Here is a 70757-nt window from a genome sequence, read left to right as displayed (position 1 = left end):
AATCCCCGATACTCCCAAGGATTAAGCAGTAATTAGACCTCTGGAAAAGCTTCTCCTCACAAAGATTTTGGGGAAAAAACCCCTAAAATGAGTAGCTTGATTGCTTGGGTAATTTTAATTCTTCTCCTGCAGCTGCACTGTGTAATTCTGTCTGTATTTGCTCTCTCTAAAGTAATATTTGTGTGTCAGAGGGGATGGATTAGAAGGCAACAAGTCTAGTTTAATTAACGATTAATTAATGTCGTTTTAAGTTATAAATGTTAAAAACATTCGTAAAGAATAACGTTAAAATGTTAATACTGGATTATATATAACATTGAAATAAGTAGATAAATAAAACTAGAAAACACTTTACATCTAAGAACATAAAATACATTTATCAAACAAATATAAAATAGATAAATAATCTATAAATAAATAAAAATGTTTAAAATGTTAATAAATATTCATATTATTAAGCCAGGGGCTACAATAAGCTGACCTGTTCGTCATCCCAGCCAGTTTTGTGTAACTCCTGGCATTAAAAATTTAAATTCTGGCACATTGAAGTCCCAAAATATCCTTTGTGAACTAGAGAAGGGAGGAGGTGGCTAAAATTCTCCTCACTTTCAATAACAAACAGGGTTGGATTTTGAAGTTGCTGCAGTTTGTATTTTACAATAACCTTTAAAAACCCCCCAAAATTACCAAATCCACCTTTCCAGTCTGGTCCATGCTATGTAAATCAGGGGGAAAACTGGAAGTGTTGCCCAGAGAGAGTAAAAATCAGCATAATTTCGATGAATCCCTGTGGTTTTATTGCTGAAGCTGCCAGAGGTGCGTTAAGGAGCAGATTTTGGAGAGGTTTAAGCTGATGATTAATCCTGCCCAGGTTCAAAGGGGACAACCAGCAGGAACATGAAATTCCTGGCAAATAAACCCAGAGCAATTTGTCTCACGTGAAAAGCTTGGCTGGCTTGGTCCTCCTGCCTCTGATTGTCCCCAGCTTGATGCAACAACATGAGTTTCACCCCAAAATCCAGGAAAATCTGCCGGGAAGGGGAGGAATTTAAATATTTTGGATTTTTTTTCCTGGTCTAACCCAAGGTCAAGCAGTGCTGGGGAAGCTCTGGGATGATCCCGAGGGATGGCAGAGCTGGATGTCACGCTGCTCCTGGGAAATGCAGCTCCAAAGTACACGGCAATTACATCAAATTTGCTCAACTTTTCCCCCCGTATCTGCTGAAATCCAAGAGAGCAGGAATGTGCCGTCGGACATCGGGATGATGGAACCCTCGATAGGCCTCAATGGCTCTGTGTTTCCTGCCTGGATCCCCTCACTATTCCCATTGTTAGCTTGGACTCAATAAATCCACGGAGGTAGAGCCCATGGAAGGCTGGTTGTGTGGAGGGAATTGTGTTTTTCCTGCTGCCCAGCCACTCCGAATCCATGTTTTTCGTTCTAATTAGAGATACTTTAATTTTCCTGTGGTTTGTTTGGTATGCTGTAATGCCTTTAAAAGCCTCAAACCTGCTCTTGGTGAGGAGGGGTGATCCCAAGGCTGCTGATTTCCCAAAGTGGTGTAACCCTAGCGTTGAACACTGATAGGGGGCAACAATGGTGTTATTCATGGGCTTCAGAGGCTGAAAATGAGTTTAAAGAGGCTGAAAATGATTAAAGGGGCTGCCCTGCTGGCTTGGAGGAAATCAGGGCTGGGCTGTGCTCCACTAATATATAGGAAAGGGGATTTTGGGGGGGAAAAATGGCATTTTTCATTCCAGGGAAGCAAGATGCACTGCTGGCTGTTAAGCAGTTCCCTAAGTGAAAATCAGACACGTTAAATACATTTCTGTGTTTAATAACATGCTGGACCAATGTGTATTGGGGTTAATCCTTGGTGCTTCCAAGCAGCTTTTCCCTCCACCCCTTCCCATTTGGGATCTGATTCTTTGGGATGCCACAGCCAAAGGTGCTGATTTCACTCTGGATGATGACACCACCTCTGCCTTCCCCCTCGCTGTGAAATCCAGGCTGCATCCTGAAGGTATGATTTCCAAAAATCCATGGGAATGACAATTTCCTTTCTGTTTGCAGAACTGGGGCTCAACCACCCGGAGGAAGGGGAGGGCCTGAACCCCTTCCCTGTGGAATTCCTTGCCACGGGAAGTCTGTGTTTAGTTAAGACCAGGTTTGCACAGGCTCTGGCTTTGGTTTGCTCAGAGCCTAATTTATGATAATTTATAATAATTTATAATATGAAGGGAAGAATAAAAACCCCTCTTTTGCAGTTCATTGGTAATTACGAGGAGGTTTTTGGATTAAAAGCTTTTCAACACTCACCAAAACCTTCACCTCTAAATCAGTTCAGGCTGAGGGAAGGATTTTTTGATTTGCAGGTGCTGCAAAGGAGAGCAGTGACGGGTTTGATTATGGGACAACCTCTCCTACAATGCCCTTCCACTTGAGGCCCAGGAAAATAGGACTGACTCCTAAATCTTGCAGGAATACTTCCAGAAATCCCCCCATCAATATCACATCACCCATGAATCATTTTGCATGAGCAAATTGCTCTCGAAGGCATTTTGTTTCACGTTCCCCCACCCCCCTCCACTTTCTACCATCAATCTTAAAGACAGGGATCTCTTCCCAGCCTTTCAGATTAACAAGATAAATCAGTCACTAATGTGTTGGGAAAACAAGTTAGAACTCCCAAACGCTGCTTGGAGTGTCCTGCATCCCTGGAAGAGGGCTGGGACTGCTGATCCTTGTAAAGTTGTTCCTGTCTGGTTTGAGGAGTTTTTGCTGCACTGGCAGTGTCCAAGGCCAGGTTGGAGCAGCCTGGGATAGTGGAAGGTGTCCCTGCCCATGGCAGGGGGGGAATGGGATGGGCTTTAAAGTCTTTCCAACCCATTCTATGATTCTCTTGTGAACAGGCTGAATGGATTGTTCCTTGTCAACTTTTAAGGAACTTCCCCTGTGATTCTGTCAGGAAATGTCCGTGGGTTGAAGAGCTCCCACCCTTTGGACCTTTCTCTGATGTCGTGAGGTTTGAGCTCTGCTCTTTCTTGTTGCTCCCTTTGATGTTGTTCCTTCTCTGCTGGTTAAGCCCCTTTCTCTCTGTCTCTCTCCTTCCCGGCCTCTCCTAAATCCATGGTGTGGGAGGATGGGGGTGTCTGCAGGGCAGAAGGCTCTGGGAAGCAGGACAGGGAGGTGAAACACAGGGAAGAGCAGGAGGAAAATTGTGAGGCTGAAGGAATTGGGGAAGCACTGGAGATCAGGATCGCCAGAGCCTTTCTCCCCCTCTGATGAGTCTGTTCCAGCGGCCAGCTGGACTGAATTGGATTGAATCCCAACCTGAAACCATGCTGGAAACATGGAATGGTTTGGATTGGGAAGGGACCTTAAAGCCCATCCCATTCCATGGATCCCTTCCACTGTCCCAGGCTGCTCCAAGCCCCAATGTCCAACCCAGCCTTGGACACTGCCAGGGGTCCAGGGGCAGCCCCAGCTGCTCTGGAAAGCTGTGCCAGGGAGATATATACATTTAAACCTGTGAGAATCCCACCTGAATCCAATTCCCGTTTGGATTGGACCATGGAAGAGGGGTTTCATAGCATTCCCATTCCTGACTGAAATCCTTGGCTCTCCCCTTCCTGAGCCACAGCTGCTGCTGTTTGCCAGAGAATTCATTTGCCTTGAACAGGGAGTTTTTTCAGCTGTTCTGTTTTCCGTGAAACGAAGTCATCTCGGTGATGAAAAATCTTCTGGGATGAAAATAGTCCGGAGAAAATGAGTTTCCACGGTGCTATTTTAGGAACAGAATCATTCAAGTGGCAGCTAATGAGCTTGAAAATGTGCCAAAAGAATTATCAGCAGGAAAAAAGGTGAGAAGGGTTTGGCTCCCACAAGTTTCCACTTCCAGGGAAGCAATAAATCACATTCGCCATTGGAGATTTGTAGCGAAGATTTGAAAAAAAAAAAAATTAAATCTGAATTTTTAATACTCCAGGAAGAACCACAAAAGCCCATTTTGATTTTTTTTAGGATATCTGTGCATCCCAATTAAAAAAAAATGTGGAAAGCCGCACTTTTGCGAGGGAAAGGGCTGGATTTCAGTGGGGTTGTGCAGGTCGGGAGCGTTCTGAGTTGCCCAGTTACTATCAGGGAGCGTTTGTGGGAGATCTCATCTCACATTCCTCCTTGCTCCTGTGGATCCCTGCTTCTCCCAGGTGAGGGATTTATCTCTACACTGATGCAATTTTCCAGCTGCTCTGGTTTCTGTGAGGAGCAGACAGCTCGGCTCCGTGCCTGGGACACGAAAGGGTCCTGGGGAGGGAACGGAGAGAGGAAGTTGTGTTTCTCCTTCCTTGTAAATCCTTCCAAATATTGCCTGCCCACCTGGCAGATGAGAGGGTTCCTTGGAACAGCTGCAATGCCACAACTCCCGTTGGAAAATTCCCTAGGAATTGCTGTTAATTTAGGGGAAAAAAGAAGTGAAGTTGGGGTTATGTTATAAATATAGTTTATGTATTATATAATATTCTATGTATACAAGGCATGGAGGGACAGGACACAGGGAATGGCTTCCCTCTGCCAGAGCGCAGGGATGGATGGGATATTGGGAAGGAATTCCTGGCTGGGAGGGTGGGGAGGTTGCCCAGGGAAGCTGTGGCTGCCCCTGGATCCCTGGAAGTGTCCCAGGCCACGTTGGACAGGGCTGGGAGCAGCCTGGGATAGTGGGAGGTGTCCCATGGCAGGGGGTGGGATGGGATGGGATTTAAGATCCCTTTGAACCCAAACCAGTCTGGAATTCGGTTCAGAACTGCTTCCAGACCTGGGCTTGCAGCAAGGACTGAGCTGAACTCTTAAATGAATGTTGCAGCTTTCCCCTCCAGCCTGGTTTGATGTCAGTGCCAGGAGCCAAAGGGACCTGCAGGGCATGGCTGTGGCTCAGCAGGGACCCTGGAATTGGGAATGAGGAGCACACTGGACACGTTCTCCCAATCCTGGGGCCGAGTGAGGACAAGGGAATGGCCAAGGAATCTGGGATGGAGCCCTGCTGGTGAAGCTCCTGGCAGGTAACTCAGCTCTGATTGCATCACTTAAATCACAGAACCCTTTAGGTTGGAAAAGCCCTCTGAGGCCACCACTGCCCATGTCCCCCAGTGCCACATCCACAGGGCTCTGAAATCCCCGCAGGGATGGGGACTCCACCCCTTCTGGGTCACTGACACCGAATTTGTATCCCAGAAACTCTCTGCTCATCCCAAAAAACCACGGGAACAGCAGGAAGAAAACACAGCTGGGCTTCCAGAGCCCTGCCACAGTCAGTTCTCACCACAAGAGCGAAATAACTGCAACAAATCTGTCCAGGCCATCTTTGCCTTCAAAATTCCCAATGCTTCTCTCATCCTCTCTCATAAAGATTTCTTTTCAGCCAGCTTGGGAGCAGCTTAAAGGAAAATTGAAGAAACCAAGATGGGATCTGGGAGTGACATCTCTTCATGAGACTTCTCAGGCTCCCAGACTTTCTCATTAACTCACAGCAAACACAGACATCCAAAATCACACCGAGATTTTCTCCCCTGGCCCATAAATAGTCTGTGCTTAGGGTCCCCCACATGGTCTCCATCTTCTTGGCTTCTTCCCAAAGCAGCTTCTCTTGGCACGCTGCAGCTGATGGGAATGATCTCGTAGGAAGAACAAAGTGCATTTTTTTCCTAAAGGAAATAATAAATCTGCTGTGCGCTCTCGAAGCAAGCTGACATCATCAGCAAGGGGGGTTTTCATGTATTTGGAGAAGGTAGGAAGAACACAGATGTCAGCTTGGACCATTCACATCTTAACTCTAAAGGATTTTCCCAATGGATTTTCCTCTGGTTTTTTTTGTTTATTTTCTTTTTTTTTTTTTTTTAACTAAGCTCAGAAAAAAAATTAATTCATTAATTAATAAATAAACAATTAAAAAAATTAAAAAATAAAAAATTTAATTCCTGGATGGAGTTTAATTACAGGGAAAAAAATAGAGATATTTGTTATTTTATTTTCACAGAATCCCGGGATGGTTTGGGGTGGAAGGGATATTACAGCTCATCCCATTCCACCCCCTGCCACGCCTTCCTCTATCCCAGGGTGCTCCAAGCGCCATCCAACCTGGCCTTTGACACTTCCAGGGATGAAACATCCACAGCTGGAGTTGAAGCGAAATGAATTTTAATGCTGGAGTACTCCAATGCCAGGTGGAAAGAGGAAAAAAAGCAAGAAATCCTCAAAAGTTGTCAAAAGCCCCTTAGGAGCTTTCCTATATTTGCATTTTTATGCCAATCCCAGAGGAAGAGTGAATGGAATACGGAGCCATCGGCTTCATTCCCAATTTTCCACCAGAAATTCCCCAAAGCCTCCAAGCCAAGCCCTCCTTGGGCTCCTCACTGGTTTTCACTCTCGGAATTAAAGCGCTGCTGCTCCTGGCAGATAATCAGAGGGAAACAGGGTCTCTTTCATTCCTCTCATTTGTCTCCCTTCCTTTGGCAAAAAGAAATAAGATTGTGGAAAAAAATTAACCCCTTTTTACATCACTGGTTCCCTTTTAAAAACTTCTTTATTCCATGTTTTTTTCCAGCTGCTGCTGATCCAGAAGCGCTCCTTCTGCGGAGCATTTTTCATCCAGCAAGAAGGCTCACGGCCGTAGTTTCTATGCTCAGTCCCTGCCTCTGGAATTTTCTTCCTGGCCAAGGAAGCAGGAAAAGCACCCCGTGAGTTGTTTGCTGAAATCTTGTTCTCGATGGGCACATTAAAAGGGGAGTTTATAAATTGTGGGGTGTTGTTCCAACACACCACACACCTCAAAACCTCCAACCCCGTCCAGCCTGGCCTTGAACATTTCCACATTCCCACATCTTCTTTGGCCAACTTGGAATTGTTTCTCCATGTTCTGTGCCCTTGAAATATTCCTGTTTTTCCCCTCCAGCTTTCCTTCACCTGCCTGTCTTTCCTACCTCACTCTTCCCTGGAATATTTCCTTGTTTATTTGAGGTATTAATTGTTTTTTAATTGAACTAGAGATGTGTTTTGTTCTATCAATTTCCTCTCACAGGCATGTCCAAGAGGAATCCTGTTTGGGAATTATCATGGAAAACTAAGGGATGTGCTGAATTCCTTTTATTTTTGAGGTGCTTTGCTGGTTGAGGTGTTAAACTGGATGGAATTAGGATTGAGAATTAATCAGATTTTTCCCTCTGTTTGAATAATTCTCGAACCAGGAAGCCTGGAGTGAAATGAGGGACACAGGAACTCCCAGTCTATCCCGTTCTTCCTAAAACACTGGGATTGAATAACCTGTTCCCAGTTTTACTACTGGGAAAGCAGTCAGATGCTGGAGACCAGCAACACCACAGATTTTCTCTTTTCTTCCCTCTGCAGGACTGGAAAATTCAGTCTTTAAACTGCTCCTTCTGGCTCCGAGCATCTGCTGAGGGTTATTAAAAGTTGTTAATTATGTCACTAATTCCAGGTGAAACCCAGGACTGTTCGGGCATGCAGGAACCTCAGCCCCACATTTGTGATTTGCCTGTAAAGCACCACTACCTTGGGATTCTTCTCCCAAAGGAGCGAATCTGGCGGGATTTTGGTAGCGGATTTGGAGCTCCAAGTGTCCGAACTCAACGTTTTGATGGTGTTGCTTGGATGTAAATTTTAACATTTCGATGTCGATTTTGGACTCTTTCTTGCTGCCACTGCTGGGTTTTGGTGATGCTCCCCAGGGCCGGCACACAAACACCTCAATTCCTGAGGTTTGGAGGAATTAGGGGATACCCGGAGGGTCAAAATTTGGAAAATCTTGGGATGCAACTCTGGGATTCTAGCACATAGAGCCAGGTCATATCCATCCTCTTATCCACCAAATCCTTCTTCTCAGGGCTGCTCCAACACCCAGCCCCAATTCCACAAGCCCAAAGGTGCTTTGTCCTCCAAAATCTTGAGCTGAATCCAAAAGTTTATCAAGAACTAATCCCCCTTCAGGGATTACATGCAATAACTAAACTGGTTTTCCAGAAACACCAAATTCTGGGTGCTCTTTGCTTCAGCAAAGGTTTAAAACTGGCAGAAGGCTTTTAAAAAAAAAGGCTACAGCAAAATTTCATTTAGGCAGACGTGCTTTATTTGATGCTGATAGCGGAGAGCCATAAATAGCAGTGATAAGTTATATTTAGCAGCAGAATTACTGCTCTGAGGCACAGATAAAGCCCAGCTTTGTGCTAGACTAGACTAGGTCTGGTGAACACAGAGAATGAAATTATTAATCCCAGTTTAGCTCTTTCCCCAGTGTTTCTGAGGAATTTGAGGAATCCTTTCCAGCAGCTGCTGACTGTGCTAGAAACTCAGCTTTCATCTCCCGCAGCCATGAGCTGATCGTTCATGAAGCACCCGGCGCCAGAAATGAATGAAAGCCATTGAAAGCTGCCCCAGAAGCCAAGGGCTGAGCTGCGGAAACGCCGATGGGGCTCATTCCTGCCCAGTTCGGGAGTGTCTGAAGAGGTGTGAAAATTCAAACCTATTTTTGCTGGGTGCCCCAAGGCAGAGGCACAGCCCTCGAAGGCACTCGTGGAGGAACAGATGTCCCTCAGCAGAAGGACAACCCCAGAGATGAAGTCACCCTCTATGAGCGTTAGTTCTTCCATGGAATGCTTTCAATTAATGAGTTAATAATTGCTGTTAAGAGCTGCCTGTGGATGCTCCAGGACTGCCCAGTTTGGCTCAGCGTGAGACACCCCAGCACTTACTGGGATGTTCTGGTTAGTGCTGCCCCAAGAGCCCCACATCAGGACTCACACTCAGCAGGTGGAGCCTGGCTGCTCCTCAGAGATGTCTTTCCCAAAGAATTACCCAGCTTTTTTTTATTTTCAAAGCCTGACATCAATTCCTTCTTTAATCCTCACCTCTGTATGGGAGTCTTCAAATGCTTCCCGATTTATTTATGACTGACATGATTTTATGAGCTCTTTTCACAATGGGGTTCCATACAAAGCTTGAAATCCCTCTGTGCATGCACACCCAGGCAGGGAGGGGTTTGCTCCTATGGATCCTGACTGGAATAAATTGATTCATCTAAACCTTCTCAGCGAGGCATTTTGACCTCCTAATCTCCCTGCAGGAGCACAAGGCTTTTGTGGCCCTTCTAATCCTGATTCTGGGTCGGGATTTCTTGCGTGTCCTGTCAAACTTTTCATCTTGCTGCTGCTGTCTCAGAGCCTAGCTGCTGCTCCTTTTCTCTTCGCTAAAGCTCCTTGGTGTGTTGTGATTGATTCACTGGGATGATTCACAGGCACTGAGAGCAGCACACAGATTGTTCTGTTCCTGTTCATGGCATCTGTGTGGATAAATATGGAAATAATTAGGGTGTGTTGTTAAATCCCGAGTGTCAGGTGAGGGTTCTTGGTCTGATGGATTTGAGCTGAGTCAGGAGAGTGTCCACCCTCTGTTAGCAATGCTCGGGGTCTGTTCCACTCTTCTGATCTCTAAAAGGAGATTTCTTTCTCTACCCATCTATTTTTGGGATGAGGCTGGCTGCCACCTCCCTCTGGAGAACCATGGCGTGTTTGCTGTGCCTCAGCCACTTCTGCAGCTGCCACCTGATAAAACCCAGGGAGATGCTTCCTTAAACCAAAAGAGGGGAGATTTAGATGGGATATTGGGAAGGAATCCTTCCCTGGGAGGGTGGGCAGGCCCAGAGTGCCCAGAGAAGGGTGCCCAGAGAAGCTGTGGCTGCCCCTGGGGTGATCCCTGGAAGTGTCCAAGGCCAGGCTGGACGGGGCTTGGAGCAGCCTGGGACAGTGGGAGGTGTCCCTGCCCATGGCAGGGTGGGTCTGGATGGGCTTTAAGGTCCCTTCCAAACCAACCCATTCTGGATTCTGGGATTCTTAGCCCAAGCAATCCCTGTCTCTCTCTGGGGCTGCCATGGCTTCCTTCCCACACGGAATTCCCTGTTCCTGCCCTCTCCACCCCGGTGCCTGCTCAGCACTGAGTTCTTGCCCTCCACACCCAGCCCTGACTAAGTCCTGACACCCAGATCTGCCTTTCAGATCTCCTGCCCGAGCAGTTCACGGTCCAGAACCACCCCAGCGCTGCTCCTGCAGCGGGGCAAGGACAGGGATCACTCCCTGCCCACGCAGAGATCTGTTCCTTACTCCCTTAAAGTTTTTCCCAAACCTCTTTATTCGTTGCCTGTTCTTCTAGTCCTCCTTCCAGGAATTTTACAAGTTCTCCTCCAGCCTTTATCTGAATTTTGGGACACAGTAGGGAGGTTTGTCCTTGGCCCTGACTCAGTGCTCAGTTTTGCAGCATTTTTCATACAAAAGCCTAAGGAATTTTTAAAATTAATATTCCTGCTTTAGTAACCCTAAGAGGAAAACATGGACATCTCCGAGGTGAAAACATGGACACCTCCAAGATGCCATGTAGGTGAATAATAAGCGATTAATTCCAGATTTGGGTCTGACTTTGCAGCTTTTTCAGGGAGTGATCAATGTTTATATCAACAGAGCAAATATTAGGAAAAGATTATTCTCCCAGAAGGTGCTGGGGCACCGGAACTGCTCCCCAGGGAATGGGCACAGCCCCAAGACTGCCAGAGCTCCAGGAGCGTTTGGACAATGCTCTCAGGGAGGATTTTTGGGGTATCCTGTGCAGGGCCAGGGGTTGGACTGGATGGTCCAGGTGGATCCCTTCCAGCTCAGGATCTTCTGGGATTCTATGATTTAAATGAAGTTACGCAGAGGAGCGGACGCGTGGCAGAGGACGGAAGTGTCTCAGGCTGTGTCAGACCTGCTTGAGGGAGGTTCCATTTTGGAGATGCTCTTCCCATAGCCACTGGAAGAGGAAACGGGAGCAAGCACGGAGCAGGAAAGACCGGTGGTGCCGTGGAGCCCCTGATTTGTGTGCTGGGAGTGGGGATGGCAGTGGGAGAGAGGTTGTGAAGCTTCTCCCAGGAGCGTTCCTGCCTTTCCGAGCAGCTCTCAGCTGGCAGCCAGTGCTGATTTCATAGTAATGCTCCTTTCTGAATCGGTGCTCAGACTGTTTTGAATACTTTCTGCATGACTAATTAATGTTCCGAAATGAATTAAACGGTGCTGTTAAACTTCAGCCTGTGCGAACAGACGGCCCTTCTTCACTATTTTATCTCGGAATTCTCAGGGAGGGGGCATTGCCTCTTATCTAAAAGCCACTTTACCGAGCCGAGATGTGATGTCATGGTCTGGAAATACGTGGGGATTTTCGTGCTCGGCCTGCCGAGACACAGCCGTGACTTCGGCGTGATAAACCTCATTAACGTCCTTAAAACCTGCGAGCAGCCGAGATAACAAACCCCGCTGGAAACTGGCACGAGATGAAACCCCGCAGCCTCGCAGCCGGAGTTTTGCTTGGGTAAAGCTTTCTGCAACCCTGTGCTGGGATCAGGCGGTGATTCAGCGCCGGGCAGACACTCCCAGCTGGAGCCGGGAGCTGGAACTCGCTGGCCGGTCACCCTCGGGAAGAGCAGCACCAGCCCCGCAGAGCGGAAAAACTGCTGGGAATAAGGTAATTCCACAGGCAGGAATGTTGGTGGGTCACTCCTGGATGGTGCTGGCGAGGTGCTCGGGTCGTTTCTGGCTCGCAGGATTCCTCTCCCTTTTGGCTGCTAACTCCCTGTGCTTTTGAATTCATCCCTTGCTATCCATAGTTTATTTTCCCTGGAACAAAGACGAGCAGGAGAAGCGCCTGATTGTTTGATCTGTGTACACCGGCGCGGAATAACGCAGCATCTCCTTTTTAATGAAGCACGAAGGAAAGCTGGAGCTCAGCACAATTCCCAGCCCGCCGGAGATCCTAATCTCGCCTTCCCAGCCCAGGAGAGCGGGCACTGCCGCTCCATGAGCCGGCCCCGGCAGGGAGGCGAGCCCAGCCCGCTCCCGCATCCCTGGGTCCCGCATTCCCGGCTCCCGCATTCCCGGCTCCCGGGCTGCCCCGGCCGCCGAGGGCGCGATGGAAAATCCCTGAGCCAGCGGCTGGCAAATCCGGGCGGCAAAGGTACATCCCTGTCTCTGTTTAAACGCCCCAAATCCCTTCTTTCTACCCCTTTCCCCTGCTGTTTTCCCTATTGTTTTTCTCTATTGTTTTCTCTATTGTCACAGCGGAAAAAGCGATTATTTTTCAGTCGAGAAGTCACTTGGGTTGACACGTGCTTAGGAAAACAACCCGTGCCTCTGTCGGGTTAAAGGGAAATACCCATTTTCCCTTCGTTCAGCCCCGGCTCGGTGATTCCAGCTGGGTTTGGGAACTCGTCGCTCCGTTCCAAGAGCACAACCGGCCCCGCGCTTGCCGCGGGAGCGGCGGGATGAGCCCCGGGGGCAGCTGGAAGGGGTTTCCAGGAGCCCCCCGTGTTTGGACCCACCCTTCTGCCCTCAAATTCCCTGTTTTTTGGGGGTCACAGCCGCAGGAGAGGGTGCTCCGGGTGTTTTTGGCGCTGGAGAGGTGATGGAGGCGCTCCCGGGGCTGGTCCTGCCCCGCTCCCCAGCGGGGCTCTGGGGTTTGGCAGGAGGCTGAGGGTATGACTATCATTATTTTTAATTTTTTCTGGGAGCCGCTTTACGGAAATGTGGCTCTTCACGAGTCGTTTTCCGCGTGAAAGCAAAGGGAATAATTATATTTATTGGGAGTAAAAGAGAATCACGGTGCTGCCGCTAAAAAGCTTCCCACTCCTCTTCCCTAATTAAAAAATGCTGCTCTGTAAAAAATCATGGAATGTTTTGGGTTGCAAGGGACCTTAAAGCTCGTCCCGTTCCACCCCCTGCCATGCGCAGGGACACTGGTCGCTCCAAGCCCTATCCAGCCTAGTTTTGGATTAAATTAAATGAAAAATTAAATCAATTTGATAGATAAATAATTGTATTTCCAGGGTGTAGCCGGAGTATGTGCTCTTTCCTCCTAAAGTGCTGTGTACTTGGAGGGAATATTAACAATTCCTTAATAATCATTACATTCCATTCCTAAGCATATCACTTGCCAATACAACGAGCTGGATAATTTTTTTCTATATCTGCCTATTTTGGGAGTTTTTATTTGGCAATGAACACGGGCAGGTATGAAAACCTGCCCGAATTGTGGCAGTCCCTGCAGGAATATCCATTGGGTGGAACCCACATTGTCAGGAGTGTATTGGCTGATTTTTTCCGGTGCCAGGAGCCCAGGCTGTGGGTAATTTTGTTTTTGAATCACTTCAAGATTCATTTCCAGGCCACACCAGCCACTGGGCTGATGGATTGGGAACTTCCACTGGGCAGAACCGGCACAATAACTGTATTTTCTATATAAAAATAAATTATTTATTGCTTTGGAGAGCTTGTTCCGTGGGAGTTGTTGTAAATCCCAGCAATCCCAGTGAGAAGTGGGTGGAAATCCCCGGAGTGGCCATCACCATACCTTTAGAACAACCTCTGCTGGATTTCCCCCTGCTTTTATTGCTGTGGAAAAGCCATTTTGCACTGAAATGGGAGGATCTGGCTGGCTCAGAGCTGGCGCTGGTGGTGTCAGGAGGTCAGGCTGGCTCCACATCCCGCTCCAGCCTCGCGGAATCCCGCGGATTTCAGAGCCGGGAGTTCGTTTTCCTGCTGTGGAAACTCGATGGTGCCGTTCCCTCTGCAACCAGTGCTGGGGGCAGGGCAGGGAAACGCAAATTTGGGTATTTTTGCTTGATTGTGGTCAGTGATGAGCTCGCAGGGTCCAGGCTCTGGAAGGGAGGAGGTGTCGGGATGAGGTTTCTCCACTGGATCCGCGTTTTCTTGGCGGCGGAGTGAGCTAAAAACAAATCCTCAGTGAGACAAATGATCCCCAAATGATTTAGCTCATTAGGACTGCTTGGATAAAATGATTCCCACTCATCCACTCATTAGTTACGCAAACACCAAGGACAGGGTTTAACCAGGCTTGCTCCCAGGTCTAACCCCGCTGCCTCCGTACAGCCCTGGGAGGTGCCAGCAGGGAGGGAATCCAACCCTTCCCGTTCCCACTGGATTTTTTTTTAGGCCACTGCTGACATAAAAACATCTGAAAAGTCACCCTGGCCGTGTTACAGAGGGAGATTTGTTCCCTGTGAATCTAAAACTTTATTTATGCGTCAGCGATCCGCTGGTTTCATTATTTGGCGCTCGCGTGTCTGATCTCGAGGCTGATTTCCTGCCACTCTCTGGTGTAAAAGTGAAGGATAAGTTACAACGGAGCTTGGAAAGGGAATAAATTATTTGCTTTCAGCTCTGCTCTTCAGCAGGGTTGGCGTTTTCCAATGGAAACCCAAGTTGCATCCCATGTTTTGTTGATCAGTCCAGTTTCTCACGGCATGGATGAATAAAGGGATTTAAGGAGCACTAAAAATTAACGCTGGACATCCTTCAAGATGATCTTTAGGACCTGAGGCCAGGAAGTTCTGACCCCCCTCCTTTTCCCGCACCTCATGTCTGTCACATTGATGGGATGGGCTGGGCAGAGCAAGTCCTTGGGGTCAAGTGATCCAAGGGCCCAGCTCGGCCATGGACAACTCCAGGAGAGCTGGAGGTATCTGGTGCTGCTGCTGCTGGTCTGGCTTGATAGAGCTCAGCAAGACCTATTTAGTGAAAAGCAACTCATTTAGCCCAAAAACAAACTGTTATTTCAGTCGTGGGGCCTGGGCTGACGTGGGCCCTGGGTGAAAGGTGCCGTGTCTGCCTTGCTGATTGGGATCTGCCTTTGGACAGCAGACCTTGGCTCAGCGGGAGCAGCACAAAGCAGGTGGCAAGGTAGAATTTCTGGTGGCTCGTTGCCACTCTGGATAGGTTTTTACATCGGACAATCCCTTCTTGTGGTGTAATGGGAGAGGAAGGACAAAAGTACAAATATATCCCGTGATTATTCCACCTCTTTTTTAAAATTCTTTTGGATTCCGTGATTTTTTTTCCCGTTTGAATGACAAGACTTGTCAAAAATCCTTCTTTTTTTCCTACAAAGTGAATAATTCCTCTTTTTTTTTCCTGTTACAGACCCATTTTCCCCCTGGTGAGTTTTCTGTTTTCTTTGTGCCGTGGTGTGACCTACTCAGAGAGGAGCAGAGTCCTTATCCCTCCGTGGCCATATGTTCCCAGAAATAATCATCATTTCCCGTCAGGGCTGCGATTTGGGCTCTTCCACGTCCACTTTGGTGTCCCTCGTTGAGTTTTTACAAACCTGTTGTGGAAATTTGGAGGGCTTCACAGGAGAAATGTGTGTCCGGAGGCAGGACTCCTTCCCCACCAACAACACATCATTGTTAACCCCATAAATATCTATTTTTGACATCTGTACATCCAATAAACCCACGGTTTATCCCTTGGCACGTGTTAAACTGGGGAAAAATTCAGTATAAACGGCCGCTTGTTCATTGCCCAGTCGTGCCTACGTGATCCCAGCTCAGCCCCTTCTCCAGCAATTCCCTGTGAATCACAATATTCCCATTTATCGAGCTGCCAGCAGTGCCAGGGCAGGGAGTTAAGACTGGGGCTCTCTCCCAAGGGATGCTGCAGATGCACTCAGCAGGAGCTGTGCCTCCTGCCGGGGCTTGGCTTTGCTGGAATACTCGGGAAATCCTTTGTGGAAGCCTCCAAGTTGGGATGGATTTGGGATGATGACATAAAAAAGCCTCCTGCGGCTCCATCGGTGTGTAATTCCTGAGTAAGCTCTTCCAGGGGCTTCCTAATTCTATATAAACTGCTAAATACTCTCTAAAAACTGCTAAATATTCTCTATAAATAGCTAAATATTCTCTAGAAACTGCTAAATATTCTCTAGAAACTGCTAAATATGACAGGAAAAGATGAGAGGTATTACGTCTACTAAAATGAAACTTTTATCGTGTTTTTCTTTCATGTCTTTTACTTGTTTAATGCGAATCATTCCTATATTTTTATCAAATTTGGTGCATTCTATTTAAATTTGAGGGTTTTTTGGTTCTTTTTTTTCATTCTCTTCCTCTGCAATTGCCTTTAATAGAATTCCATAAATTCCTGTCATGGAATTCTGGCTGCAATTACTTCCTATCAGTCAACCCCGAGCTTTTGTGTGTCTCTGCTTTCATCTCCTGAGCTGCTGTGCAGACGAATTATGACGCTCAGGCAGGTGCCTGACTCGCTGTGGGATGATCCCTGTGGATACTGGAAGGATTTGGCTGGAAAAATGGGAAGAGAAATATTTCAGCATCAGGCAGCTCACAGAATTCCGGGGGTTTGTCCCGAGGAGGGAGTTTCCCTCATAAGGGATGTGCTGTGCTAAAAAGAAGCATAAAACCAGATTAACAGAGGAAATTACCTGGATTCAGGATTGGTTTGTAGTGCAGAGAATAAAATGACTCTGGAAAAGTGGAACTCATGGAAGGAGGGTGTTTTCCTGGTGTTTTATGTCCAGAAATGCTGAAGGCTGCACACTCCTAATCTTGCTTAATTTTGAGCTTATTAAATGTGGTTTTTAAGTGCCCTGGGGCAATTTTTAAAAAATCCTCAAAAATATCTTCCCTCAGGAAATTTCATGAACTGCTGCTCTGATTCTTTATTAATTAATTTATTTATTTACTTACTGATTACGTTCTCCTCCCTGAAGGGTTGGAAGTTTTTAACTCCAGTCCCTGTTCCCTTTCACTGTTAGCATACTTTTATCCAGGCAGAGATTTCCAACTGGAATCACCTTGCAGTGTGAGTCCAGAGTTTTCTAGCTCTGCTTCTGGAGTGCAGGCGGGGTGATTGCAGCTCATTGTCCTTCTGTGACACCAAATTCATGCTCCCATGACGGAAATCAGGAATTTTTGGGTCTGGCTGGTGGAGGAAAGGGCTTGACAAGCTCATTTTTGGAGTTTAATCAGCTGTAGGATGGCTTTTTAAAGTAAATATTGTGTGTCTGGACGACAAGGTGAAGTTATGCCATAAATATCTGCCACAAAGTCACCTGAAAATGAGGTTGGTAGGAAGGAGAAGGACAATCAAACCAAAATATTCTTCCTTTAAACCCCTGTATTTCTCTCTGCCACCTCCTGCGGATTTTAATTTATTTGTTGTTTCACACCGACACATTTTTGAATAAATGTGGCAAATTCCACCAGGTTGCTTTTCAGATGTTATTTTTGAGGAATTGAAGAAAACCTAATTTGGGCAGATGTGCATCAGCAGTGTCCCCAAAGAGCCCTGGTGGCACAGGGAACAATGGCTCTTGTCCTCAGAAGAATGGGAGCCCTTGATGAAATCTGAGCATCTCAAGACCTCACTCTGTGCATCTGCTGCTCAAGTCATGGGGTCTCGTGGGCTTTCCTGGCCAGAATCCCAAGAGGCAGCACTTTCATTCCACATCCCAAATATTGGTTTCATCGGTGCCGTGCACATGCAGTTTATTTAGAGTCGATTTTTGTGTTTGTAGGAATGAGATTTGTCTGAGTGCCCCCGTGTAAGGCTTGTGGCAAATCTAAATATATGAAACAAAACAATAAAATAGACCATTTGAACTTTCAGATTTTTTAGGCTTTTTTTTTTACATATTATTGTGTTTTTATGACCAATTTGGCCCATTCTATTGTGTTATTATGTATATTTAAATATTTAACAGTGTTGAATTTATTTTTGCATGTTTTATTTTCGCCACATCTACTGAGCTCTTTGTTTTTGTGCCTGACCAGGCTTTCCCAACCTTCAATATTTCGCCAAAGGGAGTTTGTTTTCCTGGGATTCTCATGTTTGTATAACAAGATTCTAAAGCCAAACCAGTGCAGGGCTGGATTTCATAGAAATCCCGCCTGGTTTTAGGGCTCTCCTTCTTCCCAGACGTACATTTGGGGCTAACTGCCGAGGAAGCAGATGCCAGTCTGCAGATATTAAGAGTTAATATCTCTTGAGATGTGTTCATGCTCTTAAGGAGCTTCCAGCCCTCCGAGAGGCTCCTCTCCAGGAAGATCCAAGGGGCCGGCGAGGGCGGTGCCGGCGCGGAGCAGCGCTGGAGGAGCGGGTGAGCGTGGGGTTGGGATCCGGAGCCATCCGTAAATGTCAGAGCTGGACCCTCGGGATTCCTGCTGGGATTTTGTGGAGCTGTTTTCCAAGGAGGTTGTTTGGTGGAGAAGAGTTTCTTGGGGTATCCATGGAGGTGGAAACGAGGAGTGGTTTGTGGGGAGTGAAAACGTTGTGGATTCCCTGCATCCCAAGATTAAGTGGCCTTGTTGTCCTCATTTTACCTCCTGTCTCTGCTGGAGGAGGACTGTGTGTCCATCCATGGATAAATGTACAAAAAATACGTCTAAAATACCTACTTTATGTCTCTAAAATATCTATTTCATACATCTAAATTATCTATTTTATATAACTCTACAAAATATGTGCACAAATACAGAGATCTCTGTCTTCATCAGGTGGTCTTCAAGGATTGAGAAGGTTTTGAAGTTGTTTTATCAGCTGCAGTTCTATTATGGAAGTTTCACTGCTATTAAACTATTTTCAGCTTGTATCAACCAAGCTTTGCACTATTTAAACATTTAATAGAGTACAGAGCATTTTTGGGGGAGTTCACTATGTTTTAAAAATTAATATCATTATTTTCTTACTTTTTCCCAGATAACAGAGATTTTAAACAGCTTCCACCTTGGGTTTAGATCTGATATTCAAGTAGGAAAAGGGGAAAAGGCTTTTTTGGGTGGTGTTTGTCCTCAGGAATGTTTTTCTGTGGAAGTGTTTTATGGAGCAAATTTTAATTGAGGCAACCGAGAGTGTTGTTAAATGCATGAATATTTACCTGCTTGATAAAAGGAGAGTTTTATGCACACTAAAATGTTTTAGCTGGAAATGGCACTTGGTGGTGTTTGGGTTGGTGTTCAGACAACGAGGCCTCGGCTTCCTGGAACTGGCAAGATAAAAATCTTGAGAGTGACCCGGTTTAACAAAAAAATTTCCCAGGAACATTCCTGGCTCCAAGGACACCACGAGCCCCACGTGTGAGGAAACTGCTTTTTGCAGCTTTGGGTCTGATCGTGGGTTGTAATTTGATTTTTTTTCCCATGATTGGGACACCTGGAAGTTTTCTCTCTTTCTTTCTCTGTTGGATTTGGGGATTTTTTTGGAGTTGGTCTTTTTGGTGTTTAGTGAGGTACTGATGGAAGTGCAGGATTTCCTTGGCTGAGGCAGCTGGAGGATGTTCCCATCATGGAATGTTCATTAACTTCCCAACCTTCACATCCAGCCTGGCCAAATGCCTCGATGGCTCCAAGTGGGAAGTTGTGTAACTTGGAAAAATCCTCCTTTCCCTAGGAAATCCTACTGAAAATGGGATCTGAAAGATGAAAAAGGGGAAAATAAGCAACACCACAGGCTGCATCCAGTTGCTTTTTTTCCTGTCTCCAGTGAAAGGGGACTGGGAGAACCATGGGGTGGGATTTGGCACTGGGATTTGAGGTGGGAAACCCCCGTGGACAGAGCTGGATGTTGTTTCTCCCCTCACCTTGAAAGTGTGCTGGCAGTAAAACTTTTCAGCACTTCTAATAATTGCAAAGTCCTGATTTCCTCGCTGGAATTAAATGCCTTTTAGTGGATTAGTTTGAATCACATCCACTAAGAGCTTGATCATCTGCCAGCCCCGAGAGTTGGGCCAAAGCTTTGTAAATTAATGAGCTCAAGGTGATTAGGACAGGTTGGGTACTTTGGACCGTGCACCAAATTGTCCCCGTGCAAGGTGTGGAGCTCTGGGCGTCTGTCACTTCTGTTTCCCATTTTCATTTGAATTCCTTGGCTGGGAGGGGGTTTTGGGTGGGGGTTTTCCAGGCTTGGTTGCCAAAAAACATGAAGGGAACCGTGTGATGCCTCATGAAAATTGTGTTGAGGTTCCAAAAGTAGGAGCAACATTATAACCACACTTGTTGCTGGGATAATTCCAATTCCAGTCTCAATCCAAGGTTATTTATCCTTGTATCCAGGATCCATCCACAGGATGTTTTATGGGAAAAAGAAGCACCTGAAACCTCTGTGGGAAGGGGTTTTTAAGCCTTGCAGCAACATTTTTTCATGGCTTTTGTGAATGGAAAGGTGTCTTGGGACAAATGTGTTGGTACATTTTTATATAAAGTGTGGGATTTTCCCAGAGTTTTTTGGACACCGGAACATCTTCCTGATGGATTCTTGACTCGGAGACAAGGAGAGGAACAGAGCTTTTATTACCCAATGGGGCAAGCTGTGGGGATGTCTTTAGCATGCACTTTATCTGTAGATCTCTTTTAACAAATGTGGTAACTTCCAGTAAAATGTGGCTTTTCTTGGAGGCAGGAAAGACTCTGGAATTTCATAAACTCTCGGGTGATAGAAGAATGAAAAGTGTGCACTGCACACCCAAATTCCCGCTGGTATTTGTAGTCCCAAGGACAGTTTGATGCATTTGAGAGTGGAGGCCTCATTCCCGAGGCTGATCCCACACCTACCTGAGGGTTTGGATCCTGAATCTTCAGGAAATGAGAGCAATTCCAAACCATTGTGTTGAATTCTGTCCCGTTTGGTCTAAAATACCTGATAACTGTGTTCACTGATGCCAGTGTTATCTTCAGTTTTTCTCTCTGATCAACATCCATGGAGGGGGTTGGAATTAGATAATCCCTTCCAACCCAAACCATGCCATAATTTGTATTATAATTGCTTTTCCAAGGAATTTTTCCCTCACAGTTGTCTTCTTCCCATGTTTGTCTGAGCGCGGTTTATGTCGTTGGGTATCAGAAGCTTTCTCGAGGGAGGATTATTTTCAAGGTGATCTGTCCTGGAAAGATTCCACGTGCTTCCAGCAGCTGTCAGCAGGGTCTGGCAGGGCTGGGCCAGCGCTCTTGGATCTGTCTGAGCTCTGTCCGTTTGTTGGATTTTTCACATTATTTTTAAGTGTTTTGGGTAAGATTTTAATACCTGCTTGTTTTTTTTCAAATCCCAAATTCCTGCAGCTCACCTGACTGGATAATACAGCACTGCCTGAATTTGTTTTGGGTCTCTGACGTGTAAAATTAAGCACTGAGGTTGCTTAAAGAAAACGGCACCATCACCAGGTCTTTGGCTGCTGGTGGTGAGAGAGAAATCTCCCGAGTCCAGCCCTTCATGGGTGGAACCTTCCGTGGCCAGTCCAGAGGATAATGGGGTGAGAATCTGGATAATCACTCAGGTGGGAACTCTGCCCCACTCAGGTGAGACCCCACCTGCAGAGCTGCCCCCAGCTCTGGGCCCAACATCAGGAGCAGGTCCAGAGGAGGCCCCGGAGCTGCTCCAAACTTTTTAGCACTTCTAATAATTGCAAACTCCAAGGCTGGAGCCCCTCTGGAGCCAGGCTGGGAGAGCTGGGAATGTTCACCTGGAGAAGGGAAGGACACAGGGAGAGCTCAGAGCCCCTTGCAGGGCCTAAAGGGGCTCCAGGAGAGCTGGAGAGGGACTGGGGACAAGGCCTGGAGGGACAGTGTTACGATCTGGTTTAAACTCAGAAAAGCAAAGCAAGCTAAGTCTTTGTGCATAAACTGGAAAGAACTTAGAAGGTTCAAAATATTCCCAGAAACGAGATTAAAACCAAACGAGGTTAGATGTTGATGCCAAAAAACTGATGTATTTTATTTAATAGTAAAAGAGGCAAAGAGAAGGGAAGAGAAAAGAGAGAGAGAAAGAAATGAAAAAAAAGAAGGGTGCGCGGGGGGACAGGGAGAGGTGACAGGGGTTAGGTGGAAGCACATCACCCATCTGAGGGTCCCAACGATGTCTCATTGCTCCCCTCCTGGTGGTGAGGGTCCCCCATGGCCGCCGTGGCCACACTGCCACACGCCAAAGAGTGCAGAATTCCATGGATTAATGCACACTTTGGGCCAGGTGGGAACGCCCACGTGCCTCTCTTGCAGGGGCTGGCTTGACGCTGTCCCTTGCAACACTCAGGGGCTGCTGCATCATCTCTGGTGCTCTGGTGCAGGGTCTGGGGACCCCTTTGAGGGGAGCCCCTGTGATGGGCCATGTCACCCCCTTCTGCTGTGGATAAGCTTCTGACCAGAGGCTTTTCCAAGATACCCAAAGCCTCTCCTCCCTCCACCCCTTGGTGCGAGGGTCTGTTCGAGCCTGGCAGCTGATAGCCCTGGGGCTGTGGTCTCCACCTTGGGGGTGTTAAGCTTGTGCTCTGTGAATGTCCCCAGCCCTGAGCTGTTACTTCATCTTGTCTTCATCAGTGAGCACTGTCAGACCTCAGGGCCCCATTCAGGGTGTGGGAGTCTTCTCTGCAGCTTTTGTAATACAGTTTTAAAAGTCCTTTAAGAAAATGTTTAAGTCATAAACTATAATATTTCAGTCTCTGACAGACAGGACACAGGGAATGGCTTCCCACTGGCAGAGGGAAGGGATGGATGGGATATTGGGAAGGAATTCCTGGCTGGGAGGGTGGAGAGGGGCTGGGCTGGAATTCCCAGAGAAGCTGTGGCTCTGCCATCCCTGGAAGTGTCCCAGGCCAGGCTGGCTGGGGCTTGGAGGAACCAGGGATAGTGCAAGGTGTCCCTGCCACGGCAGAGGTGGACTGGGATGGGATTTAAGGTCCCTTCACACCCAAACCATCCCATGGTAACAGAGTCCATTGTGTCCCCAGCTGTGGATTGAGGCTGCACCTTCCACCCCATTCCGTGTGCTCCATGTTCGGGAAACGAGCACCTTGTTGGGAATGTCTGTGCTGGGAGATCCAGGCTGGGAGCTTCTGCCGGAATCCCTCTGTGTCTCTGCGCTGATTTTAAACAGAGACACATCCCAAAAGAGCCCACACTGGATTTCTGCTCCGTGCAAGCAGGAGCTGATGGTGTGATGAGATGGGAGCTGTGCCTGGAGCTGGATGTTGAGATTCCTATTAACCCTGGGGGTAGCACTGGAAAAATGCTCTTTTGTTCCCAGTTTTGCACAGGAAGCTCATTTTGGCTTCTTTTAATATCACAGCTCGAGCTGGCAGGGAGTCAGAACTTCAGCTCCATGACCTCATATCTCTGGCACAGAGCGTGGAGCTCCCTAAACCAGCCCCTGGTAATAAATCAAAAATGTGAAATGTCTGCAAGTCTGTCATAACAGGAGAAGGTTGTACAGCACATTTTTTATTTCTTCTTTTCCGCTTCGAGAAGAAAAATGAATTTTTTTGAGCTGTGATCAGGATTCCAGAGGATGAGCAAGCCCAGAGGGGGAAGTTCTGGGTTTTGCTCTGTCCCCTCTGTGGCTGTTGGGGTTGAAAACCCACCTGAGTTCCCAGAGTGGTGCCTCCACCTGCGCTGGGATCTGCTGCTTTATCGGGGAATCATAGCCATGAGGGGTGAGTGTGCTGCCAATGACACTAAAAAACCCCATAAATCTAGGAAGGGATCTTAAAGCTCATCCCACCTGCCACGGGCACCTTCAACTATGCCAGGTTGCTTCAACCTCGCCTTGGAACTTTATTTTATTTTTGTTTTATTGTTTTTCTTTTGGTTTTTTTAAATTATTATTTCCTGAAAGACTCTAAAACAAAGACTTAAACCACTGATTATTTTCTGTTCTGGGGCAAACAATTTTCATGGCAACCCTATGCAAAATTTTAGGATTTCAAGTGTGCAGGTGTGGAAAAAACAAATTCCTCGTGGAGGGATGAGACCTTTCCTGCTTATCTGTTAATTCTGTTGCATAGAGGGGAAGGATCACAAATACAAAACCAAACTGTTCAAACTTCAGTTTGTTATCGTTTTAATTTATTTCTCTAACAGTCTCACCTGGAGCAATGCTTTTTGTCAGGTGATTCTGGTAAACAAAGAGCAGACACCTGAGCAGAGGTGGGAAACTGTTCCCTAATTAATTCCTGGTGCTTCTCCCACTGCTGGTGACTTTTTAAGGAGCTCAGGGAGCTCCTCTTCCCTGGTTTGGTCCTGCTCACCTTATCCCGCTGCTCTGGAGCTCTGTGGTTCCCTCTCCTCTACAGAAAGGTACATTTTAAAATCACTTTTTGATCTGTGAAAGGTTTTAAGGGAGAAGATGAGGGATCTGGATGGCAAAGGAATGATTTGCTGGTGGCACTGGGAGTTGGGACTGTTCTGCTTGGGCTCCAGTGCTTGGGAGCCCAAATTAATTTTATTGGGATTTAGGAATCGTGGTGATCAGAGTTGTGGTCTCAACTATGAGTTTGTGTGTAGAGCTCTGCTGGGTGCAGGAGGGGCCAGGTTTGGGTGGATTCCAGGCTTTCTGCAGGATCAGGCTCCTGTGGGAGCTGGTCCCACTCAGCCTGGGCAGGAGGATGCTCCTGTCCCCACTCAGGGCATCAGCGTCCCTATGGAGCTGGGATTTGAGGTCAGTGGGAGCTTTCCTGCTGATTTAAAGGAAAGCAGAGCAGGGGAAGTCTCTGCTCCCAGGAATTCCTGGTTTCCACGTGGTTTTGGAGTCATTTCTGTCGGAATACATTAGCAAACCTTCCTGACTTCCACTGGGCACCCTGTGCCAAGGCCTCACCAGCGTCACAGGGGAGGATCTATTCCCAATATCCCATCTATTCCCAATATCCCATCTATTCCCAATATCCCATCTATTCCCAATATCCCATCTACCCCTGCCTTTTCTCAGTTTAAAGCCAAAAGCTGTGGCTGTCCCTGAATCCCTGGAAGTGTCCCAGACCAGGCTGGACACTGGGGCTGGAGCAGCCTGGGACAGTGGGAGGTGTCCCTGCCCACAGCAGGGGTGGGATGGGATGAGCTTTAAGGTCCCTTTCCACCCCAACCCATTCCATGACTCCCTGATTTTATATTATTATATGAATTATAATATTTAAATACAGGACAATTATAACAATAGACAATTAGATCTAACAATAAATTATAATATTTTCATATATAAACATGCAACCAGCACTGACATGCTGGCATGAGCCAACTCCAGGCCTTCATTTCCAAGTATGGCCAGAGCTGACCTCATTCCTGAGTTGCCTGGAAGTGCTCAGGGCTTGCAGAAAGAAAAAAAGGAAAGAAAATTTCTTTTAAAAGTGTCTTTCTTCCCTTATTAATTTAAGATATTTGCATGATTAGACATCATGGGAATTAAATTGGTGTTTCAGTGCCAAAAAGGCTGTCTGTTGGTGAGCCTGGCCATTGATATCATCAAAGTCATCTATATTTTATCTATAATATCCTTGGAAAGGCCATCATTCCCTAAAGGAACCTGACCTGATTGATTTTTTTCATGAGGCCTAAATGACCTATTAAAAAAATTAATTAAAATAGTGGCATGGAAAATAATTTGGAATTCATTTTATCACACCTATTCCCATGTATCCTTTGGACCAGTGGGATTTTTGAATTTCTAGCCCGTTTTCTACTTAGTCTGTTGGCTTTAGGGAGGAAATTTTTATCATCCTTTAATCTAGACTGATTTAATTTAATTTTTTTTCTTTTCTATAATGTTCTGGACTGGCCAGGTTGTGCTCTCTGCTCTATTTTGCACAGGCTGTGCTGATCCAGGGGCAATCCTTTGGTATTCCCAAGGATCCTTCACCCTTTTGGAAGCGATTTCTCAATTATTGGGGAGCCTAAAAATCAATATAATAAAATATGATGGTGTCAGCCGAGTGCTTGAAGTGGGAAGCAAACTACAGATCTCTGGTTCAAATATTTTAAATTTAAATGGGTTTATTGTGTCTTAAATATTCCTTTGTGCTTGTTGTGGTGAAATATTGAAGTGTTGTGGAATGAATTTCCTGGAAGCCTCGTTTTTCCCAAGGAAAATCAGGAAGAGGGGCCCTCGGAGGGTCATTATTTATAATGGTATTTGTTCCTGTCAGCATGGAAATAATTGGCAGAAAAGGTCAATTTGAGTGAAATTAGAGGCTGAAAATTGGTGTATTTTCAACATTTCCCTGGTCAGGAGTGAATTCCTCCATGAATTTGGGGTAGGACTGAGTGTGGAGATTGGATCTAATGAAAACCAGTAAATCACAGGGAGAACGTCAGCGGTGACACAATGGAAGTTACAGATTGTGGCGTGTGGAATTCCAGGTGATTCATGAGGGGAAATGAAGCAATGGTGAAATCAGGGGGCACATTTGGAAAAGCTTTTGTGTTTTTAGCACGTTCTGAAGGCAAGTGAGTGAGGCAGATGAGTTGGAGCATGATTTTGAGGGATTCTTCGTACCAGATAACATCTCTGGGCTGGCAGGCTCCTGAATTATGGGTGATATTCCAAAAAAACCTTGGGAAAGTGGACTTTGTAATGCCAAGGGGATGAGGCATTCGGATCTAGCAGGAGGCAGGGCAGATGAAGAGAGGTTTAAAGTTTAATTAATACCAAGAAGGGGTTAAGTTTTAATTGATGTGTTCCATAAACCTTCTGCATTTTCCCCATTTGGTTATGGGGGGAGGTGTAAAGGGATGTGGTGCTCCCAGGGCCTAAAGGGGCTTCAGGAGAGCTGGAGAGGGAATTTGGATAAGGGATGGAGGGACAGGACACAGGGAATGGCTTCCCACTGCCAGAGGGCAGGGATGGATGGGAGATTGGGAAGGAATTGTTCCCTGGGAGGGTGGGCAGGCCCTGGCACAGGGTGCCCAGAGCAGCTGGGGCTGCCCCTGGATCCCTGGCAGTGCCCAAGGCCAGGCTGGACATTGGGGCTGGAGCAGCCTGGGACAGTGGGAGGTGTCCCTGCCATGGCAGGGATGGGATGGGATGGGCTTTAAGTCCCTTCCAACCCAAACCAGTCTGGGATTCCATAAAAATTGTCCAATGCGTGTGGGTTTCTCTCCATCCTGGACATCCCGTTCCTTTCCCACCTCAGCTCCTGTTCCCTTGCCCTGCTGATCTTGGGCAGTGTCCAGGTCCTTGTCCTGGCTCCTGGGTGGGGTTATTGTGCTTCACTCCCCTGATTTTTTATTTTTATTTTTTATTTTTATTTTTGTTATTTTTATTTATTTTTTATTTTAAAAATTTTTTTAATTTTTTATATTTTTTATATTTTTTTATTTATATTTTTTTATTTATATTTTTTTATTTATATTTTTTTATTTATATTTTTTTATTTATATTTTTTTATTTATATTTTTTTATTTATATTTTTTTATTTATATTTTTTATTTTTATTTTTTATTTTTACATTACCCAAACCGGGGTTTTCCTGTTCTAATGGACACTTTGTGATGGCCCCGTGACCCTCGGGATTTATCTCATGCCTGGAAGATCTTCAATGATCTTCCCACCCCTTTTTCATCTGAGCCTACTTTCAGGAAGCTTTATTCATGCCAGCATTATTTCTGCCACGAGACAGAAATATTCTGCTTATTGTGAATAAAATGTTGTTGTTTTGGGAAAATTTCCACTATCCAGGCACTGCAATTTCAGGAAAATTCCCTTTTTCTATCCTTGGGCACTGTTGTTATTTGCAGTTAACCCCAAATAAACGCAGCAAATAATCTCTGAGCTCCAGGGAATTATTTCTCTTGGTTTGAAGTAAAAATTGGATGAAAAAAATTAAACAACCACCAAAAAACCCCAAAATAACAAAATAACATAAAATCCCTTTTCTGGCATTGCTTAAAAATCATAAGGTTTGTTTTGGGGTGAAATCCATGAGGATGAGAGCCTGGTTTTCTGCTGGCAGAATTGTTCAGTAGCTTGATTTTATTTTATTTATTAAATAAATATTGAATTATCTATTTACTCTCACTAGAAATAAATTCATGCCTCAGCTCTCTGACCTGCTGGCAGGCAATTATGGATCGTGGGAATGTTTTTTTTGTTTAACTGTGGAATATGATAGGATTTTTCCTTGTAATATTGTGTTGTGCCCATATTTACGTGATAAATCCACATTAAAATTGATTGGCGGTGTTTATCTACAAGTGAAATACAGGGAGGGTGAAGAACTTGTGTAAAAACCGAATAAAAAATTAAATATACAACGAAATGGCTGCTGGGGAATGAAATGTCCCTGCTTTATTCCTGGAGTTCTCTCTGTGGTTAATTCACTTTATAAATGGTTTCCTCCAAACCGAACTTGGAACAGCAAAATTATTCCCTTTAGCGTCAGAAAAATGGATTAAAATTGAAATTAATTCTGCTGCTCAGAGCATTTTGTCCATCAGTAAATTGTAATGACATTAAAATAAAGGAGTGACTTTCTGCACAAGCCAAGGGTAGAGAATTTTCTGTAGGAAGGCACCCACACTGCTCAGTTTCCCAGGACATTTATGTGATAAAAACCAAAGAGAAATCCAAACTTTCCATCTCAGGAATATCCACTGAGACCCCTCATTGCGGTGCTGGAAGTTTGAAACCATCCTGGGAGCGGTGGCTAAAATGGGGGATGGTGTTTTACAGCTTCCCATCGTGCTGGGGATGAGCTTTCTCTTAATTAGTTCTTTTTTTCATCAACAAGTTGGAAAAATAAAGGAATTAAATGGCTTTTTCTGAGCAGACAAGTGGCAATTAATTGGCCGTTAAATTCAAATAACACTGGAAATTCTTATGGAGCAGTGGGTTTGTTTTGGGTTCTGCTGGGTTTTGTTTTCCTGGAAAAACAAATGAAAATCTTCATGAATTAAGGATTTGTTCACTCCATGGATTAACCAGACAGCTGAAAGAACATTAACTGGTCATTCTCATTTGGGTTTATTTCATATTATTTAATGATACGTAGCTTTTCTCATTTATACCAAATAAAATACACATTAAAACTGGAGAGGGTAACTTGGAGTAAAGCTCTTGGAGGAAAATATTTGAATTTTGGTGCCACAGGACTGAAAATACGAAATCAGATGAATTTTGCTCTTTAAATATAACTAATTATGGTGATTTCTGCAAAGAGATTTATGACAAAATCTGTTAGAGCCCTTATGGAGCAAAAAATTTCAGCAGAAAGAATAAAATAGAACAAGAAAATCTTACTTATTTTGCTGTAGAAATCTGCCTCAGATAAATTGGGACTCACAAAAACACGAGCTACTTTATCAAGACAAAAATGAGAACGAGGTACTTATCTAAAGGATCCTTGGACGAGGCTTGGGTCGTTGGTCATTAAATTTTACGGAGATGTCGGAATTGTCCAGCTGGGAATGGCCAAGCCCTTCCCAATTATTCCCCTGGTGCTGACAGTGGCGTGGCATCTTCTCCAGCCTGGTTTGAGATGTGCTCTTTAGAAATGAGGAAAGCAGATGCGTTGTCCTCCTGTGTGTCCTGGATTTTTGGTGCCTTGTGCCAACGGGAATTCACGTGCGGGTCAGGAAATAAAAATTAGGATGAACTCTGGGTGAACTGTCAGGGGAAGGGAGCCTTTCCATGGGCTCATCCTGCCGTGTCCAGGGCTGGAAAAATGACACATGGTGTTCATTAACTGCTACGTGCATACGTTAATTTATCTGGGGGAAAAACACGGCATTACAGCGGGAATTGGGAAAACTGAGGGCTCCATTAACCTCTCGTAATGGAGGAAAGGCAAGGAATAATAACGGCGCAATCAGCGATGGGCCAAAACACCCCTCAGAGGGGGAAAAAGCTGCAATTTTGGCTGAGTTCATAACAATAAAACCTCGTTTGCTCAAGGTGACGTTGGCAGGGCCGAGCTGTGGCGTCGCACAGAGCTCGTTTCGGGCGGACGCCGCCGGGTCGGGCCTCGGTGCCTAATCTAGCATGGCAAATGTGCGAGGTGATGTCCCAGAGGAACTGTCACAAATCCCGCCGGAGAGGCATCGGGAGAGCGGCAACACAATGGTGCAGATTGATGTCTGGCTTTATTAAAGCACAGTTTGGTGCAGGAGGGACAGACTCCCTCTTTCATGTCCCTGTCAGCCTCTAATCAACGAGTTTCTTATCAATACTTTTGGCGTAAAAATACTGAATGCAGAACTGCTGGGAGATGGGGGAAAAAACCCCCTCCTTTGGAGGTGCCCTTTTCACCAATTAGATTTTGAGATGTCACTAAGCTGGGTTTTAATTTGGCCTGAGCACGCTTGGTTAACTGGGTAGAGCTCATTTTTGTAATCAGGAGGAGCTTTGGTGCTCCTGCTTTGGTCTCCCCCCAATTATTCCCTATAACAGTCTCCTTTCACAGCCAGAGCCAGATCCTGCCCGTTGGAAAACGATGGGATTGTTTGGAGATCTATTTTCCACACCATCCCAACGACCCTCCCTTGTAATTTTTTACTACTTGAAATATTTGTTGCTGCAGCACAAATCAACTGCTCCAGGAGTTTACCCAGGATAACCTTGGGCTCGGCGGCTGTTCCTTTGATCCTTTAAAAATACTGAGGATCCTCCCAGGTTGTCCCAATTTTCTTGACTTAACAAGAATTTAACCTTAAAAATTCATCCCATTCTGTTCAAATTGCTCTTTCTATGTACCTGCCAAGCTGGAACATGGACTAGGAAAGTATTTTCTTGACAGGTTTCATGTCTTGGTTGCAGCTTAGATAATTTTCCAGCTCTTGTCATAAACATGGAATACATTATCCTGCTTTTAAATTTCCCTTGTTTCTTTGGCATCGTTATGGCTGCACTTTATTTGGTCACACTGCACAATTCTTTCTCTTTTTCCCAGTATCTGGGATGCTCTTGCTTGGCTTAAATCTAAGGAGGAAAGATGGTCCAGAATGATCCCAATCGCTGTTTCCACATGGAGCTTCACCAAAATTGAATTTCATTCATAGATTCTGTTCCTTGGGATTTCATTTTTCTTGTGCCCAGGAAAAATTCACCACCCTGCCCCCTTCCAGTGCTGTCACCAGCCCTGGACCAGCCTCCCCGTCCTGAAATTCCTTCTGTGGGTGATCCCCTTCCTCCTTCGGCCACGAGACTTTCCTGAGGAGCAGGAAGGAAAGCGTAATCCACAGCATCTCTGCCTTGGGAAGAGGAGCCCTTTCAGTTGTCCCAGTGAACCTAAAAGTTTATTTAGGGAATAATTTAACTGCCCTCCTCCCCTTGGCCGCTGGAACTCAGTGACTGGGGGGGGTTTGTGTCTTATTAGCAGGAAAATCCCAGGATTTCTGTGCTCACGCATGGTTTCCTTATCCTGTCTGTGTGGAGCCGGGCTGTCTGGGGGCTCTCCATTTGAGGTCAGCCCATGTGCTGAGGAGCTTCCAGAATTCCCAAATGGAGCTAAATCCTGATTTTCCACATCCCCCTGGGCTTGCTGCCCTCGCTGCCTCTATTGCAGGCCATGCAAAACCCCAAGAACAGGTCTTGAAATGATTTATTGGATCATCCACGTCCATTTTCCTGCTGATTCAGAGGCATTTGTGGTCATGGGTTTGAATATTTCACGTAATTTAAAGGAAGGAAAAGTGGTGTCCCACCACTTTCACCAGCTCAGCTTGACAATTAATTTGCAGAAATTATCTTTTCTTATATCGTGGCCTGGCTTAATTTTAAATTCCCTTTTTTTTTCCCTGTCCCTAATGCCAAATACTGAGTGCCTTAGATATTCCAGGAGAATATATTTATTCCATCTCTGTTTTTCTGAAGCCAAACTATCCTGAGGGTGAATAGAAGTGACATTTTACCCCAGATCATTAAAAGATGAGGGACCTAAGAAAAGTTTCACTGGTGGGACTGAAAAGATGAGTGGTTCAGGTTGAAAACAGAAGCCAAGCACTGCCTGTAAAATAATCTTGGAATCACATCCTGTTACAGCTTAAACTGCATCCGAGGGAAGGCGGCGTGAGAGGGAACATATTGTCCCCCCCTTCACTTCCCCAGGTCCAAGGCTTTTAGCTCAATGAACTCCAGGCTTTGTAATTAGCAGCAAGGCGATTAGGTGGGCCACGCTCCTGGGAGTAATTAGTGCACTAATTGTGTTTGATTGTTTAATTACTCTTGCTTACTGTAATTGAGGAGGGGTAGTGAGCCCCTCTGCAAGAGCTCCGAGAGGTCCCTTGGATACAAGAGCTTGGCCACATCCCATTTTATGGGGGGGGGACACACATTTACCCATTCCTGGGGTGAAACTGCCAAGAAAATCCCTTAAATGGCACACAGAAAAAACCTGGATTTGGAGGCAATTCCTAAGAATTCCAGGTTTTTTCATAGCCTTTTGACATGTGTGGTGGGAACCAAAAGAAATAAATAGAATAGACACAAAAAGGTTGAGCAGGATAAAGGAGAAGGGGGGGGAAAGGCAATTATAGCTGGTGAAGTTACCAACAGTCCCTGAGATTGTTGTCTGGGATCTGGCCCAGCTGCCAGACGGAAAACGTTCCGTCGTCATTCCCATTTGTCATTGGACAGTGATGACACAGGCAGAGAGGCGGGTTTGGATTTGGAAGCTGGAGGGAGATGAAAACCAATCCAAATATTGTCAATTCAGCCATGGAAAGTCCAACCTGTAGCTTTGTGTGACCTCGGAAGAAAGGCAGGAGGAAAATCTGCAGAGTTATTGGGGGAAGTTGTGTTGGGGTGGTGCATGGGGAGGTATTCCTGGAGGGAAGAGTGTGCCTGCAGGAACAGCTCTTCCAGCCTCGTCAGGCTGCTTGGAGTTCCCATGGCTTCATTTCCCACTGAGGAATAATCATCCTAAGGCCGTGGAAGGATGGCCCAGCTGACCCCGCACAGCGGAATTCGCGGGAGCGAGCAGCTCGTGCTGAGGTCTCGGCGGTTTCTCACAGATGGCGCTGCCTGGCCATGCTGTGATCGCTGCTTTAGGGCTCAGAAAGTCTCCTGCCCGCTGGGAGGGAACTTTTCCTGGCTTATTTCACTCAAGGAAGGCTTGATTTAGGGCATTCTGGGATGGAGGCTCTTCCAAGGGGGAGAATAAAAGGAAATGTCAGGATGAAATTAGTAGGAACCTTGTAGGAACTTGGAGGTGTGGCCCAGTCAGTGAGGAGGAGATGCAGGAGGAAGGTTGAGAGGAGGTGTCAGCAGAATCATCAACCTCCCGTGAGACCAGACAACTTCCCACTGCATTGGAAATCCAGGGAGAGCAGGGAAATTCTCTGCCTCCCATGGGAACAAGGCGGGGGACACAGAACACCACAACCTGTGCCATACTTGCATGAGGAGAACCACAGAAACACCCGTGGATCTGGAATTCCTGCCTGCCTGGTTTGGGGAAGTGTTTGTTTGGGAAGATTTGGTGTCTGACTCCTGTTTTTTGCCCTTTTTTCCCCTCCTGGAATGGTGTTTTTACTGCAAACTCGCAGCTGGCAGTGGCCCAGCTCGTGGATTTGGTCATGGTCAGCTGGCTGAGCTTGAGAGGGACAGGAGGGACAAAGCTATCCTTAAAAATAACCGTCCCCTCCATCAACACTTCTCCCCTAAAACCGGAGCTCTGATATCCGGCCTCCGCTCCAGCGCTTCCCGGGAGGATTGGGACCTTCCATTGTCCCCAGGGCTGGTGACAATGAGGATGAGATGTCACCTCCCTAATGAGACCTGACAAGTGGGCAACTGGGCTGCTGCTCGGGGCCTCGAATGGTTCATCTCCAAGGCAGCGTGGCAGGGCAAAGGGCAGGCCGGAGTAATCCCGCTGCAGAGCGGGAATGGGAACGCCTTCCCGCCTCCGAGGTGCTGCTGGAGCTGGGAAGATTGAGTTAACCAGGATTTCTGTGTCAGTGCCCAGGACCTTTCACCAACAGACGGCATGATCTAAATGCCATGTGACTGTGTCCCCCCCATTGCCACCGGCAGCGGATTCCGAGCGGGCCGCGCCAGCTTCCCTTAGGTTGGGATGAGGACTTGGCTCTGGGAGAGGAGCCGAGGGGATTTGAGGGAAAAAATATCTGCCTGTGCCCTGGATTTGCTCTGCCAGCAGGGGTTTAGCTCTGTAGGAGTCGATACACCACCAATAACTCCTGAAAATATAATTGTGTACAAAGTTTGGAGGTTTTGGCTGAAAGTCGTGGACTAAAAGGGGCTTGTGAGTGAAAGAAAAACCCTTTACACCCTTGGTGAAGCTTCTCAGGGCTCATAGAATTCCTGAAGAGAATCCATCATTGTAGAGAAATACAATTTTGTAGGATTTTGGGAACCAAACCAAAGTTTTTGTGAAATGTCTGCAGGTTTTAAGACAGTGCATCCATATCCATATATCTATATTTATATCACCTTCCTTATATTTTATTTTTATGTGAGTGCAACACCAGAGAAAATGAGTGTGCTGAACACTGAATTAATATCGAAATATTTCAAATAGATCTAATTATTGAATATGAATTGAATTATTAACTATTGCATATTACCTTTATTCAAAGTATTCTTTCCACTTCTCTCTCTGTGAAATATCATCGTTACCTTAAACATCACTGAATATTTGCCCCCCATCAATGACAGAACTATGTGCACCCCTGTGTTCCTACTCAAAATATTCATGGAATAGTAAATATTTGGGTTTCTGGCAGTGGATATTTCCATTCCTGGTTTTCCCCTACCTGTGTGTATGGAATGAGCAGGTGGAACATGCCCAGGGTGACAAATGGTGACAGTAAGGGTGGCAGGTGTTTGCTCAGTAAGGACTTTCTACTCCCCTAAATTCCAGTTTAAAATATTGGCCCTGCTTGCCTTGCTCTGGATAATTTTCTAACCCAGAGGATTTAAAAATTTTAATGATTTGCCCATAATGAAACCTGTTTCAAACAGAAAATCGAGGTGGGGGAGTGAATTCTCTCTGTTCATTCACGGTTTCTTGCAACTCATTAGAAGTTGGCAATTAAGGTCTTTGCAATTACAAGAGGAACGATGTGAACATTTTTAGGGAGCAGCTGGAGGATTTCAGCCACTTTTCTGAATCTGGTGCCTGAGTGCTGCCACACAGGATTTGGAGAGGGGCTGGACGAGCAGTTGGTCCCACAAAAGGGACACTGGGGAAAGCAACGTCCTCAGCTGGAAGGTTTTGATCAGCTCTGCAAAAACAAAAGCTTTTTGTGCTTCTGATGAGCAAACCCAGCAAATTTTTGTCTCTTTGGGAGGAATTCCTGCCGTTATTTCAACCTTGCTGTGTTGTAACTTAAAATATCGCTATAATGGTTGGATTTGATGATATTGGAGGTCTTTTCCAACCTTAATGATTCCAGGATTGTTTTTTCTTTATGTTGATAACCTGTTAATAACAGGCTGCTGATGAGAGTTGGTGCTGAGCTGCGACGAGCGCCTCCTTTTGGGACGTGAATCCTCATTTTTCGGTCCTCTAGCTCAGGATCAAATCCTCATTTTTTGCTCCTGACGGTCTCACTGCAAACTGCTGATGTCTTGAAATGAAGAGTGGGGTTTGTAAAACCTTCTCTGGCGTGGTTTGGGATAAAAAAAATTCCCAAATTCTCCCTCCACATCCCACATGGACCCATTTCTTTCATCTTCCACGTGGTTGGGAGAGGTTTATTTTACTTCCTGTCTGCTTCTAATCAGGATTTTGTTCTCCCCTGGTTGAGAGGGATCTATGGAGTAAATCCAATGGAAATTGGCATTTGCCTCTTCATGAGGTTAAACCAACAAAGTTTGAAGCAGTGGGCTGTGTGTTATCTTTTTTCCCTCGTTGTTTTTATGGATTTCTCTGTGTTTTAATAAAAAAGCTGTTTGAAGATAACAGCAGGGACAATGACAACCTTTGTGCTGCTGCTCCTGGGTGGATTTCTGCTGTGGGACCAACATTTGGAGGTGACATCCCCAGCCCTGCCATATCTTTCCTGAGGAAAAAAAAAACCCAAACAAAAATATTTATTAAATAATAACCGCCACATATTCAAAGCTGCTTAGGAAATATGTGGGTGTTGCAGATCTCTTGGTCCATCTGGGTGGAAAAAACTCATCCCAACCCTGTGTGTTCTGGATGGATTCCAAAGGAAACCGTTGGCTCCTGCCTGGCTCTGCAGCCGCATCCTTTCAGGATTTTCCCATCCCGTTCGATTTTTGAGGCACTTCCATCATTTTTAAGGGTTTCTAAAAATCTGTTTAATGGTTTATTGGCCTTGTCTGCCCCTGGATGGCTCCCTACAGCCTGGGTGCAGGGATTGGGATGCTCCTGAAAGCTGCTGGTATTGGGATGGTCTCAGGAATGGTACCACAGTGGTTGTTTGGTTCCGCTTCAAGTAGCTCCCATCAGTCAGGGACTTGGAAGAATACACTGAACCGTTTATTAATGGCATCACAAAGGGAATAAATCCCTTTGGAGCATGGATGAGGAAAATCCAATGGTCACTTTGTTTGCAGCTCTGAGATGGAGGCTTTTCCAAGAGGAAATGCCAACATAAGATCAGTAGGAACCTCATAGGATGGTGGAGATGTGGCCCCAGGCGGTGAGGAGGAGTCAGGAGGAAGGTGGAGAGGAGGTGTCAGCAGAACCATCAACCTCCTGTAGCACCAGGCAACTTCCCACTGCACTGGAAATCCAGGGAGATCCTTTGTCCAAGTCTTTTCCAGGGCTGTTGATGCCAAAATAACCCCAGCAGTGGGAGGCACCGGGGTTGGGTAGTGGGGATGAGGTGGTGGCCAGGTCCTTGTGGGTTTGCTCTGCTCATCCCTGCTCTCTGCCATTTCCTCATGGAAAGAGGGATTGGGCACTGGAATGGGCAGCCCAGGGAGGTGGTGGAGTCACGGTCCCTGGAGGTTGTTAAGGAAAGCCTGGATGTGGCACTCGCTGCCGTGGTTTGGGTGACAGGGTGGTGTTGGTCATGGGTTGGACTCGATGATCTCAGAGGTCTTTTCCATCCTGGTTAATTTTGGGATTCTGTGCCTCTGCCCAGGTGGGGATCTTCGGCCGCCGCATGAGCAGGTCCTGGCCGGGCCATGGCCTGGCCACCGGGGCTGCTCCTGCTGCTCCTGCTCCTGTCCGGCCGTGCTCCGGCCGCGCGGAGCCGCGACTTCACCGCCAAGGACATTGTCTACCTCCACCCCTCCAGTAAGTGACCTCCACCCTGGGACAGGGACGAGGGAAACAGCAGCCAGCGCTGTGGGGTGCTCTGAGCAGCCCGGAGCTGTTCCAGAGCATCCCAAGCCTTGAGCTTCTGGATTTGCACTCAGGTTCTCCCAGGAGCCCAACCCCAGAGCCATTGCCAGTTATGGTTTCTGTGATCCTCAGAGGCCACTGGAATATTTTCCAGTATGGCACTGGGGTGCTGCATTTCTCTGTACCAAATTTCATCTTGTCACATATTTCCTTCATTTTTCCCACTTGTTCTTGAGCCGTGACTGTGTTTGTTTGCTTTTAGCTCTGCCTCTAACCTGGTTTTACATGGAATCGTGGAATGGTTTGGGTTGGGAGGCACCGGGTTTGTACAGTCCCCACTCCCACAGGGCCAAGTTGATGTGGGAGAAACCCCAAGTTTTTGTGGGAGGTGACCCTGCCCATGGCAGAGGGCGGGGCAAGATGGGCTTTAAGGTCCCTCCCAACCCAACCCAAACCATTCCAGGATTCTGTGTAAACCAGACCCAAAAGGGTTTAAAGGACTCATAGGGTTACAGGCAGCACCGACAGCTCTGGCCTTGATTCCAGGCACTCCTGGAGCAATGGAGTTGTGCATCTTTAGATCTTCCCTGGACTCTCACCGGTCTGTTCTCTTTATCAGACACAAACTTAGTGAATTCCATGAGAACAAGGTGCCTGTGGAGCCGTCCCTGCCTTCTCTCCCCACAGAAAACTCACTGCTTCACTGGCTGGAAAATTTGCATTCTGTGCAAGCAGGATGAAATTCCTGTTTTATTCCATAACCATGACCTGTCAGAGACCCAGGGTGAGAGGGATTAATTTAATCCATGTGTTGTCCCAGCCCCAGCCCCACCAGAGACACTCCTGGGTGATTTCTTGGTCCTTAAAAGCTGAAAGGAAACAAGCAGTGAAATCGTCTTGCTTCACCTCTCCTTCCCAAACAGGATCCGGCCCAGAGCAAGGGGAGGAGGTGAGGAGGAGGAGGAGGAGGAGGAGGAGGAGGAGGAGGAGGGAGGGTGAAGATGTGGCCCAGAGAGCTGTAGGGCTTCAATTCACTGATAAATGTGACCTGGTCACCATTTGGCTTCTGAGAAGGCAGCAGCACCTTGAGGATGGATTGAAAGTGCCACAGAAGTGCTGCCAGGAGAGCAATTAAGGAATTAGCCCTCATTTGGTGAGATAAATTAGGACAGAGGCTGCTGTTCAGGGCTGGAGGTTCAGCAAAGTGGTTTTGTTCCCTTTGGGGCCACGAGCCTGCCTTCAACAGGAGCAGCTCTTTCCCTGGTGGGACCATTCCCAGAGCGTTTAAATCCACCTGATATTTTGTTATCAGCACTGATAAAGCCGCAGGGTTGGATGCGAGCTCTGATTCCAGGAGAATGAGTATTCCTTGCTCCCATTAGCTCCCTTTGAAGTCAGCAGTGGCACTTTGGCTGGGTCAACACAGCTGGAACGAGGCCATGGGGACCTCAGTGTGCCTCTCCTGCTGTGGGTTTTACAAATCAGGACCAACCTGCTGAAGCCGACAGGAAAATCGGGAGAAATTTGGATCTAAAGAGAAGAACTGTTGCTGCTTTCTCCTGAAAAGCAGCACAGAACCAGATTAATTGGGTCATTTTAACTCCATATTATCCATTCCTTTTAACTCCGTATTATCTATTCTGACTCCATTATCTCTTCCTTTTAACTCCATGTTTTCCATTCCTTTCAGCCACGCCGTATCCTCGTGGATTTAAGTGTTTCACCTGCGAAAAGGCCTCGGATAATTACGAGTGCAACCGCTGGGCTCCGGATGTTTACTGTCCCCGAGGTAACCAGCCCCCTCCCAGGGTTTCATCCCAACCCACCTATCCCTGCCAGGGGCCAGGCTGAGCCCTGTTATTCCCAAAAATGTGGAATATGGGATGCTGGTGGTTGCTTAAAGGAGTAATCCTTTAAGCTTTTCTGTCTCCTTGCAGTGGATGAAGTTGATGGCTTTGAACTATTCCCTGTTTTCCTCTGGCTCAGATGGGGATTAAATCAGGCTGATCTTGCTTTCCCAGAATCCCAGATTGGTTTGGGTTGGAAGAGACCTTAAAGCTCATCCCATTCCATGGGCAGGGACACCTTCCACTATCCCAGGCTGCTCCAAGCCCCGTCCAGCCTGGCCTTGGACACTGCCAGGGATCCAGGGGCAGCCACAGCTTCTCTGGGAATTCCATCCCAGGGCCTCCGCACCCTCATGGGGAAGGATTTTTAAGAGTTTTTTTTCTCTTACTGGTGAATACAGGACCAGTTCTGGCTGTGTTCACTTCCCTCCCCTCTGGCACAAATCCACATTCAGGGCAGCCACAGCTGGAATTTTGATATTTGCAGTGGTTTGATCTCATCATTCCCCTTGGAGCCTGAAGCTGGGAACAGCTCAGGGAATACAAACCCTCAAATCTCAGATCCAGGCACTGCTGAGATCCCCAGATCTTGCCCTCCTTCACCACTTCTCTTCCGAGACCCTCCCAAGACATTGAGATCATCCACAACCCTGATAAATCCCATTTAGTTGGATTATTTGGGGATTTTGCCTTCGGAAAAGATTTCTTTTGGAGGGAGGACGACCCCCCTGCGTCTGCAGCCTGTGGCAGGCCCGTTATCAGCCCCAGAATTTGCTTCCTTTGAGCTACAACCAACAACAATAAAAGCCACCGGGCTGGCTGGCACGAGATGAGACCGACATTCCCGGATATTCCTTGTTTTGCCAGGAGAAAGGGGTGTGGATTTTATTCCTCGTTGTGGATTTAGCACTTGGCCTTGCAGGAGGTGACAGCCATCCATCGGTTTCCCCGTGCCAGGAAAATCCATCGCTCCGAGATGATTCCACAACAAAAGAAAGAAAGGAATAAAGAATAAAACAGCCTTAGAAGAGTTATGGGGTGTTGGGAACTTTATTTATTCCATGTGGGATCTGTCAGGGAGACCTCTGGTGCCAGAGCAGGAGACATAAAGCCCAGATTTCCTGGGAATGGCACTTCCAGCAGAATCCTGGGAGCTTCTGCACAGAGAGCGCTCCCTCTGGCATAAACCTGAGCTTTAGGGTGGGAAAAGCTGGAAAACACATGGAAATCTCCTTTTTCCTCCTTTTTCCCCTCTGGGAAAGCAATCATTTTATTACTAACAAGCTGGATTAATTAGAAACAAGGTAGAATGTAGAAAATAAATACACAGTGGTGTTCCACGTGTGGAAAATCCAATGTTTTCCTCTCTGAGAGCTTGGAGGAAGCACCTTCAGCTTCCCTCTAGGGAATAAGGCAGGGAATAAAATCCAGATTCCTTATGGGATTCCTTATAAATCCTCATTCCATTTGTCAGTCGTTCTGCTGTGGATTTTTTGGGGTGATTTACAGATGTCAGTGAGGAGTAGCTTAAAGAAGGAGGAAAAAGAGAGAGGATGGGGTGACTTGGGGAAGTGGTGGAAATTCAGGGACACATTCCATGGTTTGGCCTGAGGAATAAATTAATGGATCAAAATGTTCCTCTAGGGTGAAAAAATGATTTATAATATTATTTTAAAGTATTTTTATTGTATATTATATAATCTTTTTCCACCTATACACATGAAATAAATAGGGATTGGGAATATTTCCATTTTTTTTAAAGATAATGCCAATTAAACTCTGAGTGTACAAGATTTGGGGTGTTTATCCAAACTTCCCTCTGTAAGTGGATGATCCCATGGGTGGGAATTGTTTTGTCTGTAACACAGACCCACATTTGGGAATAAATCCCAGTATTCCAGAGCAGTTTGAATCCTTGGGATCACACCAGAGCCTGGGGTTGAACACAGGTGAGCATTCAGTGTCATTATACAGAAACACATCAAAAATTCTTATTTTTTTAAAAATTCCCGAGATTTCTTCCTTATTTCTTCCTGCTGGTGGACTCTCAGGAAACGGGAATTGGGCAGATAAAGATTCTCCCATGGATTTTAGGGACAAAGTACCACTTCAGCCAGCAGATGACATACAACAAATACCTCAACAATTGGTATTTAAAAAAAAACCAAAACAAACCAGGACTCCTTTCCTATTTTCTCCTGCTGGTAGACTGCCAGTAAAGTGGAATGAGGCTTTTCCATGGTTTTTTAGGGACGAGGTACTGCTTCAGCCAGCACATGATGAAGGCCAGCGGGGAGAGCGTCTCTGTCACCAAGCGCTGCGTGCCCCTGGAGGAGTGTCTGAGCACGGGCTGCACCTACATAAAGCACGAGGAGTACAAGGTAGGGAGAAAGTGGGGGTAAAAGATGCAAATCTGGGTCATTGGAGCTTACCTGGTAAATCCAGGATGTGTAAATGTGTGTAAAACTTCATAGAACTGGAGTTTCTTGAGAAAATATGGTCGGTGTGAGTCTATCTAAAATAGAAAAGTTTATATAATTGGAGTTTATGTGTAAATCTGTATGAAATGTTATGTATATAAATATAAAATTGTAAATAATTATAGGGTTTATGAGTATAATATGTATATGTAAATATAAAATACATAAAAATATTCTATACTATATATTGTATACAGTATATATTGGATATAATATTTAGTTAGCATTATATAACTATTATGCTATATTATATATAGCATAATAGATAGAATATATTCTGCAATATATTTTTATACTATATATACAATATATAATATTACAATGTATGTATAATGTATAATATATACAATACTATATATCTAATATATTGTAATATTTTATATATAATACAATCTATAATAATATAGAATATATATTAGATCTATATAGTATATAGTCTATAATGTGTGATATATATTTATGTAATGAATATGATATATAGCTAATATCTACAGTATATTAGATACAATATTGTATAAAATATATACATATAAATAGGATAAAATATATAACAATATATAACACTACATAATAATATGATATCAAAATACAATATACAAAATTGAACGACACATATTCTATAAAATATCAAATGTTATTTAAATTATATAATATATAGGAATATTACATAAAATCTATAATATAAGAGATATAAAATACGAGAGGTTTAGCATAGTATATAATATATAATTTTTAATATATATTTTATATATAGTGTATGATATATACTATATACCATACACAATATATTTAATGTATCTACAATATCTACAATATATTGTAGATACAATAAAACACATAATATATAACAATATATAATAGTATAGGATATCTATTAGACATCATATATTGTATATAATGTACATGATATAGAGAGAATATACTGTATATTATATATTATATAGAATGTATTATCTATATCTTATATATCTATATATAAAATGTATTACGTATAATACGTATTATAAAGTATATAAAAATATACTATACAATGTATTTTATATTTGCACAATAAATACAGCAAATTAGATGTAATATATAATATAGAATAATATAGAATTCATATAGAATAATATAGAATTCATATAGAATGATATAGAATTCATATAGAATAATGTATTATATCTAGCATACATACTTTATATAACGTGTATATTATATAATACCTAAAATATATGGCACATCATAGATATAGTATTTAGAATACAAATTATAATTTATGGAATAATTGGACTGTGCCAGAAGTGTGACTGGGCCAGTGGGTTTCACTTGGGAATGGTAAAAAAGCGGGGAAAAAAGGAAGGGGGAGGAAAAAAAGGGAGAAAAAAAATTGTTCTCCCAATCGATGGATTTCAAAAAAAGGTGGGAGGAGAGGGAGAAAAGGAGGGAAAAATCACAGTGGGCTGCTTTGCCAACGTAGCGCTGTTTTCCCTGTGCTTCCTCCCTGGAACGGCGGCGTTCCCTGCTCCCAGGTGTGCACGTCGTGCTGCGAGGGCAGCATCTGCAACCTGCCCCTGCCGCGGAACGCCTCGGACGCCGTGTTCGCCACGCTGGCCCCGCTCAGCGGGACACCGCGCCCGGCCCCGCCCGGCCTGGGGACACCGCTGGGGCTGAGCCTGGCGCTGCTGGCACAGCGCTGCCTCTCGGCCACAGCACAGGGACAGTGAGAGGGACGGGGATGGGGATGGGGATGGGACAGTGAGAGGGAGGGGGATGGGACAGGGATGGGGACAGGGACAAGTGAGAGGGACGGGGACAAGTGAGAGGGATGGGGATGGGACAGGGATGGGGACAGGGACAAGTGAGAGGGACAGGGACAAGTGAGAGGGACAGGACAGGGATGGGGATGGGACAGGGATGGGGACAGTGCCAGGGACAGTGAGAGGGACAGGACAGGGATGGGGACAGGGACAGAGACAGGGACAGTGAGAGGGACAGGACAGGGATGGGGACAGGGACAGTGAGAGGGATGGGGACGGGACAGGGATGGGGACAGTGACAGGGACGGGACAGTGAGAGGGACAGGACAGGGATGGGGACAGGGACAGAGACAGGGACAGTGAGAGGGACAGGACAAGGATGGGACAGAGCCAGGGCCACGCTGCCACAGCCGAGCCACGCCGGACAGCCGCACGCACCTGGAAGGCTGAATTCCCTCCTGGTTCTTGGATAATCCTGAGTTTGGCATCGGGATGCACTAAAATTCCCACGTCTCTCCTGTTTGTTGAAGGAACTCCTGGAAAGCATTCCCAGAATCATTCAGGCTGGAAAAGACCTCTTAGGCTGGAAAAGCCACCAAGTCCAGCCTAACTTTGATAAAGTCTGGCTTATTTTGGTGAAGAAATGGCGTTTAAAGCGTCACCGCTCACCTCTTGGGAATGTCCCCCTTGGCATTCCCAGCTCATTAACTCCGCTGTCTCATTAACACGCGGTAATTAACACATAATCGGGGGTCTCTCCAGCATTCCCACTCCTCCTGCTCCTCTGGGATGGGGCAGGAATTCGCAGCAAGGAAGCAGCACCTGGAAAGGAGGAGATTCCAAAGGAGCGGCTCGCCCTGCACCGTTGGGGTCCAGCACCCCGGGACTCGTGGAAAACCGCGGAAAACGTGGAAAACCAGAGAAATCCCTAAAAATCCTCATTTCCAGAGGGATTTGAGGTCCACATCCCTCGGCACGAGGAGGAAGGAGGATGAAGAGCTGCTGCTCACCTGATTCCCGCTGGTTTAGGGGGAATATTTCCAATATTTTCCTATTTTAACCCCAAACCCCCCAGTCTGAGAGAGAGAAAATTGATCCTGAACATCTCCTGGGATTTTTATTCCATGGATTCTGGGCTGCTCCCAGCTCCAGCTGTGTTTGGGTGACCTGAGGCGCTTGTTTGGCTCAGAAATCACGGATGCAATATTTATTTCTGTATGTTGAGGAGGCTTTGAAAGTGGTGGGAAAGATTCCCAACGCTGACCTTGCCAGGAAAAACGGATGGTTTGCAAGGCAGTGAGCCTGTAATATAGAAATGATCCCCAAAAATATATAAATATAAATTAAAAAATGTTTTACATCACTTTTAAAAAAGAATCCACTTTATCTTGCAAAGTCAGTAATAAAAGCAGGGTGTCATGGATTTGCTTTAAACTGTTTTAGAATTAATTTTTTTTTAATCAGTTGTTCTTTTAGGAGCGGGTTTTTTCCTATTCCTGCTCCGAGGTAACTTGAGCTCTATCAAATTCCAGGATTTTTAGGCTCAAAGTGCTTTTTTGGGGGGAGTTACAGGGAAATGCAGACTGGTGGAGAGCTCCCCAGCTCCCAGAACCCACATGGGATACTCTGAAAAATCAGGAATCTGCCCATGGAAAGGGCTGTCCTGAGTTTTGTGGCCTCGGGACTGAATTTTCCAGGGAGGTTTCTTGGATATTAAGGAGCAGCCTGTGCTCCCCAATTAATTCCAGGTGATTTCTCTAGGGAAGGAAAGGCTCAGTGTGCTTTTCAAGGGGGATTTTATTAAAAAAATGTATATATATATATTCAAAAAAATGATTTATATACACATCTTTATGAAAATTGACATTCACCACTGTTTCTTTTTTTCTTTTTTGATTTTTTTTTTACTATAAAATCAACATTTTTTGGTGTCACCCCCAGCCAAACCTGGAATTTTGTTGTCCTTTTGGGATTCCCTCACCCAGCAAGAGGAGTTTTAATCTTTTTCTATGCAAGTTCCACCTGGCTCCGGGGATTCCCAGAAAATCAACAATTTCTCCAAAGCCTCTCCCTCCTCTGGCAGCTCCCTGAGCTTAAAAAAAGGAAATTAAGGTGACTGAACCCTCCCTTGCACCAGGTTGGGGTTCCTGGTCGGTCCCTGGAGCTCCTGGGGGATTTCAAACCCCACACATGCTGAGCTGCACCGTATTTATTTTTTAGGAACTCTCTGGGATCATGTTTTGAGATGTTTAATTGTTTTTAACTCCTGTAAATGCTGTACATTTGTATAAATAAAGGGGTTAAATGTTCACTGTGAGGTGTGTGGTAAAATTCCAGCCATGGAATTAGAAGAAAAAACACCAGGACAAATCCCCCAGAGCAGGCTGGGATTAAATATGATAAAATTATTGAAAACGTGGAGTTTTCATAGAGCAGAGAGGGAAAACAGGATCCAGGCATCCCAAATTTAACAGGAATTCCTCCGCTTTGTGTCCAGAATAAAACAATTTGTACCAAATAACCCCGGGAGCTCAACAGGAGGAAAACATGGGAATGATTCATTAACTACAGGGGGAATTGAAAGAAAATTCCCTAAATACAGCTCAGTTTGGGGGATTATTATATTAGACTGGGATATAAGGAAAAGGGGACTGAGCTGAAAGTCAGGTGGTGTTGTGGAAGACTTCCAGGAAGACAGGATGGAGTTAAATCCCTGCATTTCTTCTGATTCCTGCTCATATTCCTGCCTGTAAGAGTTATTAATGTTATTGTCCGTGCTTTTGTCCCTAAATGATGCATTTTCCTCGTCTCTCTCACTCCAAAATGTCAGCAGCGATCCCACCCTCTCCCCTCACTCCCTGATTTCCTTTTCCACACCTTTCCACAACCATCCCTCATTCCTTCACCTCTCTTCTCATGGTTCATCACCAACCTCGATTTTTCAATATTCCTGAAATTCGATGTCTTCCTGGATTTTAAACACAGGGAGCAAAGATCACTGGGTAGCATAAAAAGAGGAATCTGTGGAATTCCTGCAGGTCCCCAAAGCACTCCCGGGGAGTAAGGAAATAACTGCACTGCAGCATTTCAGTTCTACTCTAACGCATTCATTTCTTAGCTCGAGGTAGTTTAATTCCAGGTTTTTTTGGGATAACACACACCTGGGGCTGAGCAGCAAAAAGCTGAGGGAAAGCCCAGCTGGCAAAAAACCACCCGAGTGTTTGAGCCCCACTCAAGTTCAGCGATTCTTCCAGGCAGCTCCTCAGCAAAGAGTGACAAAAACGTCACCCCTGAGCCTCCCTGGCCTCAGCACAAGCCCAGATTATCCCCTCCAAAACCTGCTGCAGTCCTCACTGCCTGCAGAGCAAGGACTCACTGAGAATTCCATCATTTTCACAGCATTCAGAGCTAAAAAAGCAGCTCCCAGCCACAATAAAACTCCAATTAATCCTCTGGCAAGAGCCCGGATCAGTTCAGACCCCACCGTGGGTCTGTGCTGGGCCAAACTGGGCAGGGTTGGGAGGAAACCTGGTGGGTGAGGGAGGGGTTTCTGTTGAACCAGGGTTTGTTTGGTCTGAGCTGAGCTTTGCTGAGCTGCTGCTAAAATTTGCTGTTTTAAGAGGCTTTAAGTTTGTATTTAGGGTAGGACTGGGAGCAAACAACTCAGTCTCAGGCATTTTGTGTCATCAGGTTAAAGAGTTGGAGCCGCTGTTAACAAGGCACAAACCCCAGCTTTGCATCCCTAAGCCAGGCCTAAGCTATCTCAACCCAGCCCTGCGTGCAGCCCCTGGCAAAGCCCAGCTTCAGTCAGATGGCCCTGACTTCCCTGGAAACAAAGGGAATTCTCCCAGAGCGGGATGCCCCGGAAAAGCCAACAGAGAGTTTTATTCTTGCAGCTGACACAAGCTGGGATTGTTGGGGCCGAGCAGCTGGGGGTGTGTGTGCACAGGGACATGTAGCTCCTGGAAAACTCTGGGATTTAGGGAAAAGTTCCACTAGGAAGTGCCAGGCTGCACGGAAATTTGAGGGCACAAAAGGCTCCGAGTGATGGCAAAGTTTGGTTCTGCACTAAAGCACAGCCGTGCCTTTATCTGGTGGGAATTCGAGCTGGTTTTAAGGAGATCATTTCACACAGTTGGAAAAGTGCCCCAAAAATCTGAATAAAAATAGAGCCCAGCTCATTCCAGTGGCAAAAGCAGTGCCCAGGTGAAGGTTTGGATGGCTGATGGAAGTAGTTCCCCATCCCAGCTGGAATTAAATTAGTCAGCACTGAGGGAAAGTAATCAATTAAAAACAAACTGGAGGAATTTGACTCGGTATCCCAGGGCTCCAAGCCCCTTCCAACCTGGCCTTGGACACTTCCAGGGATCCAGGGGCAGCCAAAATCCCAGAGAGAATTCCCATGGATACAGTTTATCCTCCTTCCTCAGCCAGCCAAGCCCAGCTCAAGAGGAAGAGAAGGAATTCATTTTACACAGTCCCATGGGCAGGTTTTAAGTGAAAACAGGGTGGTTTCAAAAGTCACCTCATTTCTAAAGTACAGGATTTCAGAAATAATATATTTTATATATCTATGTTTATAGATATATAAAAGATATATATATTCACGTATCTACATAGATTAATATATAAATACATATTATATAAAAATATATAAATATATAAATATATAACACGCTATAGAATATATATTTATATATTAAATATTATATGTATTAATATATTAAGATAGTTTATTTTATAAATATATGTTTATATATATATAAATATATATTTATATATAAAAACATATTTTTAGATATTAATTTATATTATATAAAACATATAAATATATAACATATGCTATGTAATATATAAATATATATCAAATGTTATCTATATTAAGATGTATTGATATCTTTTTATATTTTATAAATATATATTTTTATATATATAAATATATATTTTTATATATTAATTTATAATATATAAAATATATAAATGCATTACATATGGTATATAATATATAAATATATATTAAATATTATCTATATTAAGATGTATTGATATCTTTTTTATATTTTATAAATATATATTTATATATATATAAATATATATTTTTATATATTAATTTATATTATATAAAATATATAAAATAAAAATTTATATTATATAAAATATATAAATATAAAATATATAAATATTATATAAAATATATAAATAAATATATAATAAATATATATAAATATATATATAATAAATATAAATACAAATATATAAAATATATAAATTATTTATATATTAATTTATATTATATAAAATATATAAATAAATAAATATATAAAATAAATATAAATATGTATTATATAAATATAATAAATACCATATTACATATGGTATATAATATATAAATATATATTAAATATTATCTATATTAAGATATATTAAGATTTTTTATATTTTATGAATATATATTTATATTTATAACTACATATAAATACATATTTATATATATAATATTTATAAATAAAACTATATCTCTACAAATATATATTTATACATATATTTTTACATATAAAACATATCTATTTAAATAGATCCATTTAAATAGATATTTATGCATATAAATACGTATTTATATATAAATCCTGTATGTCTTAGAACAGTACCCTCCTCATCTCCCTCCCTCCGACATTTTGGACCGTGCATCCCTGAAAATCCAATCCCACACACGTTTGGATGAGCAGCTTTCCCCTTGCCCTCAGTCCAGCAGGAAAGTGCCTGGAGAGCCGAACAGCAGGAAAACCGAGAGTGCTCTGTCTTGGCTCCCACAAATCCCTCCAGGAATAAAACCTCTATTGCCACTCTCGAATTAATGATTCCCGTTGCTCTGAGCATCCCCCCCCGTACACTGACTTTTCCCAAACGTTTCCCATGGTTATCCCGAATTCTGCCGCGAGCTGAGCCCCCGGGCAGCCTCTGGAGCAGCACAAGCTGCCAGCCCCGCTCGTGCCAGTGGCAGAGAGCTCGTGGCCCCGTGCTGGAGCTGGCTGAAGTTACACCCGGCTTTGCTGGGCTTTAGGACTGGACTAAGCCCTGAGGAGTGACACCTCAATTAGCAGGGAAGGGGAAGCACAGGGAGGGCCCCATTTCCCCCCAGTGGTACCTCTGAGCCTCGGGGTTATCTGCAGGGTGTTGCAGCCTGCAGGTGCTGCGGTGGAAGGAGCTTGTTCCGTGCTCTTGGTGCCCTTGGAATGAGAGCTGCTCCAATTCCCAGCTTTTTTTCCCCTGTCCTTAATAAAAAGAGGCTTTAAAGGAACAGGCACATGAGGCAAGGCAATTATTTTGTTATTAAATTTCACTTCTACATCACTAACAGGACTTTTACTCCCTCCACCTGACAGACTGTAGAGTATTAATTTTAATTTCTTTAATCAAAACCCAGTTTATTTGCTCTCTCCCAAGTTAAGCACAGCTTAATATAAACAGATATAAATATATATTTAAATATAAAAATACAAGATGTAAATCCTGCACTTGTTGCAGGAGGATGTCAGCAATAAAGCAGTGACTTCCCAAGGAAGGCTGAGGAGAAGATTTGGAATAAATTCCTCCAGATCAATCCCAAAAATACTTACCCCTGTCCCCTGGTGTTAACTAGCTAGCCAGAGATAATTAGCTGTGACTATAGCACTGCTTGAACATGAACAATCCTCTTTCCACTGGCTGAAAACTTTTTTGGGATTTGCTACTTTGACTTCCACTGGAATCTGATAAAAAGTGACCCCAGAGGAGTCTCCAGGTGGAAGAAGCAAGATCCCAATCCCACTGAAAACCTCAGGATAATCAAGGCCTTACACACAGCAATTCTCCTCCTGAGCTTGTTTCTTTACCTTAGGAAGGAATTCATTTTGGAATACTGGGAGTTGGTTTGGATTTTATTATCAGAATTTGATTATTATATAATAAAATATTATTATTTTATTATCATTTATTTTATTTTGCGTTCCAGAACTTTTATTTTATAGGAGAAAGTGAATTCATCCAGGTTGGCTCTTCTGATGGGAGGAAAACACAACTGGAACAGCTCCAGCTTTTTTTGGGAATTGAGAACATTCTATTTAGAAAAAGATCAGGAATTAGATCTCCCCTCAAATCCTGACATAAAACATTGATGTGAATGAGGTCAAGGCAAAACTCCCAGTATTTCCAGTGAGGTTGCTGCCTCAGGAAAAGCCACTGGAAAAGTCCTTTACAGGACAAAACTTAACTCAAAAATGAACATCCCAGGCTTAACTGGAATAACCTGACAGCTCCCACCCTTCCTAAAGCACAAGAAACCATCCAAAGAAAAAAAAAATCATCAAGATATTTCCCATGTTTGTGAAGCATTCCACAATTTTTCCAGTATTTATCCAAGAAAATTCTCCCCAAGTGCCCAGTGAGAACCCTCTTTAATTTGTCTCCTGCTAATTGAGTGGATTTTGCAAACAGACACAACACACTGAAGTTCTCAACTTCTTTAATCCTCTCGATGAGAAGGAGGAAAAAAGCAATAAAATCCTTGGAAGTAACAGAGCTTTCATAGATAGCAGAGATCAGGGATGGGGCTCTGGAATCACAGCACAAATTCCATGGGAAAGGAATCAATCCTGCCCCAAAATTCGGGCGCTTCACCCTTGGAATGTGGGCAGGGCAGAGCCACCAGCGGTGACAACGCTGCAGGGGAGTGGGAAAACTTTGGAATTGCTGGCTTGAGGAGGGAATTGGGAATGGAGAGCACTCACTCTTCCTTTGGGAAGTCTTCCTGGCTCCCAGTGAAGATCCAGCAAAGTCACAGATGTGCAGTGGTGACAAGGACAGAGAGAGGCACTTGGTCAAGGAGCTGGTTCTAAAGCCATAAAAGCTTTGGTGGGGCTGGCTCAGACCCTGGGGAGGGAGCAGCAGAGCCACACGCTCCTGGGACAGGCTGGAAATCCACGGAGTTGGGTAAGGCTGGGAAAAGACCCATGACAAAGTTACAGTTCCTGGATCCTCATCCTGTGCAGCCACATCCACACTGAGCTGCACCGCATTCCCACGGAATAAACACTGAAGGTTCCCACTGTGCCACCAAAAATTGCTCCAAGATTGACTGGGATGAGATTAAAATCTGATTTACTGCTTCATCCCTGGAGCCAAACTGCAAGGCATTGAAATTCCAGGTATTTCAGGTGCCTTGGAATGTCTTCCCTGTTGTTCCCCGATTGATCTGATTGTTTTTCTGATAGCTGAGGAGCCCGGAACCTTCCTGTTGAAACATCCTTGTAATTGCAATAATTGATCCTAATTGCTCTCTCTGCATTTCCAAATTCCAGAGGCAAGTCTAGATTGCATCCAAGTACAGGAAAACAACGATGAGATCCAAGCATTGCCCTATTATCTCTTTTTTTCACAACGTATTTAATGACCTAAGAAAGTTACAAAAGCAACTTGAAATTACATTTATAGATATAAACTAATTAAATATATTTAGCTAACACTGAGGAAAAAAATCCCAAGCACCATGAAGACAAAAAACAGTAAGAGATGAGTAATTCCAAGGGTAATTAAGGACTTTTTACGGAGTCTCTGGATGAGTTGGAGACCACTGAAAGTTGACCTCATTCTCATTTTCCAACAGCAAATGAGTGATGAGCCCAGTCCTGCAGATTTTATTAAGTTCTGTATTCTGGGAGAACAATTTCATGACTCATTCCATTTTTTCTTTTTTTTTTTGCCAGTTCCTAATTTCAGGAATGGCAGAATTGCTGGAAATTTCAGTGGCATTTTCAGAGGATTTTGAATATTAAGTTGGCCAGTGAAAGGCAGAATTGTTGAGCTAAGTGAAGATGGGAGAGAAGATGAAAAAAGGAAACGATAACCACATTTAAACTCCTGCCTGAATGCTGTCAATTCCAAGTCACACGTGGTGAGCACATATTCCCAAAAGACTACAAATAAATAACAGCTACTTTATTCTCTAAGAACACTTGGGAGTGAGGAATTCCTGACAATGCCGAGGGAGAATCATCAAGTCGAAGAACGCAAAGGTCACAAGAACCTGAGGGAGCTGAGTTTGAGGACTCAGTTGCCACTGAGTTTCCTCATGATGGGGCTGTCAGGCTCAGCGTTGGTGAAAATGCTCCCCACAACCACGTGGGTACCCCAAAGGTTGTGCCTGATCACTTTGCAGCATCCCAGGTCATCCACGGAAAATCCCAAATGCCGATAGCGCTCGTCGGTCTCGAACAGGGGGTTGTTGGTGTAAGGCCCAAAAAACTGAGGGAAACGACAAAAAAAAAAAGAAAAAAAAGAGAGGATTTTCCACAGGAAGATTTAAAATTGTGAAGTATGTTTAAAACAAAGCCTGAGTTCAGCTGTGCCAGGCTGGTGGAGAAGTTTTGAGTTTTCCTTTGGCACTGGAGTGCATTTGGATATCAATCCCACCCTCACGTGCTTTGGAATGAAGGACAGAACCCTGCTAGAAACAGCACAAACAGGACATGGACTCACGAGAGAAACTTCCTAAGAAATGGCAAAAATTAAAAAGGTAACCTTGCAATGAGTCCCTAGAGGGAAAGGTGGTCAGAAGAGCAAAAATGGGACTGAATTGCAGTTTAACTTGCAAACTGGTATTTAAATTAAACTGGTATGTAAGATGCAAACAGGTATTTCAGTTCTTTGTCTCAGGAGGAAACTTCTGACTTGAAGTCCACTCCTGATCCTTGGCAAGGATGTTACTAATGGAGTCTGAAGACAAAACCCTACTTCCATCAATCCCTGAAATTCCTGAAATGCATGGAATTCTGGGAAGCTTTCAAGCACTGTACAGCCCTTACCTGCCTGTTCACCTTATAAACATCCCCTGTTTGCCACTGTCGACACAATAAATCCCTGCTTTTTGTAGTGTTTTTAAATAAAACCCCACTAAGCTGAGCTTTGCCACCATCCCCTTGAACTACGATACGGTTTTAGCAGAGCTCAGACTAAAATTCATCTCCCACTGAATGCTCCCGTTGTTCCATAGGAACAAAAAGTTCATTTTTTGGGACAAAGGGATCATTAACAGGTGCAAAGAGGCTTTTCAAACCCTTCACCTTCACAGGTGTCAAGGTTCCCAAGTTACCTGGGGAGGGAATAAAGTAACCAAGAGATTTGGGGCATAAAACTTCTCCAGTTGCCTAAAATCCAATTTCATTTCCTAACTGAGAGCTGACACACGTGGGGAACTGGCTCAGGGTTGGTATCTTAAGTTATTAAAGGAATTACCCTGAAAAAGTTGGATTTAAGCCAAATTCCACACAGCAATCACTTACTGCCAGTCCTGAGGATGGATCAATGAAATCAGCCCAGTAGCCTTCAGAAGAAATTGCATAGCAGATTTCCTTGGCACCATTGATGAACTGGAAGGAAAAAAATTTGGGAAAAGAAAGGTATCGAATGAGGTTGTTATCACACAAGAAGAATTATTTCTAACTTTATCTGTTCTAGATAAAATCCTTTCTTTAATTTCAGTTATAAAAATTGGATTTTTCTCTCCAATTAGTGCCCTCAGCAGCTCAAAGTTTCAAATTTCTAAAAATATGATTATAATTACTCAGCTTCAGTTCCTTAAGGGTCCAAAATAAGGGAAATTTACCCTCTACAGTAAATTCTGTATTAGTTCAGAATAAGGGAAGTTTACCCCAGCAAATTCTGTATTTTGAGGCTTGATGGCTCTGATGATTAATTATGTCCAAACTGTAAATTAAATCCCAAATATCACAATTTTAGGCACAACATTTCTCATCCAGGATCTCTTTTTTGGTGCTGGAACAACCCCTTGGAGTGAGGTTAATAAAAACTTGAGCTGGATTCATGCAAATATTTAGATTTGGCTGCACAGCCTCGTTTTTTAGCCCCTGAAATGAGGAGTTTTCAGGTGAATTTTTCCAAGCAAACAAACAGATTCCCCCGGGAATTTGCTGTTTGTAACCTTTAGAGCAGGAGGTTACACCCAACATCCTCACACACCCCCAGCCAGTGACCAGATTAGACCTGACAGGGAGGTGCCCGAGGAAGAAAGATGCCAATTAACACATAATTAGACCAGATTACAACGCCAAAAAGCAACAGCCCAGAAATAATTCAAAGAGTAGAACGCACTGAAATGAAGGGAATTTTAATTTGTGCGTAATTTTATGTTGCCTTCTTTATTGTGTGTTTGCCTTAGAGAGGCCACATTTGCATTTAAAGGATTGGAAAGGTCATTTCCAGATGAATTTCAGGCATAATTATGATTTATATACAGATTAAATGCTGGGTTTAGGGAAATTGTTACAAATAATAGGTAGAAATGTTCTTTTTTGAGGTGCTAAGGGGGAATGGCAGTAGTGAATAGCGACACTTAGTGGGGTAATGCCAAAGCTGTGGAAAATGGGAAATAAAGGGACTTTCAGAGACCTCTAGTGGTAAAAGAACAAGGCAAGGTTAAGATGAAATAACAGAACTGAAATCCAGGGTAAAAGAATTTAAAAGCATCCATTAAAGTGGAAAAAAACACCAGAGAAACTGGTGGGGTTTTACATTTTTGATCAGTAAAAACTGCTCAGACAGACTCTACAGTGGAATCTTAATGAAATCAAAGGAAAACCGCAATGAAATCCCACAAAATCCACTGATTAAATCTGGAATAAGGTGAGAAAATAGTTGCTGGATCAGGACAACAATCAAGTGTCTTTACTAATCTCCTGTAACATTTTAACAGACTTTTGTCCCACCCCACTCTGAAGAACTTAAGAATTCTAAGCAGACATTTCACACAAAATAATAAAAAATTTTTAAAGGTGGGGGAAAAAAAAAAAGCTCCATTTTATAAGAGAAAAGGATTAACTCCAAAATGCTTTAAAAACACAGTAACAGAGCTGGAAATGCACCAAAGCTTCATCTGCAAAGAGAAATGAGCTGATGAACTCACATTTTCTAAGAGCATCTCTCTCTCATCCTCCACCTCCTGGCTCCACACGGTCATGTCATTTTTAGTCTTCTGGGTGACAGTCAGCACAGTCAAACGGTGGGAATTCACCTCTGGGAACAGGGACTCGAAGTCTAAAACATGGGAAAACAGCATGGTCTGCCCAGCTCTTCCATGTGAGCCTCCCCCTCTCACCCAGGCAGATTTCCCTTTTTAAACTTGTTTGATTCCAATTTCGTTTCAGTCATTTCCTGCTTGAACAAATCAGATACAAATTCAGTGCTGGCAGAAGTTTCATGATTCCCATTTGTTGTTTCGTTCCAGTGCCAAAGGATTTGATAACTGGATTTTGGATAGGGAATTAACTCCAGAATCTACCTGGCACTTAAGCAGCAACTGGAAACGACATTTTTGTATGAAATATCAAATATTGTCAACAGCAAAGCTTTGGTTTCCATTCTAAACAATGGGATTTTTGTAATTATTAACTCTGAATTAACCTTTTCCACTCCACATTCTGTGGTATCAACTACAGAACATTTCCTTCAATGTTTTTCACATTTTAAAAGTTGGAATTTCTCAGTTATAAATAAAAGTGAACCTTTTCTCAGCAGCTCAGGACAGGCTTGCACTGCACATTCCACCTTGGCATTTTCAAAGTAGGTTTCAGCATTATTGATTTGCTGCTTCTGGGGAGCATCAGCACCCTAAAAACCATGAAAATTGGAATTTTCTCAGTTAATATAAAACAGGAAAAATTCTGTACATCAAAATAAGGTTTTCTGATCAGATACACTTGAGCAGTTTCAGATGATTTGCAATGAGACTTCACATTTTTCAGCTATTAAAAGTGAAATAGATTTTGGTGTTATTTAAACCCACACAGAAATGTTTATATTTTATAGAAATAAGGAGGATTTATATTTTATTGTAATTGTATTACGTTAAAGCAGAATACATATAAATACAGGAATTATATTAATAAATATAATACATAAATACAGACATTTTTGTTAATTATCAGGCCGAAACAACGCTTTTAAGTATTTCAAACAACATTAACTGATAGATTTCAGATTTACCTGATTCTAAAAGCACCTGGTTTGCACTTAATGAACTAAACCTGAATTTTCTGGTGGCTTTTTTGGGGCAAACAGGATCCACCCAAGCTGAACACAGAACCTGGGCAGCTCTCCAGAGGCTGATGGCTCCCAAGCACATTGGGATATAATGACTCATCCATAAATCCACTCTCCAGCACTTTTCCAGTGGAGATTTGCTCATGGACTCCCAAAATCTGAGCATTCCACAAAGTCAGAGCCTGGAAAGCTGAGTGAGCAGCACTAAGGATTTGTGGGAATGTTGGGATCATGCTGGCAATTATCAAGGCTTTTGTTGATAATGATGTATCTGACTGGCAGCTCTGCCAAAATCTGGTCTCATTGTGAGGCTGGGGGATTCCTGTGTGAATTCCATGGTTTTCAGAATTAAACACTGCCCAAACTTTGCAAATTCAGGTCCATTAAGTAAAACACTGAAGAAAATTTCAGTTTTACTTGGTAAAAGGTGGTGAGACTTGGCAAACAGCACGTTTGGAGACTGAAATTCTCCCATTAAGTCACTCCTAAAATGCTGTTTCAAAACACAGCCTGAAGTATTTCTTTCTCCTAAAAGAAAACAACTCCAGGCAGGCTCTGTGTGACCTCTTGCTCAACCCAGTTAAAGTCCAGATTTCCAAATGGTGCAGAAAATCCTTTGTCAGGAGGAAAGAGGGATGGGTTCTGTTTCTGTCACACCCAGGAGGAGTCTGTTCTCACCTGGAACTCATTGATGTATTGTGCCATCACAAATTCATGCCTCTCGCTTGCTGAGGGCTCTGCTAAAATATCAGGGAGGCTCTTGGAAGCTTGGGATTTCTTCTGGGAAGCTGTGCCATTGAGGTGGCAGTCAAAGCCAATATTCCCAGGCAGCTGGAACCTCTGGTCCTGGGGACCAAAGGGCCCCATCACCTCATCCGGCCACACAGTCCTGGGACCTGCAAGAGGCCTCTCGTCAGTCAGCACATCCCAAAAAAAGCAGGAAAACCCAAGGAAAAACCCCTCTCCCACACATGGATTTGATCCCAAACATCAGCGATGCACAAGTCATAAAAATCACACTTCTAAATTCCCACAGCACACGGATTTAAAGGGAATAAATCTGCTTTTCCTTACATAAGTCAGGAGGTGCAGCAGCCACGTGAGGCTCATCTGAGCCAGAGGAACCTGCTGTGGAAAAAGCCTTGGGATTCCCAACTCTTTTGACTAAGGAATAAAAGCCTGGGAGGTAGGTGACCAATCTTGCTCTGTTACAGAGCACCTGAGGAGGGAAAAACAAAATTAAAGTAATTTAAATACAGCTCTGTGGGTCACAAGAGAAATCCTCCCTTGATAATTATATCAAAATTTTAATTATGACCAGCTGTTAACATCAAGCTTTAGAAGTATTTTACTATTATTTCTATATTTTGCTATTCCAAGCAAAGAAAAAGGCTAGAAACACTTAATGAAAAGTCTCTCATGTGAGGAAAAAAGCCCTGAAATCTTTAACTAGCACCACTGAAACCCCACAATTTAAACTAAATTATGGATAGGGATTGTCTCCATGATTATTTCCGTGCATGTCACCCTGGAAAATATAAATCCCACCTGCCACAGCATGGGTGGCTTTTGTAAAATTCAACTTTTCAGGTGGGGAATAGAAATTCTTTGGAGAAAATAACACAAAAGGATTTTCCTCAAGTGCTGTAGCTTAGATTCTGCAAAAATCTATGCAGTTTTGTCACTAAATATGTGTGGAACAAGTTTACATCAAGAGAGGCACTTTCAGAAGTAGTTTCCTTTTAAAAGAACAGAATAAACGGTGCTATTTGTATGTTTCCTACAAAAATTGTGTTTAAAGCATCAGGACCTACGGCAATAAAAGGTTTCTCATTCAGCACCTCTGTGTAAATAAAAATAATCCCTACCAAGATCACAAAGACTCAAATGCTTAAAGACACATTGAATTTATGACTTAAATCAATTATTTACAGTTCAAGCCTGAAGCTGCCTCGTTCTATAACAGCTTTAAAAGGTTCCTGTAACACAACAAAAGTCTAATCCCACTTAAATCTTTCTCTATTATGTAAAATCACTGTTGAAATTAATTTCTGCATCGTGATTGCGTTATAAACAGATGTAAACAATTACAGGCGACATGTAATTAGAAGAAAAGAGCATTTTTCCCTATTATCAGCCTCACTCAGCATGGAGATGTCACTAATTACAGCTGTGACTGAGCTCACTCATGCAAATATTTACACACCTGGCATTACACGAGTGAAACAACAGCGAGGAAATGAATGAATTATTCATGGCCCCATGGCAAGAGCAATAAAAAAAAAAAAAAAAAAAAATCAGTAAAAGGCGTTTTCTTCTCCAGCCTGAAATTAGCTGGGTGAAGCCGTGTGTTACAGAAACACAGAATTCCTCTGTGGCTGAGCACAGGAGAATATAAAAAGCACAGAAAAATTTGTGTTTAATCCTCAATTACGTTATTCCCGCGATTTCCAAACGGAAAGAGGGCTGGCTTGGGGATACTGGGAAGGGATTCTGGGAGGGTGGGCAGGCCCTGGCACAGGGTACCCAGAGCAGCTGGGGCTGCCCCTGGATCCCTGGCAGTGCCCAAGGCCAGGCTGGACAGGGCTTGGAGCAGCCTGGGACAGTGGGAGGTGTCCCTGCCCATGGCAGGGGGTTGGAATTAAATGATTTTTAAGGTCCCTTCCTTAAACCCAAACCCGTCTGTAACTCTACTGAATCCTCAATTCCACTGCTCCCGTGATATCCACAGAACCTGGCGTGGCTCACTCACATTGGCCATGGCAAACGGTGCTCTCCCCTCGCTGACAGGCCCGGATACCCCTGGAAAAAAGAAGAGAAGAGGGGAGAGGACAGAAAGGGGACAAGGAAAAAGAAGGGAAAGGGAAGAGGAAAAGGAAAGGAAGGCGCTGGACTCCCCAGCCCCGAAGCCTCCTCACGCCCCGCACAGCCTCCCCCGCGCTCCCCCAGCGCAGCCCGGTGTCCCAGGAGCGGCGCTGCCGGGGACAGGCAACGGGAAAAGGGGAGAAGGCAACGGGAAAAGGGGAGAAGGAAACGGGAAAAAGGGGAGAAGGAAACGGGGAAAAGGGAGAAGAAGAAGAAGGAACCCCCGGCCGCTCTCACCTCTTCCTGCAAAATGGCGGCGGCCGCCCGCCCCCGTCACGCCCGCGCCGCGCGCCCCCAGGCTGAGCCAGTGGATCTGCCGACACCTCGATCGGCGCGGCGCGGAACTGCGCGGAATTCGGCGCTCGGCGCTCGGTTGCTCGCGGCTGCGGACGGGGCGGTGGGGGGCCCTGAGGGGGAAGCGGCGATGGCGGCGGGGCTCGGCGGGGCCGGGGAGGTCCCCATGGGAGCGGCGGGGTTGGGATCTGTCGTGGCGGGGCCGAGGTGTCCCTCGGTGGTCCCAAACCGGTGTTGCCCAGTGTGAAGGGCAGCGAAGGGCGCCCGTGGGTGCCGCGGAGGCGGGACAGTACCCGCGGGGGGCACCAGGGGGTAGTCACGGAACGTAAACCGCCCTCATCCCCCCCCCCCCCCCCCCCCCGTCATTCCCGGCGATCCATAAAGTGGAAAATGGGGAGAAAAAGGGAAAAGGGGGTTTTATTGAAGGGAATTGGGGGGGGGGAGTGTTTTCTCTAAGGAAAGGCGCAAGGTCGGGGGTTTGCTGGAAATGGAGAGCATCAGTGGCACTTCTGCCGCAAAACTGTGACTTCAAATAATTTATACAAAATAATAAAAATACATTAAAAACCTTCTTGAATGGCTTCCCTCCCAGTTGATTTTTCTGGGGTTTTTTTTTGGTGGAAAGGCTCTGGACAGGCTCCCCAGGGAATGGTCACAGCCCCAAGGCTGCCAGAGCTCCGGGAGCTGCTTGGAAAGATCCCAGCACGGGATCTGCGCTATCCATCGGAATTCCCAGAGAAGCTGCGGCTGCCCCATCCCTGGAAGTGTCCCGGGCCAGGCTGGACGAGCCTTGGAGCGCCCTGGGGTAGTGCAAGGTGTCCCTGCCCATGGCAAGGGCTGGGAACGGGATGAGCTCTAAGGTCCCTCCAACCCAAACCAGTCTGGGATTCTATGAAGTCGCTCCAAGGTGTTCGACTTTTTCCCCATCCACTTCAAATTCCAGCCGTCATTCCAGAGGGGGATGGAATCCAGGATCTCTGGGGCTGTGCAGTGCTGTGCAAGCCAATGCAGCTCTTGAAATGGGGGATTAAAAATACCAAGGGGGAGGTGCCCAATCCCAAATCCCATCTAAAGCTCCTCCCAAAGGCCTGTTCTGCTGGTTGCTCCTGCTCCAGAGGGAAAACACACACAAACCCCTTTGGAATACCCTTTGGATTAAGGATCTTCCTTCTCATTTTTTGCCATTTCTTTGCTGTCTGTTCCAAGCAGCTTTGCTGGTTGAGGACGGGGAATTTTAATCTCTCCCAAATAAAAGATTGGGCGTTCCCATCCCTCAGCAACTCTACACAAGGCCTTTAATTTATTTTACTTTTAACCAGAGATTTCTGGACGTTTATTTTCCTTTGCCACTGGTTTATTAGCAGAAGTTTATTAACATAAACCAGTTCCAGAGGTTTCAATAGTTCAAAATCAGAGCAAGACATCGGTTTTGTGTCCATGGTGATAAAACTCAGCCCTACAGTGTCCTTAGATCATTTAATAAAGTTTTGGCTTTATTTTATCAGGATTATTATGATATCCATTCCTAAACAATGTGATATATTAAGTAGCTATAATGTTGCAATTTTGATTTTTGGACTTTTTCATGAGCACATTTGCTCACTATTGGATGCCACTCAACTCTTTTATTAATTCAATGTTAGCACACTTAATTCTCATTTGCTTTTAAATCAAATATTCATGTGGAATCTCTGAACTTCAGCAAAAAAAAAAAAAAAAGAGATGAGAGATTGGAGAAATTCAACTTTTAACTCTTTACAGAATGTGATTTATATCCTCTAATAGGAGGCACTCTGGATTACATCCAGCCTGTATTGACTTGTCCTTAGGCAATCCCAATTTATCTCCTCTCCAGGGCTGCCACTTCAAGATGCTCCAATCAATCCCTGAGTTATCAGCCCCTCAAGTTTGTGGTCTGAATTCATAAAGATTCATTTCAATAAAGCTTCTATCCAAAGGAGACTGCAAAATCAAACTATCCAATTACAGATTTATCAAATATTAATAAGGAAAAATCTTCCAGATCTTTCGGATGCCAACATCCTTCTCCCCTGGTGTCAGGAAAGTAATTAGCAGCTGGCTTTGATTAAATTCTTCCCTCGGAGATTGCTGCTCTCAGTTTGAGGGAGAGGAAGGAACGCACACGACAGGATTCCTAATTCCTCCTTTGAAAGCCTTTTTGGAAAAATCCCCATGGGTTCAGTTCAGGGAAACTCCTCTGTGTCCAAAACCTGCAGCAGTTTTGGAGGTGAAACCTGAAGTTCATGGCCAGGTTTTCCTGTTGTTACTGAGATGCTCTTTTTCCTCAGGGATCCCAGCACGGGAAGGACGTGGAGCTGCTGGAGAGAGTCCAGAGGACACCATGGAGACGATCAGAGGGAAAGGCTGAGAGAGTTGGGATTGTCCAGCCTGGAGAGGAGAAGGCTCCAGGGAGAGCTCCGAGCCCCTTCCAGGGCCTAAAGGGGCTCCAGGAGAGCTGGAGAGGGACTGGGGCCAAGGCATGGAGGGACAGGACACAGGGAATGGCTTCCCAGTGCCAGAGGGCAGGGATGGATGGGATATTGGGAAGGAATTGTTCCCTGTGAGGGTGGGCAGGCCCTGGCACAGGGTGCCCAGAGCAGCTGGGGCTGCCCCTGGATCCCTGGCAGTGCCCAAGGCCAGGCTGGAGCAGCCTGGGACAATGGAAGGTGTCCCTGCCCCTGGCAGGGTGGGAATGGGATGATCTTTAAGCTCCTTTCCAACCCAAACCATTCCATGATTCCATGATTCCATGACTCCATGATTCTTCTCTCTTTTTTTGGGACAGTGCTTTCCTCTTGGCACCCTGAACAGGCTGCAGCACAGGGAAGAGCCTCAGGAATTCAGGAGAGAGGGATGCAGAGGGAACTTTCCCAGTCACCACCACCCTCTGCCTGGAAAAAACTCCAAGCCCAAGCTGGGATTCTCCTTCCATGCCCTGACTTGCTGGATTCCTCGCTCTGGAAGAAGAGGAGCCAGAGGTGTCCCTGAGAAACTGCTTCACAAGGAAAAAGTGGATTTTCAGCCGTTTCCTCTCTCCTCTTGCAGGAACCCAGAGAAGCTGTGCAAACTCCATCCTTGGAGTCTTCAGAACTTTGGGATGAGATTCTGGAATTGGACTGGAAACCCCAAATCCAGAGTTTCATCCTTAATGGGGGTCTTTGCTGCTTTTATTCCCCATTCCACTCTGCTGTCAACCAGGTGGCATTCACCCGGAGGCACTGGAATTCTCCCTGGTGGTTTTCCCTTTGGATACAGCAGAAGCTGGATAAGTGGTGATAGGAACACCGAGATATTCCTTATTCCCGTTGTCCATTTATCTGTGCAATGATGGATTGCGCTGGTGCTCCCAATTTTCCTAATGGCACCCATTAAACTTCATTAGGACTGTGTTAAACCCCACTTGAAATCGTTGGCATCGATTTTGCATCTCTAAAACCTGCTCGCAGCACGTCAGGAACTGAGCATGCCCGGCCTCCCCAGCATTCCAGCCACATTCCCTGCGGTTCCAAAGCGCAGAGGGAGGGAGTGGGATCTCAGCCTGTGGTCCAGGGGATATTTAGGATCACCCTGCAGAGCTGACAGTTCTCAGCCATCCTTTATCACTGCCCCGGCCAGGGGATTTTTAGCCTCCAAACTCCAGCTCAGCCTTTTTGTTTATCCATTTCATTCCCTGTATTTATTTTCCCTCGCATATACACTGAGGCTCCCCCTTCCCTTGACCTGCTAAACCTCGGGAATGAGGAATGTCTGGAGTGCCGGGGAAACGGGGATGGAGGAGAAGGGAGGAAAGGTTTTAACGTGCTCTTTCCCCACAAAAGTAAACATCCTCTGGCTATAGGAAGCGTAAACTTCCCCTGGAAATGGATGTGTTTACATGAACAATCCCTTTCTTCTGGCATTTCCAGAGATTTGCTGGCTACCACTGGGGAAAGAGCCTTTTAAGTGAGCGGTGCAATTACACCAGATAAGTCTTTGCATGATTTGTTTTCTCTTTTTGGGAAGACATCCCCCCTGTGGATGTACTGCTGGGAACCTGAAAGGGATTTCCTCCTTTATCTCAGGGCCTTGTGTCCCTGCCCGCTGGAATGTCCATCCCAATGGGCAGAGGGGGAAAAGGCCTTTTCCCAGAAAACTGCCTGGCTCTGACTCCGCTTTATGGAGATTTACTGGGAATCCTTTACCAGCGCAGCTTCTCCTGTATCTGGAAACTCCCAGTTTGTATTTTCACCCAAGAGAGAATTTTATCAACCTTCCTAAACTGGAATGTGCCACTCCCAGGGACATCGTTCCGATAGGAGCCCTGGTGTGGGATTATCCGAATGGATCTGAGGTTGAGACAGGCATTAATTCATCTCAGTTCTTGTTGTAGCTTTTCATGTTTGGTTTAAGATGGAGAAGCTTTAAAAGCTTTATCATTTTCTTGGTAGGGATTAAACAGGAATATTTTTCCTGGGAAGCATGAGCTGCTCCTCCTCGCTCCCGTGGGGAGAGTGAGGGGATTCCCATCTCCTTTCTCTCCAGGTATCCCTTGCAGCAGCACCTCAGGGATGCTGCCACATCCAACACAGCCTGTGGGGAACAGGGAATGCGTGAAGCTTGGATGTTTTGGGAGGTATTTACATTTATGACTGGGAGGTGTCTCTCCCACTCCAAATCTGGGTTTTTATGGAATTTAGGTATCAATAATTTGGTGCTGAGGCTGTCACCAAAGTTGGAGGCCAGAAATAGTCTGGATTAACTTTAATGTGAGATGAATTTGGTCCACACTGGAGCTGGACTTGGAAAAGGACTGGTTTGTATCAGGACTGCACTTTCCTGAGGTCCCAGCTCTTGGATGGAGAGATCCAGAAGGAGCAGGAGGACCTGGAGCTCTCTCCTGGGATCTGCTGGTGGCAAAGACACCAGGCTTGGCAGCCTGGAAGTGCTCCAAGCCCTGCTGGTCCTGAGGCATCCATCTGCTCTGGAATGTGGCATTCCAGGCTCTGGGCTCGGGGTCTGTGTGCCAGATGTGCTGGGTGCCAGGTAAGGAGGCAGGTTCCCCTCAGAACTGTATCAAAACCAGCTTTTTATAGGCTGGTTCTATTTCGGTCAATCTTTCTTTATCCATCTGGGAATTGTTAGAAAATCTGAGGAGGCAGAATTCCTGCTTAAAGCCAGTGCCATGCCTAATGGGCTACTCGTTCCAGCAGATTCCTCATTTATTGGTTTTTTTAAATATACAGGGTCATATTTTTTAACCCTCACGGATGGGAAGCGTGTCTCACAAAAAGGTTTATGGCATCGTGTGCTGCCTGTGAGTTATGAGGCTGTTCCTGTCTGGCAGGGAATGAAAGAGCCCAGCATCTGGCAGAATGTGAAACCAGAAATCCCAGAACTTCCCACTCAGAGGAGCTGGGATGGCTGATGGATGTTGTGATAAAATGTCTCTTTTGACGTGTGAGGCAGGACAGTTGGAGGCCCTTTCTGTTGAAATTGATGGAGTTTAACCAAACCTCCTGGCTGGAAACTTGAGGAAATCAGTCATTGTGCAGCACGTTGCTGCCATGCTGTAGCAGGGATGCTGAAAATCCCTAAATATCCCTCTTTTGTCCCATGTTTTAGGAGCAAATCTCGTCTCAGCTCAGTGAGAAAGGACCTAAATAGTGCCGAGAATTTCAGGGATCAGTCCAGAAAACCATATTGAAAAGCCTCATCGAATTCTTGTTACCCACATTCAGAGCTCCGTAAAGTTTCCAGAAGACTTTCTGATGCATTTAGTGAAAACTGGGAGGAAAACAGCCATTAATAGATGTTGCATATTAGGAATTCCCAGATATTTCCTCCTCCGAGTCACCGAGTGAGGCAGAATCCAGGCGTGAACTCCCTGTCTGCGCTCTCCAGCATCGATTTGGTACTTGGGGGTGAAATTGTTGCTGTAGAGGAGCCTTGGGTGGAGTCATGAGGCAAATAATTATTCAAATGACTCCATTTTGCTTTGTTAAAGTCAAACCTCTTCACTTGGAGAGCGTTTTTATTGTGCAGAACGAAATCCTTCTGCTGACAAACCCGGTTGGCTGCTGTTACATAATTCTGTCACCAAACCCTTGTTCCTAATTTGCCTTTTTGCTGATGCCTCATTCCATAAACACTTATTTATCCTTCAGGAAGAATAAGAAATAGTGGAATTTCCAGACCACCTTCCTGGTGGGTTTAATATTCTCTTTTTTTACCAGCTCAGGGATAACAAGCAACCTCCTGACTTGTCACCGACAGATTCCTTTTCTTGTGTTGGAATGACTCAAACAAGTGACTGAAAACTCCATTTTGCATGTGTCAACCTCCTCCTTTCTCAAGGTAACTTAAAATAAAGGCTCCTCACTTTCTCACATCGACTTCAGAAGGAAACATCAGACATTCCCCTTCAAAAGTTCTGATAGGAGCAGGTGAGACCTGTGAGATGATCAAAGGGAGAGGGAAGTTTGCTGAAATCTCCTGTCTGTGTGATGGAGCCATGAAATGCTGCGCATTCCCATCCTGCACGTCAGATTTCAGCCTGCAAAGAGCTTCTTTGGTGCACACTGTTTGCATTTTTGTTTGGCAGGATCTTCCAAACGACTGGAAAGAAAGGGAATCAGTGGGGTTAATGATCGGTTGATCTGTGGGATAAATCAGTATGATCCTCTGGGATAAATAAATACTGATCAGAAGAAACGGGATTAGGGGGACGAGCTGTGGTGGTGGATCAGAAGGGATCGTTCCTGGTCCGTTTTGCTGATTCCCTGCTGAATTTTTTTTTGAATTTAAAAATTCGTTTACCTCCCAGGCAGATGCGCAACTTTGACAGCCTCAGGATCATTTAGCTGGAGTGGAATGAATGCTTCCTTCAAACCTGTAGATGAATGACAAAAAGCCCCAGAGATGCAGCAATGTGCAGGCAGTTTTTTTGAATCTGTAGGGTTTTTGTCAACTCCACACAGCAGACCCAACATTTTGTGCTGTCTCCCAAATCTTTTGCTTTGACAGAAGGTAGAAATCAGTGTCTGGTGTGTCTAACAAAAGGCAGCATCAACACATCTCTGTGTACTTGAATATTCAAATTCACATCTTTATTCATCTCCCTCCAATCCGTTCCAAAGTCGCTCATCACCAGCTCTGGGCATGAACCACACCAGCTGTGAGCTCAGCAGAGGTTTCTCCACAGAGGCACAAAGGAGAGCCTTGAGGTCGTGGTGAGATCATCATTTCAGCGCCCTGAAATCAGCATCCCCTGGGAGCAATCCCAGCTCAGCTGCTCCCAGCCGAGCCTAAACAGCTCAGGAGAAAGGAGAAGCGAGACTCCTTTCTGCCCTGAATAAAACAACTTTTGGAGTGAATCACTTCGAGGGAAGAAAGCCTTGGAGCAAGCAAAATGTTTCGCTGAGTAAATCAGTTTAATGTGGAAAACCAGCAGAAGGGCTGAGTGCCTTTTAACACTTTTCTTTTTCTGTTGTGCTCGCTTTTTTCACCAGGGAGAAGCTGGTCTTTGGGACCCAGCTCTGGCCCTGGGTGAACCAGTGGCTGCACCTATTTCCCTGTTCCTTTGGGAGCTTTTTGGGAATCAATGAACATGTGGGGAAAATGGCATTTCTCGTTAGTATGGGCGCTACGGAGCTGATAAAGCGAGCGGGTTTGGGAAGGTCACCGAGGCAGGGTGGCTGTGGGCTGTGACATCTCTTTTGTAGCACATCATTGCCTGGTGTGAGCGTTGCTGTCCCTCCAGACTCCCCCAGGATGTCGGGGAAGTGTCCGTGGCTGCAGAGCTGTCACCCTGCCAGCGAGAGGGCAGAGGAAATGAAGGCGCTGCTCCCTGGGGCACCTCCTGAATATTTATGGTGGCAGCGCTAAGGGTTTCTGTGGAGCTGCTCGACCCGGGGGGATCTGGAGCTGATTTTCTGCTGCTGTTTGCTTTGCAAGCTGCCAGGATCCATCCCCAAAGCCAGATGAGCTGCCTGGGTGCACAGCGGTGATGGGGCTGTGACAGGCACGCACGTCCTCACTGCGTTGTGACAGCTCCTAAGGAGCTCCAGGTCTGGGGACAGCAGGGCAGAGCTGATCGTAACACACTGATCACCCCAAAAACACCCACGGGGGAGGAAAAGGGGGAAGAATCAACTCACATCAGCCAAGGACCTGCTTGGCCAGCCCTGAACTCTTGGGAGAGAGCCCAGCTCTGGCACAGGGTGCCCAGAGCAGCTGTGGCTGCCCCTGGATCCCTGGCAGTGCCCAAGGCCAGGCTGGACATTGGGACTTGGAGCAGCCTGGGACAGTGGGAGGTGTCCCTGCCCATGGCAGGAGGTAGGACAAGATGGGTTTTAAGGTTCCAACCCAAACCATCGGATGGTTTTATGAGCCCTCTGCTGCCAGTGCCCCTCTCTGTCCCTTGCAGCCCTTCTCCTCGCCCATCCATGCCTGTGGACCGGTTTAAACACTTGCCAGTATTTAAACTGAGCCCAGCAGCCCTCAGCAGCAATAAAAGCCAGTGCTGTGTGTTTGTGCACTGACTGCTGATTGCCTGGGTCGCAGAAAAGTGGGTTAGACTCAGATTATTGCCTTTGTCCACGTTCCCGACCTTTTCCCTCACATATTGCGTGGCCCGCGGGTGGAGGAAGGAGGATTAAAGGTTAAGCAGCCTCTCTTGAAAGAGTTAGGATGCCTAAATGTTTAAAATGTTTCCTTTCCCCAGTAATTCCGATCTATATTAAAGCTAAAACCCTTCTGAGAGGTAATAAAACAGAGCAGTGGAGGAGATCATTGGGAAGATTAGGAAGAAGAGACTTAAGAGCTTACTCTTGATGCTTCTGGGTTTATACTTTGTTCTTGTTTTACTCTGTCAATCTCTTCTAGCGTTTCTCCCGGTGGTTTTATTGTGTTTTTATGGAGCAGGGATGGTGCTGCAAACTGCCAGGGAAAAGCTTGTTGTCGTTGGGTGGAGGGGGAAGAACATTCCTTTGCACATTTTTCGCTGTTCCTGTTATATCTCAAATTTAGAAAGTAACAAGAAGCAGCATCCAGTTCTCATTAATGCTTCAGGGTTGGTTGTTTTTTGGGGGTTTTTTTGGCACATATGTTTTCATTTCCAGGCGTCCAAAGGAGAAGATGAAATTCCTCCTTCCCAGCCAGCACTGGAGCACACCAGGACCAGCAGATTCCTTGGATTTTGCTGCCAGGTAGGAGCCTGGTAACCTGCTTTGTCTGCTTGGGTTATCCCTAAACCCAGCAGCAGTGGGAAGTACAGTGCTGTTTTTTTGGGACAAAGGGTCGTGCTGTGACTGCTTCCCTTATGTGAGCGTTCTTCTTGACACAGCCTGGCTGGTGGCCCACATTAATTTGCTCCAAAAAAAAAAAAAAAAAGAAAAAAAAGAAAAAAAAAGGAAAAAAGAGATGATATTCACGTTCTTGGAGGAGTTGTGTGTTCCATCTGGATACTGCAAACCTGTGAACCTTGTCCAAATAACTCCCGTGTTCTTCTTGCTTGATTTTTGTGCATCTTGTCAGTTAAATATATCCGGGAGCTCCCGAGGCAGGAGCGTGAGGGCGCCTTGTGCCCATCACAGCCAAGGGGTGCCCTGGAAGATGCTCCCATGGAGCATTTGCTCCCTGATTAAATCCCAGCAGTGTGGAATTCTGTTTGGGATGGCTCACAAGTCGGTGTTGGCAGGAATTCCATAGAATTCCCATGGAAATGTGTTTTGTCGGCTCAGGTGTGAGCAGGTCTCGGAGCTCTGGGCCTGGTTCTCTCTGCTGCCCTGGCACTGGGGGGACTGGGGGATGTTAAAAGGCTCCTCTCCCTCTTAATTTCAGTGTTTCTATGGAAACAGATCCCAAACAGGAATCGTTCTCTCCTGCTTTTTCTCATCCTGGTTTCGACAGTGGGAAAAAGTGAAATTGGGATGAAAGCCAGAGCAGGCAGCAGTAGGTGTTGCTGTGGGAGCAGGACCAGGTCCTTGCTGCTCACGTTCCTCTTCACTTCCAAATCAAAATACGTGGAAATAGGAACTCCAAAAGCTTCAGTTCTTATTTGGGAGATGATTTCTGCATTTTATTCAAAAGGTGACTCATGTGACCATGACATCAGAGCATTGCCACCAGCTGCAAGGGAAGGAGGCTGCAGAGCTTTCCAGATTTCTCCTAAACCCCCTGACCTGGAGCACCTCTACCTTGGATTTCAGGAATAAAAAGCCAAACTCTGAGAACTGTACATTATGGAAATAAAATATTCTTTTTGGGAAAGAGAATTTGGATGAAAATACTTTGGGGCCTGGCCTGTGTTTGTCAGGGAGATGAAAACCAGCAGCTTTTTGCCGTCTCAGGCATTTGGGTCTTGTCTTCATCACCGCAAGAAGTGCAGGATAAGGAGGTGCAAGCTGGGGATGAAAGTTGGGAAGAGAAATCCCTCTACAAGTCATCAGTGAAGCAGCTTCTTGGCAATGAAAACTTCAGGAATTGTTTTCTCTTTGGCGATAAACTTGGAAGTCTGGATGTTGAGCGCTCGGCTGGAGAGGGACCTGGAGCTCTGGGGGCTGCAGGACCTGGTGCATGCAATGGATTTGGTGCTTTTGAGGCATTTCTAACACTGCTGGTGGCTGTCACTCGGTGTCACAGCAGGGTGACAGGTTCCATGTGCTCCAGGTGTTCCTTATCTTTACTCCAAGGTGTCTCCCCCAACGGATCACGTTTTGTTTCATGCCTGGCTTGGCGAATCCTTCAGGCCCAGCTATCCCAGCACCCGGCAGGAATGAGGGATAAACTCCAGTAATTCAGGCTGTTACTGGTCAAACTGGGCTGATCCTCTGGCTGCGTCCAGGGAGGAGAGAGTGAAAAGGGAAGGAGGGTGGTGAGCACCTGGACAGGTTTGATCCCAAACCAAACAAGAGAATTTCTCACAGGTCATCTTGGGAACAATTGCCTTTTTGGGAGATTACTCCTCTCTGTGGTGTTCAGGGACAAAGAACAGAGCTCAGGAAGACGATCTGTCCTGATATCTGTAACAGGAGGGAGCGCTGGCCACTGCCCTCCTTGTCACCCTGAGAAGGGAAAGCAGAACTCTCCAAGCATTTTGAGGCTTTCCCCAAATTTCCCCATCCAGATCTGGGCTGGAGCCCCTGATGGGACCTAAGCTGGGTGTAACTCTCAAGTTCATCACCATGTCATGGTCTTCTTCAGCAGCCAGCCCTGCTCTGTGTCCCTGGTCCCATCCTCTCCAATCAAAGGAGACGTCACTAAAAAAATCCCTGCTGCTGTATTCACACTGAAAAGAAAGAGTTAAACTTTCTTTTTTTCCCTTTTTTTTTAGGGCCTGCCTTGATGTAAGCTTTGGTATTTAAAATTAATGAAGAAAATGAGAAAATAATGTGGCTCATATTACTCCTCCTCAGCTGTTTTGCTTTTTCTGGCAAATTGTTGCTTGTAGACGTCTGGCATTTTATTTCTTTTTGGGGTTTTTTTAAGCTTTGACATCTCTCATCATGCTCCATGTAACTCTTTCTTGGGAATTATGTGACGGGTGGATGGTCCCTCATTCCTGGTC

General features: G+C 45.2%; 2 protein-coding genes and 1 long non-coding RNA gene across 7 annotated transcripts; 1 reads left to right on the top strand and 2 right to left on the bottom strand.

Annotated features, from left to right (window-relative positions):
* Window positions 1-10790: 10790 nt before the first annotated feature.
* Window positions 10791-42937, top strand: LYPD6 (LY6/PLAUR domain containing 6). Of its 5 annotated transcripts, none has more exons than XM_010407192.4 (6): window positions 10791-11554; window positions 11795-12043; window positions 36672-36826; window positions 38565-38663; window positions 40972-41102; window positions 42713-42937. In XM_010407192.4, exons 3-6 carry the CDS (start codon window positions 36715-36717, stop codon window positions 42905-42907), a joined length of 537 nt encoding a protein of 178 aa, XP_010405494.1. In that variant the 5' UTR covers window positions 10791-11554; window positions 11795-12043; window positions 36672-36714; the 3' UTR covers window positions 42908-42937. The 5 variants fall into 5 exon arrangements, with proteins under 5 accessions (XP_010405494.1, XP_010405493.1, XP_019146044.1 ...); XM_010407191.4 differs by having other exon boundaries at window positions 11697-12043; XM_019290499.3 differs by lacking the exon at window positions 11795-12043.
* Window positions 39753-47549, bottom strand: LOC120410275. The gene is made up of 2 exons (XR_005602310.1): window positions 43379-47549; window positions 39753-41236 (listed from the first exon to the last, which is right to left on the bottom strand). It is a non-coding gene; the product is annotated as an uncharacterized LOC120410275 (long non-coding RNA).
* A 2875-nt stretch (window positions 47550-50424) lies between these two features.
* On the bottom strand, window positions 50425-59153 carry MMADHC (metabolism of cobalamin associated D). Its single transcript, XM_039554831.1, has 8 exons — window positions 59135-59153; window positions 58785-58834; window positions 57107-57251; window positions 56711-56928; window positions 55495-55600; window positions 54897-55027; window positions 53257-53343; window positions 50425-52219 (listed from the first exon to the last, which is right to left on the bottom strand). Exons 2-8 carry the CDS (start codon window positions 58791-58793, stop codon window positions 52025-52027), a joined length of 891 nt encoding a protein of 296 aa, XP_039410765.1. The 5' UTR covers window positions 58794-58834; window positions 59135-59153; the 3' UTR covers window positions 50425-52024.
* Between the last annotated feature and the right edge of the window lie 11604 nt (window positions 59154-70757).

This window comes from Corvus cornix, chromosome 7, assembly GCF_000738735.6.
Source record: "Corvus cornix cornix isolate S_Up_H32 chromosome 7, ASM73873v5, whole genome shotgun sequence".
NCBI lineage: Eukaryota > Metazoa > Chordata > Aves > Passeriformes > Corvidae > Corvus > Corvus cornix.
The sequence above is the reverse complement of the archived record's forward strand: the minus strand, read 5'-3'. Positions and strand labels throughout refer to the sequence as shown.

Bases quoted from the DNA above. Each gene is read 5' to 3' on its own strand.
- LYPD6 (XM_019290499.3), top strand. From the start codon at position 36,715: ATGGCCTGGCCACCGGGGCTGCTCCTGCTGCTCCTGCTCCTGTCCGGC. The intron at 36,827-38,564 runs GTAAGTGACCTC...CATTCCTTTCAG, and splicing joins TGTCTACCTCCACCCCTCCA to CCACGCCGTATCCTCGTGGA. The intron at 41,103-42,712 runs GTAGGGAGAAAG...CCCTGCTCCCAG, and splicing joins TAAAGCACGAGGAGTACAAG to GTGTGCACGTCGTGCTGCGA.
- MMADHC (XM_039554831.1), bottom strand. The intron at 56,929-57,106 runs GTAAGGAAAAGC...GGCCTCTTGCAG, and splicing joins TGCTGCACCTCCTGACTTAT to GTCCCAGGACTGTGTGGCCG. The intron at 53,344-54,896 runs GTGAGTTCATCA...TTTTCCTTCCAG, and splicing joins GAGAGATGCTCTTAGAAAAT to TTCATCAATGGTGCCAAGGA.